This window comes from Echiichthys vipera, assembly GCF_963691815.1.
Source record: "Echiichthys vipera genome assembly, chromosome: 23".
In the NCBI taxonomy this organism is placed as follows: Eukaryota; Metazoa; Chordata; class Actinopteri; order Perciformes; family Trachinidae; genus Echiichthys; species Echiichthys vipera.
The window spans coordinates 8400058-8472146 of record NC_139848.1 but is presented as its reverse complement, the minus strand read 5'-3'; the positions used below and the strand labels follow the sequence as shown (position 1 = coordinate 8472146).

The window sequence follows — 72089 nt, the reverse complement described above, 5'->3', positions numbered from 1 at the left end:
GAGACTCTTTTACTTGCTTTTCCCAGTAAACAAACACAGTTACATAAAGTTTACAAAGCCTCCAGATGGACAAAATGAAGGTGCAGTCATTTGGCCAGGAGTCATTTTCAACATAACATGCACACACAAACACACACACATACACACCTGTATCTATGTGTGTGTGTGTGTTTTGGGCATTTAGGAGCTTATTCGCATTCCCTAATCCCATATTTGTACATGCTCACCTATGTCATGACCCAGCGTTAACCTTCATAGTAACCTTAATCTTACTCTAAAGGGATAGTTCAGACTTTTTGAAGTGGGGTTGTACGAGTCATATCCATAGTCAGTGTATTACCTACAGTAGATGACGGACGCCACACCTCTAGTTTGGAGAAGCAGGGAGAAGGAAAGGCACATTTTCAATGTCTTACCTGGCCCTTAGATAGCCCAGTTTAAATTCACACAGACTCCTTTGATGTGCTCTCATCAAAGCCACCAGACTCCTCTCACAAAAACGTTAATTTTACCTCACAGAACACGGGAGTTGCTGGTCAACCAAAACAAACAAAAAATAACCAATTGAGGCAGCAGGAGACCAGGAACTCTCGTGTTTTGTCAGGTAAGATTACAACTTTTGTCAGTGAAGTCTTTGGTGGCCTTGATGAGAGCACAGATCATTATTTTAGTTTCCCCTGTGAACATTCTAACAGGGCTGACTGATGGCAAGTTAGAGAATGAAATATTGAAATATGTTTAAAATATTAGACATATAGTTTCCTGCCTGCTTCTCCAAACTGGGGCATGCTGAATGCATCTACTGTAGGTAATAAATAAACTGACTGGATAAGTTTCATATACGACCCCACATGAAAAAAATCAGAACTATCTCTTTAATTCTAACCTTTATAGGAAGGGCGACCTAACATGTATTTATCTCCAAGACAACATGTAATTCTACTTTAAAAAAATAAGTGAGTTAAGTAAGGAAATAGAATTTATTTGCGTTTTTTTTCTGGAGCCTTCATACCTATAGTAGAAAACAATAGCGGGTGGATATCTGACGTGATATTCTGACACAATATATCATATCAGTAGATATTTCAGTCAATATCATGCTGTATATATAAATTAGACCCACAGGGGTCACGAGCATGCACAAATCAGCAGTCACTTCCCTGTAGACATTGCTATAGATAGCTACTTGGACAAGAGTCAGCACCACGTGGCATCTCAGAGGTATAGCAAACAGAGCCGGCCTTCAGTGAACTGGAATATGCACGACTAGCATTATATCATTTGTCATTTTAAAATTGTGCGGAACAGCCATTTGCATTTTGTAGTACAAACAAAGTCATATATACAGCAGCCAAATTCAGCTGTCAAAAGAATGATTTACTCTCCCACGGAGGGTGACAGTAGAGGACGCCAGACCGCGCACTCATAAATCTGAGGATAAACAGACAGGTAGCACTTTTCAGCAGACTGGGTGTTATAGAGTTGAGTGTTTGAAGATAGATATGTACTGCATATCACTTAGATCATCAAAATAGCCGCTTGCTATCACAGATGTTTTATTAAATTAGCTTAACAGCACTTCCAACAGGCTTACAGTGATTTATATCATCCCTGAACCTTCCACCTTAATAGAAAACACAACTAAAGTCACTTCCCACCTTTTGTCCACTCGCATGACTCAAACATTTCTACTCATTTTTTATCTTGACAGGAGGAATCATATAGAACTTTCATCCCTGTAGAAGTAAATTTGTAGCAAGCCAACACAATAGATTTTTCTGGAGTTCCTGTGTAATAGGTGCTGCTCACTTTTTCTTAAAGGAGAATTTTTTTATATGGTATACATTTCCCTGAAATCTTGCAAGATGACTTGTTTCCTTAAAACAGCCGTGTGGAGCTTAAGTGAGGAAGTGCGACAAGAGCTGGAGAGTTTGTTGCAAAGTGCATCTAAAGTTTTTTTTTAATAAACTCTCCAGATACACTGCCCTTATTCCAAAACAGACAATATTCCTGTTTACAACTGTTTACAAGGCTTTTCTTTCTTTCTTCGTCATGCATCTCTTCCCCATCCTTTCAAACTGTCGGCTGCTTGGTTTGTGCACATAATGCAATGCAAGAGGCGAAAAACCCAATTGAGACGCATATTCTGAATGCACTGTATATTTGTCTAAAGAATTATATTGGCATATCCTGCATCTCTCAAATGGAGAGATGAATTATATTGGCATATCCCGCATATCTCAAATGGAAAATGCTCCTTTCAGAATAACGCCTAATTCAGATTATCCAAACAGGATATGCTATTTACATGCCCTTAGTGTGCATGTAAACATAGGCATTGGTGTTCACTGATGTTCTTTTTTTCTCTGAAATCTGTATTCCATACATACTATTAGGCAATTTTACACCCTTCACTTGCAGGGTTATTAGTTTAATGGACTCGTACCGGTCCAATTTGGCAAAAATGTAGGTTCTCCAGTATAGCTAGAGGCTTTTTTACTGCAAGGTGGGATGCAGAGCACAGCTGTGTGAAAGAATTCCTTTAGCAGCCATGCAGAAAAACTTTGATTCTACGATTTAAAAAAATACACATGGAAGATCCCAGACTAGATGAACATAGAATCGAAAAAAAGCAGAGCTTCCCTATTGGTGCCTATTTGACACCTTACTTTGGGGAATGATTGAATTGGATCCATGTCTTCTCAAACTGCAGTGTTAAATAGAAAGCTTTATCTGACACGTTTAGTTACTTAATGCATGGAGCAACCCAAAGGACCCACAACGTTGGAAAAATCTAATTTGCATAGAATATAATTGAACAGTTGACTGCATTTACCCTGTGACTTTTGAATGTCTGTGGAAGCTATGCCCTTGACTTTGTCCACACATAAATGTAGGAGTTAAGATTACCAGCAATGGTCCTCCCACTCTGCCTCTGTTATAGGGCCAGTGCCCGACATCCCCACACAGTGTTGTTTTTATAGGGTGTTTAAAGTGTTTAAGTAATTTCATACAGTTTGTGCTCATCCCCCTCTCCACTGAGAGACGAAGAGAAGAGTGAAAAGGGGTCGAAGTGCTTTATTTATGTGATGGTGCATGAATAAATTGTCTTACTCTCCACAATCAGATTTGATTGTCATCACTGCTTGTTTATCCTCTCTTGAGTCAGCAAGGACGACTGCACTATTATGTTGTGTCCTCCTATACATTATTGTTGTGTTAATCTCTCGCTGCCGGCATTATGCCCAGGGGCACAGCTGACCTCCGCCTGCTCTGACAGGAAAGAATCATGTCACAGTTATTGATTCTAATGCATTCATGTTATAAATACAATATATAAAAAATGTACTTTCACATCCTTGCTCTGTGGCATTGGGTGTGGCATCAGACATCTTTGTGTCTGAGATACAAACCCACACACACACACACACATGCTCGATGTAAGTACAGCTGCCGATGTCTGTGCTTAGTAGCAGCTCTAAAGTTGGCACACATCTGTTCATGCATTGATCCACCGGCTCTGTGCGTGGGGACAGTGTGTGCGTGTGTGTGCGTTGGGACAGTGTGTGTGTGTGTGTGTGTGTGTGTGTGTGTGTGTGTGTGTGTGTGTGTGTGTGTGTGTGTGTGTGTGTGTGTGTGTGTGTGTGTGTGTGTGTGTGTGTGTGTGTGTGTGTGTGTGCAGGGACACACTGTACGTCTTGTCATGACTCTGATGATGCCACCCCCTCTCACAACATTGTCCCCTTGCGATCTCACACCGCTTGACACTCTGCATGCATGTGTGTGCGCCGGTGTCCGTGTGTTTCTGTGTCTGAGTGAATGGAGTTTATCCCCACTGGCCCAGATGCCCCGGCTAAATCCATCACCAGCGGTGCTGCGCAGCGGTGCTAAGCTGGAACATTTGGCACCAAGCTAGGAATGAAAAAAAAACAAAAAACAGGAACACACTCAAACATACACATATGCACACGCACACACAGAAAATTGAGTTTGGGGATTTTTTTTTTTAAAGAGATTCAGAGGAAGTGGATTTTTTTTTTTTTTGAGTGGAAGGGTTAGACTCAGGGACCGGGGCAGGAGCTTTTTCTCCGACGCTCTGAGCCTTTTGGTGGTGGTGGGGCCGGGGCGTCCATCCCACTCTCTCCACCCCTTCACTCCTTCGTCTGTCCGGTCCGGCTGACAGGATGGAGCCGTGCGACGACGATGACGAGCTGGGGATGTTAACTGCTTTCCAGTAAGTTCTGGTGCCCTCTGACACTTCTTGCTTGCTGCGGTCGCTGCACATGTCATCACCATGTTGGATTTATTTGTAAAGGACAAAGTTGAAGATACATTTTCAGCCTTTGCCACCTCTTTCGGCACTTTCCAATCAGAGTGTTAAAGCTCTTTAGCGAGGGCTTTGTTGATTAAGCTCCATGGGAGGTTGACATGGAGGTTGCTGCTGGTTGTTTGATATTATGGCCCTCTGGCTCAGGGTCATAGATTCTTTATGAATAGTTGAAAAGTTGAGGTGATTTTGCTTTTGATGTCTTCCCTAATGGCTGAACATGGATTAAGTGTTTTGTGGATGAAGTTTTTTCCAGATATTGGCCAAAGTAAATTTTGCATTGTGTCTAATAATGCCACTTTGATAAGTATTCAAATCATTTATAAGTATCAATAACGCATTGGAATGGATCCTTTCAGTATTATATTACCATAATATTGGATTATTTTATTGATTTATTCATTTGTAAGCTGAACTTTGATGATGGAGTTGGTCAAGGTGCCATTTTATCTACTTCTTATACTGTTGGGGAATCTATAGAATTGTGTCATATTTTATAAACGGATCATATCTTTTGTAATCTTGCTCTAAAAAAAATAAATGCGGTGATTCTTGCAGTTGCTCTCACAAGCATAATTGAACTTACAGAACAATTTTTTCCCTGGAGTGTTTGCCTCTTCCTGCTGGATGTGTTTTTTTTTAACCATATTATGAATGCATATTCTGTTACAAGGTTCTCAACCGTATGATTTTGCATCATCAATAAGAATGAAGTGAATGGGATGCACAATGGCAGTAACATATTGACAGGCCCCTTTGTGTGATTTGAATGAGCTAATTGTTTATTGACGTTTTAAATACAATCAGTTCTACCTGATTGACAGACTGCTGGAGTTATTGCTCGTGATCACCTTGAGGTCAGAAGCATCAACGCCTCTTTTATCTTCATCATCTCTTTACGATCATCATAGCTGATGGATTTAATGGCCGACTGTCTTGCTGCCGGCTTTAGAACAGCCATATTGTAATCTTGCTCACTGAATTGTCAGCGCGTGAGTCGTACGTTACATAAGGCGGAGGTGGCTCCAAGCAGCAGCGGAATCCAGGACCTTGTAATTACTGAACACACTTAGAGATTACATCATGGATTGAGGGGGTTTAGCTAGCTGGCTGCTGGGAAGAGTGTCTCTGTGTGTGTTTGTGTATGTGTGAGGTGTGGTCTCATAAAATGTTATTTCTTTGCATAGATATTTATATGCATGTTGCTTTCTACACTAGTCAGTATGTTAATGCCGGCTATTGAATGTGCGTTGTGGGCTGTAAGGTTCAGAAGTCTTCAATTAGCATACTGAATAACTGGGGGTCAGAAGGGGAGTTAATTGTTTTAAAATCGTCTCCTCAACAGCCGGATAGTGTATTTACTGATTGTCATTTTGAGTGATAGTGCACATATGAACCTACACACACATTTGAATCATGCGATTGATGGACTTATTTTTGACAGTAGTTGATTTGAAATAAGCCTTCCCATATCGCCTAGCAGTGATTCCCAACCAGTGCTACATGGACAGATCGTTTAGTAGCTCAACTAATATGAAAAAATAAATTCAGATTGAGTCTGACATACATGTTGACTCAGCTGTAACACCTGAACACTACCTAGGAATGATGGATAAACGGTTAGAAACTGCTGACATTACAAGTATGAATGCAGATTTGATTAAGCCAAAAACATTGTCAGTTCATTGTAATGCTAATATAGTTAATATATATAGCGTTAAATTACATCCAGTGTAAATATGAGTCCATCTGTCAGGGCGGTGGAGGTACATCCGAACGAAAAAAAAAAAAAAACACTTGCATAAAAACTCACATTTAGAGCTGTCATACTAAAACATGCATCACATTGTTATTTGAAAAGAACTTCAGACGACTCAACTGATAATACAACCCAAACTTGAAGGTGCTACAGTCATTTGAAAATGCAATAAAACCAGACTCCATGATATTTTTTTAACTACAGCAGTTGAGAAAGAAACAGGAAAAAGTAAGCTTGCCCTTCTGTGTCCATTTCTTTTTTCCTTTCTACCTAAACATAAACCCATGCAGCTGCTGGTCAGCAGTGTACTGGGATTGAGTAAGCGCCAGATCGCAGCATCATTGTTGAAGGATTACAGCAACGAGGGGATAGGTCATTGGCCAGGAAACATGTGGCCCAGAAACAGACAAATGAAATTTGATTCAGATTCAGACTTGGCGCTGCTGTGTCAGTCAAGACAAGCAGGCATGTACTGATTTTCTTTTCTTTCTTTTTTTTCAATCTCTCCACCTGCTGTTCCTGGTTTTCCAACCACTGATATTCTAAATATTTGAATTTTGACTCAGCAGCTGCAGAATCAGTGACACACATTGGGATACAGGCGAAATAAAGTGGACCTACTGTACTGCTTTTCTCATTCCTGTTGCACTACCGGCTTGCAACAAAAATCTGTATTCTGTATTTTGGAAAATAAGAGTGTCCAAAGCCTACCAATAAGTGCATTATATAAACCAAATTTGCACAAAAATATGTTATTACTGTTCATAACAGAACTACTAAATCTAAACAAGATTATAGGATTGAAGGTTTGAAGTCTTTAGTGACTGAGACTGAGGCATTTTATTACTTAAAGGAAGATGTTTGATCATTTTCTTTTGTAATATGCCTTTTTTACGGTTGAAAACAATTCAGTTAACACCAGTGCTGTTTCATGTGTTGTGAAATTTTGATAGAAACTATGTTGGACACATTTGGTTAATTACTATAAATGACACAAGTGGCCCAAGAATAGAACCCTGCTGTACACCACATTGTAATTATGCTTTGTGCATCCTATTGTCCAGTACTTGGACAACATTTTTTAACCATACAAATGCAGTGTTATTATATCCATATTTTCAGAATTAAATAATGCAATGTCAGTTTCAACAGTCAGTTTCATAATATATATATATATATATATATATTTTTAAATAAGAGATTTCCTTTGCTAATGTGAACAATAATGCAAGAAAAAGGCGGTATATTTCGTAAGCCTACCGAAACACAATACAGATGAAGGTAAAACCAATTCTCACCATTTCATCTTGATAATCAATTAAAAAAGTTTCCATTAAAATAAAAAAGTCACTGGATTGTATTTCTGGGAAATACCAAGTTGAGGCTCTAGCCTGTGATGTTTCCTAGGAATGAGTGGATGTGGGAGATGTTCATTTCTTGATTGTTATTCATAGTAGATTGAAAGTGCACATACAACCACTGAAAATCCCTTGGGAGATCTCTTTTTTCCCATTTAACCCAATTTTATTGTCATTGCACTTGTACATCATAAGAAAATCTAATCATCATTTCTCATACTTCAAATTCCGCGGTGTGGAAAACTTAATATTAAAATGTGAGTGAAATCAAATATGATGAAATTCAGAGGTTTCAGAAAGACACTAGCTTTTTTTTACGGGAGAAAAATAATACACCTCGGCTGCTTTGTTTGAGACCAAATCCAATTTTTTCACTCTCAAAAAAAGTGCAGAGAATTTGTGTGTCTATTGAAAGTGCTCTTCCTTTGATTATAATCTGCTGTCACTCCACCTCTGAGCCCCGCTGCATCGCAGGATGTTTGGCGCTCGGATTGGTCGGGTCTGGCTGGAAGGGCCTTGGGGCCAAATCGGTCATAGGACGATTAGTTTGCTGGCAGGTGCTCAAAGTCTAGCCCTCTTTCTCTTCTTCTCCTTCTGCCTGTCAGATGGAAATTCATGTAAATTCCTGTTGGCCGCAGAAAGCAAACAGAAGTGATCTGGAATGCATCATGGAAAACACAACATTAGCAAACACCTACTGTGTTCTTCCAATTCAGATTTCAAAGTGCCAGCATCTCTGGAAGGAAATGTGGAAAAAACACTCACACCCAAAAGCAAGATTTTTAAACATTCTAAAATATTTTTTTTTACTTTTATATATTGTTGCTTCTCGAAAACTACTCTATACGGTTAAAATTCTGCTCAAAGAAATGTGGTGACAAGCATCAGCGATGGAGGATGACATCATCCATCTGCCCAACCCTATAGTTTATACATTGTTTTTTATGTTGTCTTTAATGTACTATCAAAACTGCTGCAGTTGTGCCAGTGTGTGTATGTGTCCTGCAAACAAAATTACTTTTAACAAGACACACTGTTACCAAAACAGCTGACCACTTCATTGACCAACAAGGCTGAAACATCAATACCACATTACCAGCTGAAAACCCTGTGTGCAGCTATGATGGCAGGTATTGACTTGGCATCAGCGGGATGTTTGCTTGTTATTCTTGGTTGGTTGTTTTCGGAGTTGTGTGTTTATTTCGACTCATTGTTGTTCTTACAGGCACTAATGGACACAGATGTTGATAATCTCTTTGGGAATACCACTTATTACACAATATCCATAGTCTGTGTGTATCTGAACGTGCGGACGAGACGTGTGAACACGTGTCGCACTAAGTGGGGATTTGTGGTGCAAATCCATCGTCTGTTTCCAAACAGTCAGAGATCTTTCATAAATGTCCGATGAGCCAATGTGTAAAGCCACAATCCCTTAATGACTAACTGCAGATATGGCAACAGCCCCCGTCAGTTAAAGGACATTTACATTCAACAGGGTTATCGCAGTGTTAATCTCTGCATGTCTACTGTTGGAACTGTTTATTCTTTATATGGATACCCATTAGCTTCCACAAAGTGCTCGCTAGTCTTCCTGGGTTCCACTAAAACTGTGAGATTTAAAACCCATATGCCACTTTGTTGCTTATGTCCTGAGTTGTGTTCCCTTGCATGTTAAGTGACCACAACAGATGGTTGAGATTTGGATTAACAACTTTTCTGTCACCCATAATATGTGTTTCTTACATTAGCCTTTGAATGTCAACCTGACACAAAGTTGTTTTTGTTTTCAAAGAGAGATTTTATTACATTTGCAGAAATGTGCCAGCATATATTTTAGTTTTGCTTTATCAGCATTTAGACCACCATCCGAATTCAGCATCAGTGAGCCAGAAGCAATAGACCCTTTTCCCAGCAGACATGGTGACCTGTCAAAGCAGGAAAAGCTCAGGTGTAAATAATCACATAAACAATGGCTCCATTTCTAAGTGTACCAGTAAGCCATGTCAGTGAGTGAGCGTGCACTCTGCCAGAACTCTGGTACTGGCCTCCTAAATGGGATGCAGCCGTCATTATTGTTATTCCTTTCACCTGTTTTTTCTGCTTTGACAATTCAAAATATTTGCTGTGAAAAAAGGTATGTAAATTGTTTAAGGCCTTTAACAGCCTGTTCTCAAAATCTGTGTTTCTGAACAGGCAATACTTTGAAAACAGCCCACAAACACAAATTAAAGGGGAACATACTGTATTATGCAGATTTTCAGGTTCATATTTGTATCTTGGGTTTCTACTAGAACATGTTTACATGCTTTGATGTTCTAAAAACACATTTTTCTCAAACTATACCTGTGGATATACCTGTATTTACCTTCAGTCTCGAAAGCCACATTCTCCATTCTAGCGCCTGTCTCTTAAAAACAAACAAAACTTTAAAAAAAGAAAGAAATAAAACTCCCCAAACAGCACGGTCAGCATTTCCAGGTCTTTAGAAATCTGCACTTTTTTTGTCTCTGCACCACCATTGCAGCTGGGAAATGACTGTACCGTAGCAGCACCTTCTACCTAGAGTATAGTTGTGACATCAAAACAGTACAGAAGTGCTTACGGCTCATTTAAAGGCACAGTTTCTGAATAAGGGCTGTGAGCACTTCTCAGTGGATGAGAGTTTTGATATTTTCACAGTATTTAGACACGTCGCCTGCTTTATAATTAAAAAAAAGACATGGAAATCTTAATTTTTACAATATTGGACCTTTAGGTAATATTGTGTGGCTCTTCTTTCCTTTTGGACCATACTGTACTTCTGCAGTGTGTAAAATATACTCTACTTCAGCCAGAATTGAGTTAATTAATGTTTAATCAGAAGCTGAACTTGGTGGCATAAAGTCAGATTGAAAACTGTTTTACTTTATAGATATAAAAGATCCAACTGATGTATCCAACTTCCATCTCAAATCTCAGGTGAATTAGAGATTTTAGTTGCTATGGTGGTATCAATCTTTTTTAACTGCAAAAAACAATAAGCACATTTCCCAAAGTATTACAGTGAGACATCATACATTACATGCTATAGGAATGTACTTTAATCACAATTGTCCTTTCAACAAATTTGTACAGTTTGTTATCACCGCTGATTGCTTGGACTCAAATGATTGTAATGCATTTTACAAATTGCCAGTTTCAGATGTAATCCCTATGGAAAGTTTCCATTATTTATACCGTCACAATGTAACACTCCAGTCCCAACACACTTTAGCAAATAAAATTGCTGTGAAAGTGCGACACAGATATGGTATCTCAGCTTCTGTTCCAGTTAAAAAAAAACCTGTAATTTATTACTTCCACTCTTGCCCAGAACACTTCCACCATTACTCTGACTCTCACTTTGTTTCTCTCATCACTGGGAGCCCTGCCCAGTTATGTCCAGCAACACTGGGACCATTGCCCACACAAGAACCCGTCGGGCCTCGTTGTCATCACACATTATTGGTCCTTAGCCTAATCATACTGAGTGTCTACGTTCAGTATGCAGTAGTTCTTCATAAGTGTACTCTTCGGAAATTGTATTTCTCAGTTCTATTTGATTAACCTACATTTTTCTGCCACATATTATTAATTATTCTAATAATGCCATTTTCTGAATAAATGTACCATTATAATGAGCTCCTTTATAACACGGAAGCTTTGGTTTACACACAGGTTTGTATGGAATCGCATGCTTGTTTGTGTGTGAGTGTATTTATTCAGACTATTGGCTTTGGCGGTCAGCTCGAGATGTGGCTCACAAAAAAAAAATCTTGTCAGCATTCAAGCTTAGGGAGTGTGTGCATAATTAAATGTCACACTGGGCTTGGAGAATAGCTAATAGCATTTGATCAATTTGTTCAGTCTACATATGGGTCTGCATCCTGATTTGGGTGCACGCCAGGCATGATGAGAATATGTGCATGACATGCAGTCAGCGAATGAATATATGCTCCAGTGGAAATAAGTGTTTGCTTGGAATATGTTTTTTGTTTTATTATAGCTCATGGATGCTTGCTTGGAAGCCCACTAAAAAGCTCAGCGGTCTGGGGCAGCGAGCGGCCTACTAATCTGCAGTGAGGTGAGAAATAGCTCCCATCGTTTACCACTCTTCCTTATCTCCTAAGTGTCCCTGACAAGCTCCGTTATTGAAGAGGGATGTTTAGTAGGCTGACAGCGGGAGGCCTGAGGAACGAGGGAGAGACAGAGAGGGAGAAACAGAGAGGAGAGCCAAATGTATTACTTTTTTAAACCATATGGAGTGCTCAACAGGTTTAATGCGTCTGGAACAATCTGGTTCCTGCCAGGTTCAGCAGATAAAAGCTATCTGAGAGAACATTAAACAAAATTTTAATATAAAAACACAGTCCTATGGGAGGAAAGGTTTTACAGGATATTATCATGCGGAACATCACAAAGTTGAGTTTGTGTAAGTTTCTAAGAATAAATGCATTGATAGAAGAGACACTGTAAGTGAAACTAAATCTACCTTCAAATCTTGTCTTGACATTGTCTGTCCTTGTTAGCATGTATTGTATTATTTATACTTTAAATCTCCCAACCTGTGTGCCTGTAATGTTTTAAAACAAATGGAGATTTCTTGAAAATTCTACTTGATCCACATCTGGTACAGTGGATTAGATATTATCCCATTGTTTTCTTCTGTTATTTAAAAGTGAACAGCGAAAAGGTGACACGAAAACAAGATTCACAAGACTCAGCTATTCTTTTGATAAAGTAGAATCCGCATAAAGGAAAGTAATGCAGGACTACGGCATGTATTGGCCGATCTTACCTTTTTGGAGATATATATATGTATCAGCGCATTAGGGGTGTAAGAAAATATTGCAATATGTCGCAATATATTGAATTATCTTTCCAATACACAGCCCTACTGTGTATATGCCAATACTGATATTAGTAATAAGACATTACAATACAGAAATGTAAAAATGTGTTTGATAGGGATTATCAGATATTTTAAAACTAAATGAAAGCATTATATTGTATTCTCTTTTTCTTCTCTTCTCTTCTCTCTGATCTTAATCCCCTCCCCTGTGCTGCTCCACTTGCCCTTTTCCCCATCTTTTTCATTCATACCACCCTTCAATCTCCTCCTCTCCCAGGCCATCATCAACTCCCACATCACACCTTCGTCTTACAACCCCTTCGAATATCCATCTCTCCCTCCATCTATTATCCTCCCTGACCTTCCCCCCTCCCACCCCTCACCCAAACCTTCATCATCTATTCCTACACCTTCCTCGTTCCCCCTTGTTGTATCAATCTAGTCCATTTCTCCTCTTTCTCACACCCTCCCTTGCTTTTGGGTTGACTGCCCTATCAGATTAGGCCTTTGTTATAAGGAAAAGAGAGAAAAAGAGAGATTGCCAGTTGGATTAAAGGGGGACGGGAATGAAATTCTATGATCTTGTTGTTTAGACGAGTCACATAAAGTTCTGTGTGTGTGTGTGTGTGTGTGTGTGTGTGTGTGTGTGTGTGTGTGTGTGTGTGTGTGTGTGTGTGTGTGTGTGTGTGTGTGTGTGTGTGTGTGTGTGTGCGTGTGCGTGTGTGTGCGTGCGAAAGGTGGCGTCCGCTTCTATCCCCTGTAATGAGCTGGCCAGGAAGCCTGGTCCCGCACTGTTGCATTCTGGGAAACGATTGCATGTGTTTTCGGTGTGGTGACATAAAGAGAGTTTAATGAATTTTTAATGACTAATAATGATGAAATATAGGATGAGGTAATATTATGATTAAATACTTCAAACATAATGACTATTTATTTATGTAAACATTTAATTAATGATTGAATGCATTGCATTCAGTAAACCATACAAAATACTACTATTGCCAAACTTGCAATTCTTGCACGCCTTACAGTCGTCTTCTTATTCTCCTTTTTTAATTATTGCATAGGTATTTTAATATGCAACATGACCTTGTATCACATCAACCTAGTGCACCACTAGAGGAAGCTTTAAATGAAATATCATGTACAGATAAAGTTATCTACACTAGCACTGTTTAAGCAAGCATAACTTTAGAGTTCTCTTTCCTGTGGTTATGGAAGAAGCATTCAAATCATTTGCTTTAAGGTGCCATATTGTAAAAAGTTAGATTTAGATTTATAAATACTATAAAGGTATCAAACGCGCACTCCACAGAGGGATGCACAGAGCAAGTATTCAAAAACTGTGCCTTTAAACGAGCCTTCAGGACTTCTGTATTGTTGTGATGTCACAACTGTGCTATGTAAGTAGAAAGTGCTGCTACAGTGCCGTTACAGTCATTCCACAGCTGCCACAATGGAAACGCTGACGGTTCAGAGCAGACAGGGCTTCTTTGGGAGGCTTAAAGAGTCAGGCGCTTTAGTGTTTTAAGTTTTAAAGTGTTTTAGACAGACAGTATGAGAAAAGTAATGTGTTTTTTGAACATTGAAAGCATGTTAACATGTTGTAAATACAAGTATGAACCGCAGAATGTACATAATATGGTACATTTAAGTAAACTAATCCACTTCACTAGGACATGATTCATATTGTTATGCAACTCAAGACAGCGAGTTGAATTTCAGGGAAGGTTGAATTTTTTTCTTTTTAGTTGCCTAAACCTTACCATATGAGTGATTCATGATTTGGTCTGCAGAGTCTAGTGCTTTGTATGCTACTCCACCCACACTGACCTGCTGCCTCTGACACTATAAAGATGTCACTCTTCATGAATTGAAACAAAGCATTGTAAGTCATTTTAATCCAGGCAGAAAGAGCATCTCCGTCAAACCATCACCATGCAAAGGTTGTACACAACCATATTTTTGTCACAGATAGGGTTTGGCTCTGTTTATATTTGTGAGTGGTCTGCAGAATACCAAACACAAAGTGAGATGTAAGTGCATGTTGCAATGGTAGCAGGGATTTATGTATAAACACCAACACTCAGCGCCTAAACAGAATGTCAGTGTCATCAAGGTGTAAATACTACAAAAAGGAAACAAAGCTTATTGTGTCATAATCTATAATCTTCTGATCAGCCACATGTTTTGCCATATGATGAACTTTATTGTTCTTGAAACAGCCTCTAGTGAAAAATCTCATTACAGGATACTAGTCTGATGGTTCTTTTGTTGGACATTCTATATCCTAAAAGGAAATGAAGGAGGCAGGAGAGATGTCTAGATACAGATACTCCACACACACACACACAGAGGCAGGTTAATGATTAACTCTACGTGTTTGTGTTTCAACTGTCATGTACCACAAGGGGAAGGAGTGCTGAATGCCAATGTGGTGTGTAATAATGCAGGACACATGCTTTGTCTTTCTCGGTTTTCTCTCTCTCACAGTTACTCACACTTGAATGGTGACCTTGGGCTATATTGTTATTCATTAGTGGACAGAGGCAGGCATACCGCCTTCTCTCTTCTTATCTCTATGGGACACAAACCAGCAGTGGGATGCAGATGGCTTTCCTATCTTTCCTCAATGTAATAAGAATCGCTGCTTTAAATCAGACTAGGAGAGAGATCAGACAGCATCCTTGAAATATAAAAGAAAGGTTCCTGCTATTCTGTCCGCTAGGTGCCTAACATGCGTGGACTGTAGAGTTATTACTTTTTAAGATATTATATTTATTTAAGATAATTTTTTTTAAAGAATTTGGGAATGAATAATAAAAAGAACTTTGGATAGGCTGACTCATTTTGCACATAGAGAGAAATGACAGGCAGAATAATCACTTACGATGATAATCAGTGAGATGCATTATAGTGGACTTTTTTCATTCTGTGTTGTTATTCAGAATCTCCCACCACCTAATCTCTCCCACACCCAGTGATAGCACCAACAGACTATTTTGCTATTAACTTGTCGTCAAAGCATGGCTGTACTCTGAAAGACCCAAAGAGGAAAGAGGTTTTGTCATGATATATGAGGACTAGGCAATCGGCAACTTGCCAAAGCTTCTATTTGTTTTACGTTATCCTCCATTATGTCTGAGTGACAGGTAAGAAAATCCTTTTTTGAACACATGAGCGATAGTAAATAGCATTTATATTTAATGTAAAATAATACGAAAGAGTAGTAAGTAAAGTAACGTTAGCTGACAGGTCTGACATCAAGAGTTATTCAGTTATAGAGGCAATACTGAACAGTGCTGAATTAGTTCATTAGACGGCTGGGGTGACTGAAATGGATAACTAACTTTACTGTTCACCTGTATCAGTATACTTCATATACGCCTCACTCATTTCAATCATCCCGATCATGATTGGGTTTGTTAAAATTATAGGAGGGAATTTACTGTCCCTCTTGGCAAACTTGTAGTTATGTGAAGACATACATACATATGTAGCAACATAAACATCCTTGTATTAGCAGCAGCCGTATGCCTTTGGCTACGGTTAGCAGGAGGCTAACGTATTAGCAACCTCCGATAATGCGTTATCTGTAGCGGCTGTGACCAGGATGTTTACAAGGTAAATCAGCCCACACAACCTAACCCCCATCACAGCAACTGTAGTAAGGAAAAAAAAATTAAGCACTTTATCTGACCGAGAAGAAAAACAAGCTCTGAGTCCAAGTTCAAACCAATGTTATCCCGAACTTCTCTCCATCTTTGAAACGCAACACCAATATTGATACATGTTTTATTGCGTTTGTTGACATACACTCTTTTAGACTCCCTTTTTGACAAATCCCTCTTCCTCCTCTTAGATTGTTTTGCACTGAACGCCGGTGTTTCCAACCGTGGACTGGGTTTCCAACAAAGAGACGTGAACATGCATCTGCTTCATGTGCTTTAGTAGAACAGCTAATCACAGGGCTTACTTTCTCAGCTGCTCTGTGATTGGTCAAAGTCTGACGTCACGGGGTAGATTCTCACATCAATTCATTTACATTATCCCCAAGGTTATTATGGAAGTTTTTGCCTAATACTGACAAAAATAAGCTGCCTACTGAGCCTTTAACGTTGAAAATAAGCAATATGATCAAGTATGCCTTAGTCTGTTTTGTTATGTCAGATCAGATGTTTTGACTGTTGCCGTCAGGTTTTTTTGTTGAGTCCTTGCATATGAATGTGACAATCTGAGGTACCATCTGCTGTCTGTCGTCTGGTCTGCAACTTTCCCTTCTGCTCACGAAACCCGAGTGAGTGCTGTTGGACTGATTTATCAGTTGAAAATTTGATTCTCTGGAAACTGATTTTATATTAAATATTATTTTTGATGCTTGGGGAGGACATCAAGTCATTGCAAATAAAAAGGTTGAAGTCCAAGTGAAGTCCAAGGTCATTTGTGTTGACATTGAGTTGCGATTTAAGAGCATAAGAAAGAAGAAGTTATAGAAAAAAAGAAAGAAAATACCCTGCTTACTTTGCTTGTATGTTGTAGTATGAGAGCATAGATAGTATATAAAATGGATGCAGCCTCTTCATCTCTGTCAGTTATTTCAAGTTGATCCAACCACCCTCACCTATGGAAGTTGTCATCTTGTCAGACTTTAACTCCGCCCCATTTCCCTCTTACCAAAAAAGGGCATTGGGGGCAATGTTGACATTTTTTCGGGGAACGGGAGTCATTTCTTTATTTTATAACAAACGGGCTGGAGCAGCGTTTTTTAAAACCTTTTTTACATAAACATACAGACTAGAATGTTGTTTGTACCAGGCCTTTAATAGGTTTAATTATGCTGTGAAAACTACCTATTAAACATGGGGGTAAATGAGAAATCGCTCTACTATGAAACCCGTCCCTCGTGGCCTCTCTGGAAACTGCAATTTATGGCACTTCCATTGAATTAACCTAGAATTCGCCGTGGTTTGGGCTTGTATGGGAGCTTATGTTTCATGTAGGACTTTTCAAGCTGTTCGAGTCCCCTTGAGATGGTTCATAACATTTTTCAGAGAAACTTTGAAAGTTGAATGGATGGGCAAGTCACTGGAGGTGGAATCAGTGAAGTGTGCAAGTAAATTACCAGCTTAGAAGTAAAAGGTCCTGCATGTCCTTCACACACCCCACTCAAAAAGTTGTTCATGAGACCATCTTTTTTCGCTTTTGGTGCATATTTAATATGAATTTCCGCTTCAGTGTGTGAGTTTTAGTGAACTGAATTGGCGTCTCTCCTACTTTTGAAGAAGAAGGATGACATATAAAACAATACGTATCACATTGAGTTAGTTAGTGGAAAACATAATGGGCAATCACCTTGCTCTTTTTCCTGTCCTCTGTTTCCCTTTTTTAATAATAATAAAATGGGAATCTGCAGTTCCCGGCGAAAAAATGTTCATTCACTCTCCTTCACTTCATTCATTCCTCCCTCTCAGCCCTTATGCCTCTTGGCCTCTATCCATTCTCATAGATTCATGTTTCCCTTTATTATCCTGTCAATTTCAAATTAGGCAACTCCTTCCTCAATCACTTTATCCAATCTCTTAAGCCTAGAGGTACCACTCCTCTCTCTAACCCACACTGGAACCAATCATTCGTCAATGTTTCCTTCGCCAATTTAATCAGTTCCTCCTGTAGTGCACTGCTTCTAATGCTGATGCCAACATCCAGCCACCAACTACATTTTATCAACAAGTATTTGACATGTTCTGAAGATTTATTTCCCTAATCTAATGACTTTTACATTTGATATTTCAAATGACAAATAATCTGTATGTTAAGGTTGTATATACCAAATAAAGTAATTAAACACAGCCACGGGCATACTTGAATCATGCATTCAGTACAGGAACTGTTTGAGCTAGCAAGAAGCCAGTACACTGTCTACCACAGTCTTTCAAGTATGCTTGGTCTTCTGTGTCAAGTCAGATAAAATTATGGGGAATAAATACATCAGAAATCGGGTCGCATCAGATGAACTGCGTTGCTGCAGAGTTATCTCATTATTTGCAGACACTCTGGTTAGTTTCTGCTGTGCTCCAACTTAAAGATGTCCAGTCATACGAGAATCTCCAATACGGCGATCACCAGTCAGACACAAACACGATTTATTTCAGAAAGAAAACAGTTTGCAAGCTCAAGGATCAGGATTGATTCCTGAAAGCTGTTATCCATAAGCTCCTAGTGATGCACAACACTAGATATCTCAAAATAGCTTCTATCTGTAATAAGTCCTGACAGGAAATTGAATGTACTAACAGATAAAAGGGTCTTCATTTTTTCGTCTCATTCTCATCCAGAGATGGGATGTGACCAACCCAGTATGGAATTATAAGATGGCAACCAGGCTTTTTATATATTGCCACTCACAGAGTGCGGTGTTGTATGTGCATGTATCTGCTTTTGTGTGTGCCTAAGGGTAGGCTAGGGTCATCAAAGAGTCGTTGCATCATAGCAGCATGATGTAAATCTGCTGCTTTCTGTCGTTGCTGCTTTGTTATCAGAGTAGGGGGCAGCCATGACCTCCTTTTTAAAAAAAAACATTTACAGACATACGCTGATTGACTGTACAGTACATTTCCAGAGGGCGGAGGATAACTTTCCCATTCACAGTGTGTTTTTGCATGGTTTGGGTTATTTTCCATGGACTGTGTGCATTATTAATGGCATTGTCCCAAGATTTGTGAGCTCATCTACAGTAGAGGTTTGAATGAATTTCTACCTTCCAGGAAGTCACTGGTTTCCATTGATTTCCATGCTAATGAAAATCTAATTGCTCAGACTTTTAACTTGCTCAAGATAGCTAATGTACTGTATCATTGTCCACACCTTGTTGTTCCGCCCACCAGTTTGGTCCAGACTGAAATATCTCAATTACTATTGAATAAGATTGCCATGGAATTTGTTGCAGACCTTCATGGTCCACAGAGCATCTGCATTTGTGTGCATTTGGATGACGTGAAACGATGGGTGTTGCGTCATTTGGCAGATTTCCGCACATTTCAAATAGCATTTGGCCCAAGGCTCTGCTGTGCATATAGCTTTACAGAGCAGCCAGCATGATTCCATAGAGTCTAGTTAGAGAACCTCGTCATCCTTTGCTAACACGGTTGAAAGTTTGGATTGATTTAAAAAGTCTGCCTTTCTGATGTGTTCGTGGTGAGAAAGATATGTAATTGGCAAAACTAGTCTAGAAAAAAAAGGATTCATATGAGGTCGAAGCTAATCGACCATCCGACAAGAAGTTCTGAAGGAATACATCTTCTTCTTGAACTTGGAGAGACAATAAGGCAAACAGGTATATCATGATATTGTACGATCAAGTAACTTTTACAGCTTCTTGCATTATATGAGTTACAGAATTGAAATTAAAGATGAACCAAAGCTTGTAAGATTTAGGAAAAACACAAATCTATGAAACTACAGCATGCCAAATGATTTACCTTGATGAAACATATATGTGATTTGATGTCACTAGGGCTTAGCATTGGAAAGAACCTAGCGATACGATTCATATTATGATACAAGATATTGTAATATATTATATTCATATATTGGGATTTTTAAAAAATATAATCATAGGAAAACTTTAAAGGACACACCACGGTGTGCATACGTTGTTACGCTTCTATGTGCCACTGTATAATTATTTAAGATGGAACATTGTGTTTTGTCTGGGACAGTCTGAACAATATTCTTGAAAACTTTTCTATTAGAGAAAGGAAGTCTCAAACTTTTAATGCAGTCTCGCATTACTCCCTGGAGAAATGTTCTTGCTCATAAATAGTGATTAGACTGTCTTCAACCATCAGAATAACTTTTATGAATTCTTAAAAACGTGTGGCATTCAACTTGAGGATATCTGCTTCCATTCCTCTTATTTCATGTGTCGCTTGACATTATGTCTCCCCTCAGCTGTCCTGATCCGACAGCTCTGCAACTACAAATTTAAGAAAATGCCAGGATCCAATCTGCAGTAGTGATTCTTGTCACGTAAGACTCTCTGTTGACATTGGGGACAACATGCCCAACCCACTTGCTGTCTTGATCAGAATCCCCATTATCTTGCGCTCTTACAGGCCAACAGCAACCTATAATGCTGAAGTAATACATTAAGAAAAAATGTACTCCTTTCATCAATAAGATAAGTGAAAACATGTAGTTCCTTTTATTACACATCCAGTTGGGTTGATTTGGATTACATGGGATGCTAAACATGCTTTCCGCTCTTTTGCGTTCAATTAAAGTTTTATCAACACCACTAAGGTTCGTCTGCGATTCGTCCTTGGCACCTGGTGGCACAAGGCCAGCAGGGGAAGCATCTAGCTACGGCGGAGCCATCTGTGCACGGGTACACACAAACACACACACACACACATACACACACACACACACATACACATATGCGAGGCTCTGACTTGTTGTTAGGGTTTGATGACAGGCTCTGTGAAGGTGCATAGCAAAAACTATCAGTCCTTGAATGTTCTTGCTCAGAATTAAAAGGCTTCTATTAAGTGTATTAAAAACATTTGTTTTTGGTCCAAATAAGATTTTGAAAGGATTACGAAGATGTTACGTAAAGATAACTCTCAAAATGTTGTTTGTGCTTTGGAAACACATCAGATTCAGTGTTTCAGTGGTCCATTCATTAGAGAAAAGGACTGGAATATGATCCAAAGCCAAATGTACCTTCTAGATGGGAATCGCACAAGGAAGCCGTCTGTGGTCAACAAGACTAAGGCATGTTTGCATCATGGTGATGGTGCATGAGTGTGCACGCATGCATGAGCTCACTTAGGAACACCAAGCAGGGGGAGGGGAAACCCCAGAGAGACAGGGTCTTGCTCCCATCAGCGTCCCATTCTGCAGAGTCAGCTTTCCTCTGCCCATCAAAACTCTCTCTCCCTCCTTCCAGTTTCTCTTTACAACCAAAGCACTTTTACTCTCCTCTTCATCCCTCATCCATCTTTCATCCAGATTTCCTACTATTGCACCCTTCCTGTATCCTCTCCTCTGCCCTGCAAACGGACTTGCAGCCCTGATGAACGGAGGGCAAAGCCGGAGCCAGAGAGCATCCGTCATCCATACGCGTTGTCCTTCCCCCCGACTCCCTGCCTCTCTATCCCATCCCTCTTCCATTCACTCTCCCTCCCTCCTCCTCTCTTCTACCCTGCTTGACGCGGCTAAGATCACTGCACTACCCCATGCGCTGAGATGAAGAAGAACACACAGAGTGGGCTCATTGCAGCTCACATAAGCCAGGTGGAGAGCAGCAGAAAGGGCTGAGTCGTCCTATAGAGAGCAGAGAGACAGGGGAGGTGACCCTCTCTGTCTATGTCATCACTTAAGAACGCAACATTGTGGAAAGACAGGGAATTGGACTGTCTGCGCACTGGATGGGGCATTTAATCAGGGCGATTCTTGCTGCAATTTGAGCGTATTTTCCCAAAACTGAGAGGAATTCTAAATTTTGTGTTCAAAAGGCTTTTGTTGACTCTTGATATGGATCCGGGTTAAAACAGGATTGTCTGGGATGTGGATTAGAATGCTGATGTGGAGCACCTGAGCTTTGAGACATAGAGCGCTGTTGCAGGACCAAATGGACATGTTTGGTTTCTCCAAGATGCCAAAGCTGTCTGGGTGAGTGTGTGTGTATGTGTGTTTCCAATTTCTTGACAAATACCACTTTCCTGGAAACAAATTACAGATTAAAAATGTATTGTCAAGCTGATCACCGTTTGCAGAGTATACAAGTCAAGTTTCTGCATGGAATAGCTAGGGAATGCAATCTGCAGTCACTTTGTCCACTGGTGTGCGTGCTTCATTCAAGAAGTGGTATGACTTTCTGAATGTGATGAAAGTGATTGAATTGATAGACTTTGTTGGCAAAGAGATAAAAAAATGTTTAATCAAGAAAAAACGAAAAAGAAGCTGCATCGAATATGTATGTTGCCTTAATGTTAGAGGCATTCACTGATGGATGTTCTGTTTGGAGTTGCTACTTTGAGCAGGTAGGGGTCTGATCACATTGCTGTCTTGTTATCTGTGTCATTTCATGACTAACAAATGTTTGGATGTGTGAGACACAACTCATACTAAGAAATGCATGGTGTCAACAGCAACAATAGAGGTTCAGAGCATGTGGTAAATGAAAAGCTGGAGTAGAATCACAACAGAAACCAAGGGGCATCCAGATACAGCCAGTGATTAACAAAGGAAGAGATAAAGAAACAAGAGAGGGTGGACAATGGTTATTTGAAAGGATGGAAAAACAAAGAAAAGTCAATAGGGAGCACAGAGCCAAAGGAAGAGTTGTAACAAGACTACTAAGTACGTTCAAAAGAGCTAGAAAAAGGAGATTTACCCTGCGCAACCATATCTGGTCCCATGATGCACCACGCCCACTTATTGCAATTACGCAATAAGGGCAAAGATTCAACAATGTCACTATATGTTTTGTCAAAGATTATTTTCAAGTAAAGTATACTTGAAAAGTTGAATTAAACCAACCTCAGGCCTGAAATGTGAAGACGCTAAGAAGTCTTAAGACAGAGGAGACTCTATAAGTCGGAGCTGCAGCGATAATGAAGAGCTCAGCACACAGCAATCCCCCGCTCACTGTGATTTTATGCACCAAATAGAAACTACACGACAGACACATGTACGTAATTACATGTTTGCATGATCCCTGACTCATGTGTGGTCACATCTTTAAGCTCACGAAACATGGCTCATGACAAATCTCTTAAACCTATACACCCAGAGGATAGCATCTGGAGTGCAGCCTGTACTCTTCTAAGGAAAGACAGAGAGAAATAATTCAAGTCTCCATATTGGTTCAGACCTCACAGCAATGTGGCTATTTCTACACAATATTTCTATATTGTTGTAAAGACATTCGTACAATGACTAAAGTTTGACCAAAGTTCAAAGGAGCGCATCTGACCTCGAGATGAACCACAAACCCAACTAGGTAATGTACAGACTTAAAGGCTGTAAGGTGTGTGTACCACTCGAAAGCACTGAGTAATAGTGAACATAAATAAACAAAACTTTTGAACATATTTTCTTAACATTTGTAGTTGAGTTTAAAAAAAGGGTCCCAAGCAAAGCATGAGTCCTTGAGTCCCCCAAAACAATACTCACATTCAAGTGACAAAGCCCTTTAGCAGCCATAGTAACGGGAGCAAAGCAAGGCTTATTAAATGAAGGCTGGGACACGGTCTATGACCCCATGGCAGCACAACATAACTGGAGCTGCGATGTTGGAGTGTTACAGCAGACAGTGCTAGCAATTAATGCTAGCACACAGAGGATGGTGTTCGCTCAGGTACTCTTTGGGTGCGCTCCAATATGCATTTTTTTTGTTGTATAAAATATTTTCCGTCTCAAGGCTGACTGCGGACGCCAGTGAAATAAATCAAGTCATCCCCGTTGTCTATGATTGTGCCTCAGGAGGTTATAGAACAATAAAGTGAGCTTAATGAGGAGTTTGGGTTGGATGCATGCACGAAACTATTGACTTTAACATGGGTGACCACTCCCATATCCAGTCAGTATTGGTTGTTTTTAAGCATGACCATGATTGTTCCACACCCGAAAATATGTGTTTATTAGTCTAACCATGATAATGAAGGTCACCAAATGTTCGAAAAGTATCCACTTATTAGTAACCCATACCGCAATATTTTCCTATTCCTCAAGAAAGTGCTAATTTTACCCCTAACCTTAACCGTAGCAGAGTCACTTAAGGAAATGAGTCTGGGATTTGAAACAGTTTATAAAGGGGCATCAAATCAGAAAACACTTTCATATGTTGTTTTTCATATTTTTCACATTAATGTAGATGAATGAGTCACACAGCAAAGAGGCAAGTGTGTTGCACATTGTCACATTTCTATTTCTATTTAATTTCTTCTGATTTGAATAAATAGCTTCCATTTCTCATTAGAAGTGCTTTCACTCCCCTTGTTTTCCGGGAGGTTTACCCTCCTGGGAACTACTTCTCCTTATGCTTTACCATTTTGTCAGCCAGTCATGATATTCACTACACCCACTTCTGCACAATTGGCTCCATCTGTTGCCGACAGACTGTAAAATGGCAAAAATTAATAGTGGCGTAACACTAACAGGCACCAAGAGAGTGTTTGCATCACTGGTAAGTTAGCTGCACTTTGCCTGTACCCAGATGGCCATTGTGTATCCATGAGCTGTCACAATACAGTTTCACATCCTTTTGTTTGCAGATGATGTACGTGCCATGTTTGCTTCAAACTTTGATGAGAAGTTTTGGTTCATTCATCACCCTCAAATGCTTGTAATAAATCATTCATTGTAAGAATTAAAACAGCAGCAGGTGAGAGGGATCTGTGATCCTTCTTGTTGTGTTTGTTGTTTTTATCCTGACTACAGAATAATGAGAGTTTTGTTATCACACATCTGGATTTATTGAGGGAACATTAATCTAATCTCTCTTATCCAGACACCCTAAAAACAAAGACAGAACCTGCTTCAGCGTTTGCAGTGTGGGAAAATGTTGGCTTTAGTTTGTCGGAATTTGGCAGTGAAAGTAGCCAGCAGGGCTTGTTTGTGTTCTGCATATCAGATTACAGTAATGCATGCCAAATTGCCTTCTGCTTTAAGCCAATGCATGCTGCTACTTCAGAGGGCAAAGTTCCATTGTAGCGACAGCCATCTGACTGAGTCATGGCATCCTAAAGAATATCACAAATCATTTTCAAACTTGAGTAAATCTGGGCTCACATTAGTCCAAATCACCTGTAATAATTTCACTTTTGCTTTGGACATAGTAGTTGAAATTTATGACCGAAGTTTCAAGGCCTTTAGACACCGAGAGCACATGTTTGGTTCAAAATAAATATTAGGCAGCAAATTCTTTTCCGGATCGTGGTTGATTTTTCTTAGCTTTTGCACTGCGAATAAAGGCATCAACTATCAGGATTATAAAACAACACTGAGGCTCCGTAGTCCGAACCAAGACAACTTTACTCCTTTCCACCTCATCAACTGCAGGATCCACTCTTTTCGCTCATACCTTTCTAATAAAAGTCCTGTATTCTGCAACTGTTGACCTGCAGGTATGAATATTTGCAGTTGAGCATTTTGGCGTCATTTATTCATCATAACCCTGGTGTGTAAAGGCTTCCAACCATAAGTTTGGGCCACAACATGAACCTTTCTATATGAGCACAAGGGAGTGAGGAGTACTACAAATATGGAACTACTATTATGCCACTAAACACAGTTAGCTTTGCTTAGCTTAAAGACTGGAAGAAGGGGAGACAGCTACCATACAGCTAGACAGAGCTAAAAATCAGCCTAAGAGCCTCTCTAATGCTCATTTATAGACACTTTATATCTCTACTTTTGGGCTGACCTTGGTTGGCTGCGTCCCCCTGCTTCCAGTATTTACAGTAAGCTAATGGCTAATACTTATCAGTCACTTTTCATTTCACAAATTTGCTGTTATGTGGTGTAGGTGGACGTGTTGCTGCGAATCAGAGGCTGGAGAGGAGAAAAATAACATCAGGCGTTTCTCTCTTTCTCACTCTCTGCCCGTAACCCTTAAAGTTGCACGATTTTCTTGATTTGAGTCTGGATAATCCTCCTAAGGGATTTGGTCGGTGATCACTGCAGGAGGGGCTGGCAGGGTGAACACACTGACTGTTTCATTCAGTATATGAAATCACATCACATCACACATCCCTCCCTCTCTCCCTTACCTATCTGTCTACTTTATATCGCAGTGTATCCACTTCCCTGTGTATCTACCCCTGCCTATAATTTAAACCAGGCTGATATTGTTTTTGATTGTGCCAGGATGTTAGATATATATTTTCAGGCATTTTTTCTTGTTGTGTATACATGCATCTTTTTCCTTTCACTGCAAAGTCACAGGAGCAACTTTAATTTCAGCCTAGCACAATAACACATTTGTTATCTCCAAATGCTTATTTGATAAAAGATATAAGCTCTGAAATGGAATACTTTAATCAGTCCTTCCTTCTTGCGCACGTCTTCTGCAGGGATTCATTTCCTGGCGAACACTAATATTCTGTTATGTTATGATTACCTCATTTTACTTCCCATAATTCTAGTCGTCTCACACCAGATAATACTGAAAGACCGAAATGACGCACTTCACGCTTCCTCTCCTGCTCCCGCTCCCCTTTGACGAGAGACCAAATTTGATCAGTTATGTAAATGAAGCAAAACCCATTTTGTTGCTTGCTCCGTTCACATCCAAACTTTCTTCCCTCGTCTCCGCTTCTCTAAAACAAATAACTTTTAGTTACAAGCATCATCGCCCCATTATGCTTTAATTCTCAAACAGCGACAGCGCTAAAATTAAGACACAATAAGCCAGCTGATCCGAAATGCTAAGACGCTAGTGACGCTCATATTAAGTTTGTATCCCAAAGGAGTGCTTCACATGTTCTGTAAATGTTAAAAGAATACAACATGTAGCATGTTTTCATCTGCTAGGGCTTTTATGTCTCATGTATTGTGCATGGAACCTGCTAAGTGCATTATTTAATGACACATAAATGGATAACTGCCTTGTTGTAACCAACTGTTACTGCGGAAGTAAATGGAAGATGGAAGCGTTTCTTTTTGCTGAGATAACCCTCTCTTCTCCCCAACACCCATCATAGCAAGGCATGTAATGGAACCTCATAGCAACCCCGTAGCATTCCCGGAGAACAAAGGCATCAAAACCCCCATGTGTCCCAAAATGACTCACTCAAGTGACTGATCTTCTCTCTGAAGTTTTAACTTCACTCTAACACTACAAGGTGCTCTGTGTTGATTTAGCCGATGGCTAAAATACAACATCTCTGAACCGAATGTTCTGTATATGATGTGTTGTTCATTGTTAGAATTACTTCATGATACATAGTGTACAGAGAGGTGACACATTAAAGGTCCCATATTGTGCTCATTTTGAGGTTCATACTTGTGTTTTAGATTTCTACTAGAACATGTTTACATGCTTTATTGTTCAAAATACACATTTCTCATACTGTCTGTCTGAATAAACCTGTATTCACCCTCTGTCTGAAATGCCCTGTTTTAGCGCTTGTCTCTTTAAGACCCCCCTTCTGAAACTTTTGGTGTCTCTGCACCATCATTGCAACCGGGGACTGTAACATCACTCTAGCAGAACTTTCTACCTATGTATATAAAGTATAGTTGTGACATCACAACCCTACAGAAGTCCTGACGGCTCGTTTAAAGGCACCGTTTCTGAATACAGGCTGTGTGCATTTCTCTGTGTATTGAGCATTTTGATACTTTCACAGTATTTATACAGCACCTCAACCTGCTTCATAATAAAAAAAAGACATGGAAATCTTACTTTTTACAATACGGGACCTTTAAAGGAAAACCCCTGGGTTGTTCTTTTAAATCGTCACTGATCTGTTGGTCTGCGTTATGGAAATGTCCATAGTGACTCTGTTTCAACATGGCAGGATTAGTGGTGGACTCACAGTGCTCATGTGATAAAGTAAATTCATAGCCTTTTTCCTCTGTCAGCACAGTGGGTGCCTGCTGTGAGTAATCATTGAAAATCATCTAGGAAATAAAAGCTATTTGAACTCGTTGACTGAGTGATATTGCTTGATTGCCAACCCTATAGAGTCTTTGCCTCTTTCTATCTCCCCTGTTAATCCTTCTCATGAAATTCATATGACATATAGGACTCCACTGCCAATTTGATGCTATATAGTTCTTTCCACTCTCATTTGTTCACTTAACATATGCGACATCACAGGAATATTGGTGTCTATCCAGTACATTTACAGAGTGAATTGCATATCTCAATGCACTGTTTACTTTCCGTACCATTTACCCTTACAGCTGCTTTCAGATAAATGCTCATGGATGCATTCACGTGCATATTTTATGTTGAAGTGTTTGCATGAAAACAGCAATGATTTAGGCATTTGTGTTCTCATTATAAAAAAAACAAAAGTCTCCACAGATTCCACCGCTTATACTGTACAGTAGAATGAAATGAGGAGTGTATGGGGATGTTATACAAACACAGTCACACTGTACATGCCTCTTAGGAAGTGCATGCTCAATAATTGATCACTTTTGCTCGGTTTTACTATATACAGAGAGCAATTCTGTCCTTGTAGAACAGAAGGAAAGTTAAAAATATCTTGCATTATCTTTCATTTCATATTCTCTCTCTCTCTCTCTCTCTCTCTATGTCTCTCTCTCTCTCTCTCTCACACACACACACACACACACACACACACACACACACACACACACACACACACACACACACACTGGTATTATGGTTTGCAACAGAGAAGGAGATAGCACTGTGGAACAAATAAATCAAACTGACGGAAGAAAATTTGAACGAATCATTATTGTCAGTTATCTTGAACGTCAGTTTTTCAAGCAGAGAATTTTTATTTAGTTGCCTACATTTGTTTTGCAATTATATTGAGGAAAGTAGAAGTTATATTAGAAGTTTTAATGAAAGTAGTCTTTCTGTCCAGCAGTCTGATAGAGTAAAGGTTCAAATGAGAGAGCGATGGAGAGGAAATTCAAAACAAAGCATTACATTATCTTTGCCAGCAGTGCTCATGTGTAAACGTGACACTGTACATTATGGCCGTACATTTTCAGGAATTCATGGGATGACAAATAAGATTGGACCGAATATAGGCAGTGTGAAGATAACTGAATGACAAGGCGCATGATGGATGAGCTCACACTGTCTTCTGTTCGCTAAAGAGGCTAGTAGAGTGATTAGTTCTGCTCCAAATACTATCACATAATACTTAAGTGCCACTGCGCATTCATGGCCACTCTGTCAACACACATCCCTAATGTACTGTAAACCTACATACAGTGCAATATGCCTGCCTACACATCTGGCATGTGTGCATATGTGAGTCCTAAACCCATTCCCGTACTGTTTGAGCTACTTCCCTTGAGCTAATTAGTGTATGATTTCTCAAAGTGCTCCATAAAACACTCAACAGTGTGGCAACATGATTATTTGTGTCACATCCTACTCAACTGCACTTTTTTTGTTCTTTTTACTGAATGATTTTTATTCCGACATCAAGAAACAGGACGTGAGTGACAAGTGTTTCCTATTCATCGTATTGATCACCATCCTCCTGCGAAGTCTTACGTAGGGGGGGGGGGGGGCGTTCAGTGGCGCTTGTTCTGCTGTGGTATTTTTAGCTTTCGGAGTTATGCTTCAATGTTTCGGTGCAGATGTTCTAGTCGGGCTGTAATGTTTTCAAGCCAGTGTGTGTTTTGAAACGGACTGAATGCACCCAGTGACAAATGAAGCGGCTTGAGTGTATTTAGCGTGTATTCACACACTGTAGGCAGTATGCATGCGTGCACACTGTGCTCTTTCTTTAACCTTTAAAATTGACTCGAACCAAATAGACAGAGGTAGTCAATGCTTTGTCATCATTACATCACACGAGTACAGTTAACCAACCAGAAACTAAGTGGTGGTGAAATTCCCTATAGGCATGACTTCAGTGAAAGTACTACTCACTCAGTCCAAATATGAGCAAGATTAAAAGGTTTTTACACAGAAGGCTAAATTAATTTTAAGAGCTCTAAAAGGAATAATATTATGTGAGGAATAAAACTAATTGTAACATTCCATGTGCACAAATTGAGAACGTGATTTCTGATGAGTCTTGCGCAGTTACTGCACTTTGGCTTTTTGGGCAGAAAGCCTACCTACTATACTTGTATTTTGTCTTGATTATTATGTATTTATTAAAACCAGTAGATCACAACAGTAGCCTAAATCCATCCATCTATCTTCAACTGCTTGTCCCTAACGGGGTCGCGGGGGGCTGGAGCCGTTCCCAGCTGACTAGCCTAAATTTTCCACCAAAATTATGTTTTCCTGTAAAATCTACGACAGCCTATTAGGGCCATTGTAGGTTTTATACGGAGCCCAGTAAAGGGGATAATATAAGATAAAAAAAAACAGGGAAAACCCCACAAATTTGTATGACAAAACATGGGTTATTCTATGAGATTATAATCATAAATTTGCAGCATAAAGAAATCAGAAATTCTCTGAGATTAAAGTCACACATTTATCACACCACAGACACCGGCGCTGACTTTTCAATCGTTTTCTTTAGACTGGGAATGTAAGGTGACTACTAAGTAATTGCCTTCAGTTGTCTCTGGGAGGCCATCTGTTTGATCCTAATCTTTACGTTGCATCTCAGAGCTTGTTCTTGGATCCATTAATGGACAGTCAAACAGTGCAGGTTAGGATGGAAACTCTGTGTCTTGATTTGAATTTCTCCTCTGCCTGAAACTTAACAGACCTAAAGCTCAGTTCCTGTGGAGCTTTGGGCCACATCCAAAAATCTTTGAGTTAACAACAGCGTAAACATAATTCACACAGAAATCCTCAGATTTCTTTTAAAGAGATCATTTAAAACACTGCTCTGCTGGCCTACACCCCCCCCCCCCCCCCCCGGTTCCGCTTAGTCTCATGTGACATTTACAAAGAATCAATGCGGTGTTGTGCTGTGGACTGTGTCGTCCAACAGAGAAGTACTGCTGTGCTGCAAAGGTTGAAAAGCAACGCCGTAAAATGTTTTAGGTCTGCCACTGACACAGATACATTGGCGCGGTGACAGGTTGTTGACATAACTGACCTACAAGCAAGATAACCTATTCCTTTAGCAACATATATTTCATTGCTTTAATCCTTTCCTGATACAGCTGAAGGCATGTAGGTTTTCCTTTTCGTGACCCACCCTAGTGACTCTTTTCAGAGAAAGAATTATGAGTGTGTAATGGTAAGTTTATCCCAAAGACCAAAGGTAATATATCATCTCAAGCAATACTTCTAGCTGAACAAACCCAACCACATTTTGTAATGAAAGGTTCATGCTACTCATTGATTCTTGTTTCAGCTTCACCATTTTCATCACACCAGCAATCCTGTCTGTCAATCAAAGCTAACATGCCTCCCAAAGGGCAACACAGACTTTTACATTTGTGTCTTAATTGCCAGAATAGATGGTAACTGCATAAACTAGGTATATCCTCTGCCAGATCATTTATTTTTTAACTCCCCCACTGGCCTCGAGAGGTTCCATCTGATATAATCTTATCTTATGAATTAACATGCTTGTAGCTGCACCTGCTGTCATCCGACCAAATGCTGCTTCCCCCCCGCAGAAAACTTTCATTTTGAAGAGAAATGTGACATTTGAAAAACACTTTCAGGCTCGTCTCAAGCTGTTAAATGCCATTTGCAGTGCAGTTGAGGACATTTGTCGGGCGGAGATGTGCATGCATGTGTCTCGTCACGGTCGAGAGTCTGGCCAGCAGTGTGTGGAATACTCCAAATCTTCACATTGGTAAAGGACAGGGTGTGCCCTGTTCTAGTCTGGTACACTCACAATTAAAGTATGTGTGTTTGAGAAGGAGAGTGAGAGCACCAAGGAGAGAAAAGTCAAGTGGAAGAACAAATGAGTCAACCAATAGAGCTAAAGCTCTTAAAGGTGTTTTCCAGCTGGAGAGGTTACATTTGCTTTCATACACTGTGTGTTTGAGGCAGGGCTGGGCATCCGTCCCCGCTATCATTAAGGTATCCACCAAAATAACCCAGTACCAAATAGTAACTAAACCAGCAGTCCATCCTTTTTGTACCCAGACCTAGAAAAAAATAATAATTTTATGATTCTTCGATGCAATGGGAGCTTCATTGTGAAATGAGGATACAGTGGCTGGAGGTTTAACCAGGCCGGACAGCTGTGATTGATGGAGCTGACAGTGTATTTATTGACCTAACCCTGACGTGTCTTTGTGCTCGTATATTGCTATGTGTGTGTGTGTGTAAGTAAAAAGATGCATTATTTTGAACACTGCATTGACTTGAAAATCAGTGTTCCCATCCTGCACAGTGCACAGTGCTGTATATTTGGAGAGCTGTCCGTGGTCCTGAAATAAAAGCTGAACAAAAGCCTCAATGAAGCAGCTCCCTCCCCCCTCACCTACTTTAGATGTCTTTGTAAGGAGTAGCTTTTTTATGTGAGCTTTTAATTGATTCCATCATCACCCGCCGCTGGCATGTTTCCACATCAGTAAGACCGGCCAGTGTTTGTAAGGAGCGGAGTTTCATCTCTAGAGGATATGACGATCCAAATCCCAGTAATCAGCTCAAGCACAGTTCAGTCTTTATTTTGATCTCAGAGGGCCGTAAATTTGCAAGGGAAGGACTTTATAGCGCACAGTACAGCATAGTTCAACATGACAAATGCAACATTTACCCGCAACCATACATTAGCAGAATAGCAGTGACTCATTGCCTCTGCGTTTAGTGCTGATAGGCCATACATTGATGGCTGATGGGGAAATACAAATGATAGCATATGGTGGAGTAATGTAGCCTGAAACACATGAGAGGACTGTGTTATGATGTACTCATTGACATCCCAAGTTCAATTAGGGCTTCACAAAATAAGTTGAATGCTTAAGTGACATAATGACCACTTACAGGGCTAGTGTGGTGAGCTAATGAATAACAAACTGGGATTATGCTAGCTCTATTCAGTCACAATAACTCCCCAAGCTTCTTTCTGTCCCTGCCTCCCCCGGGCATTTATTAAAAAAATGAACAGAGGTACAAAACGCTCTCAAAGCCAACGACCTTGCTGACTGGCACTTCGGTGACAGTTAACAAGCTAACTACAAGGATAATAACTTAATGGGGTATTAATTTCACATAGTGAATTTAAAACACGTAAGTGTACCTTTGACTCATGTCACATAACTGCTCATTTGTGGGGAAGTTTGTACTCAAACAATGAAAGGTCAGATAGAAGTGAATGGTGCAACTATTTTGGACTTTAGTTCTTCATTTCCTCGAAGGTCTGCAGCACTGCAAAATAATAATATAATAATAATAATAATAACTTTATTTATACAGAACTCACTTAAAACAAAGTTACAAAGTGCTTTACATGGTTTGAAGAGAAATAAGTTATAATTGGAATACACAAAAGTGACGTGAAAAAAAACTAGAAGACGTAAAAAGATCAGACATGTTGTAGATAAAAATTACATGTCCGTTGTTTTCATAAAAGAAATCAATTCTGAGGAAACAACCCTGCTGTGATGGATGGCAAAATGCCTTGGTATTGATTAATAGAGCAACATTCACCAAAGATAAATCATGTGCATTTGCCTTCGTGAGCAAAGTCATTGATTGAAACGGAAAAGGACTTGATTTTGCCTCCGTAAAACAAAACCCTCGTGGCAAACAGAAGTTGGCTAAAGCGAACAATTCGACTGAATATTGATGTGAAGCACGATGGCAGTTCAGACTGATTAACAGGCCTTCCATCAGGAGCTTGAATGCTTTTGAAAGCCATGAAGGCCTAGTACTACGCATGGGTGTCATGAAATGTATCTGAATGGGTTCTAAAAATGGAAAACGTGAGAGCTTTTCGGTTCCAGATGAATGGTTGGAAAAGGAAACAGGAATCATCTGAATTGATGAATCCTGTATCCCTTCAGTTTAAGAGTGAATGAGATCGTTCTTGAGAATATTTGTTTTCCGAAGTGTTTCCGAAGCCTCAGCTGCAAATTGACAACTTTGTACAAAAATTCTACTCTGCTTCGGGTTTTTTTACATGTATTATTCCATTATGCTTGTTTAGCAAACATCTGCACTCTGCAAGATGTTCCGAGTGCATGTAGAACGGAGCTTAATGTTCAAGTGGTTACATAAAGAGAAAGTGTGTGTGCGCAGGTTTTCATGTACATGCTTGTTTGTGTGTGTGTGTGTGTGTGTGTGTGTGTGTGTGTGTGTGTGTGTGTGTGTGTGTGTGTGTGTGTGTGAAACGCACTGAGAGCCAAAACATGTTGTTTTCAGACAGTAAAGCTATATAAAGTAAGAGCACTTCCAGGGGCAACTTTTAACAACTTTCACCAATGTTTCATTTATGAACTGCGCAAAGCCATGAAGAAAGACTGGGTGAGTTAGAGAGAGTGGGAAAAAAACAAGGAATGGAAAGAGGACAAGGATTAGACGAGAAGAAGGTCAGGCGATGGCTTGAGTTGTCTTGCTAGGAGCTATGAGTGTGTTAGGCTGGAACATTAATGAGCATAATGAGGAAGACTATGGGGAAAGAGGCTCCATTAGCAGGCAAATTAGGACATTTCTAGTGACAGATCAATGCCACATTGGACAATCCTCTTGACAACAGCACAAATCCAGTTAATAAAGCTTTAGATGTTACTGTTTAATCATGCTGATTACCAAATCATGTGATATAGCATCTAATGATTACTGTCATTATTAGTCTGGTGATTATTTTCTTCATTAATCAATTAATCATGTCAAAAAATAGTGAAAAATGTCAATTATGATTTCTCATGCTTAGAATGGCTTCGACCGAAACCTAAAAGATATTCAGTTTATGATTACATGAAGCTGGAACCAACATCGGGCTAAATATGGCTAAAATCGTCTGTCCTGATACAGGTCATTTCATATGGCGATAATGACATACATCACAATATAGCAACGTTGTCTTTTTGCATCTCATTTTAAGTCGCGAGAGCTGAAATGCCTTCCACTGGGGTTGATTTCCCTAAAGCACTTAAGTCATTATATCAGTGTATAAAGGAAAGACTTGGAATGAACACTCCTCTATTTATTGCAGACTCAGCTAATGTGTTGAAGTGAATAAACTGAGAAGGAAGTGACCCAAACCCTGATGTGCATTTTCAATGAATATTTCACTGCTCCGCCCACCACTTAAACCTACATGTCCTTGTATGCTGAGAGGGAGCTTCACCTTCACCAGCACGCAGGACACTTAGCAGCTGATCTTTTAGTAAAGGTGAAAAAAAGTTTCATCTTAAATTACTCTAGTTGTTCTGTTGAGTGTTAAGTGGTGAGAATTTGGAGTGGGGAGGTGGGTTTTTGCGCTATTGGCTGTGGAGAGCATTGTCATAATGTAGGCTAAAGCATCTTTGGAGAGCTCTTGGCTTTTTGTGCAAATTCAGTCAGTCTTGATGAAGATCTTGAGGGGTTTTACAAGACATTAAGTGTGTGTGTGTGTGTGTGTGTGTGTGTGTGTGTGTGTGTGTGTGTGTGTGTGTGTGTGTGTGTGTGTGTGTGTGTGTGTGTGTGTGTGTGTGTGTGTGTGTGTGTGTGTGTGTGTGTGTGTGTGTGTGTGTGTGTGTGTGTGTGCGTGCGTGCGTGCGTGCGTGCGTGCGTGCGTGCGTGCGTGCGTGCGTGCGTGCGTGCGTGCGTGCGTGCGTGCGTGCGTGCGTGCGTGCGTGCGTGCGGCGTGTTGGGGTGATCTATTCAAAAAGGAAGGTCAGACTAAACTATTTTCACTCTTGGCAGAAATGAGTTGCCAGGCCATAGGCAGAAACAGTCCTTTAAATGCCTTGATCCTGAGGCTGCTTGTGATTTTTGTTGCAAATAGAACATGTTTACTTGCTTCAATGCAAAACAATATTTTTCCCACACTGTCTGAATATACCTGTATTCACCCTCTGTCTGAAACACTCCGTCTTAGACCCCGTCCTCCTCAGTCTTCTCTGATTGGTTAGTGTCTCTGGGTCTACCACATCTGCGCTCTCACAGCCTCTGCACTGTCATTGCAGCCGGGGACTGACTGTAACAACTGTATAGTATAGTTGTGGCATCACAACCGTACAGAAGTCCTAACAACTCATTTAAAGTAATAAAATAAAATATTAGGAACATAATGCAGACAAAGTGTCCAATTATCAGGATTCATGATAACTGAAACCTTATTTGGTGTTATCTCGCTTATACCATGGTCACAAGAAAAAAAGAAGGCCATTCATTTCACTTTATGTGATTTGCAAAGAAAATCAAAAGATTTTTTTTTAAACCTACGATAACCATAAGACATTAGAAAACCTTTTGTATTAAAACATTGAAACAAAGGAATACGTTATTTTTTTGTAGGCCGTTCATTTGTTGCTGCATGTTACAGTCACTGCACATAATAATCATAATAATAATAATAATAATAATAATAATAATAATAATAATAATTTGTGACTACAAGTCACCAGTTATCATTTTATTATTATTTTGAGTTGCAGAATCCTCTGTAAAAGTCATAACAATCCTATATACTGATTAAATATAATAAATGTCAGAGAAAAGGGGATTATAATCTGTTCTGATGGACGATTACATATAAGGCTCATGTGTATGTGATGCTATGGAGATTACCTTAGCTGAACTCGGTGATAGATAACTTCACTGGACAGTAGCCATCCTGATCAAAGCTGCAGGATACTAGAAATGAAACATTTGCTGAGATGCGCCCAGAGCTCAGTGTTTGAGGGCTGTGTGTTCTTGCTGACGAGAGCATGTGGTGGCTGAGCGGGGAGGTCTGTGCCAGCTGGCTCCACTGCTTTCTATGATAGGGAGGTCTTACATATGATGCAGCAAAAAAATAAAACCTGAGTAGCTCCAATAACCTGTATCTATAATAAGACAAAATACACTGCTTTGATTTCATAAAGGTCCCATACTATAAAAATTGAGATTTTCGTTTATTTATAAAGCCATATTAAATCATGCCACTGCTTTTTAAAAAGCATAACTGATAGGGAATGTCCTTAAATCCCTAACCAGCTTTTCACTGAGAAATGCTTCTTGTCATTACATTTTTGTCACAAAAATATAAATTGATTGAGTTTGTGTTATTGTAGCCTTTGAGCATTAGTGTGAATGTTGGAGAGAGGAACATGAATTCATTAGTTTGGAAAAAAAATAAGTACTTCTTGATCTCAATACAGTGGCCTTTCCTTCAAAGACAGCCAGCAGAACGAATCACTTCTTTTGAATGCATGTATTTGAATTGCTCATATGTTGAAGGGTAATGCATCACACAGGGGGGACCTTATGTCGAGACAGCAAGTAAATACAGTAGGTTGGACAAAAACTCGTAGTTCATCGAGGAGACAACTTTCGTAATGGGAATCGGCAGGAGGTTACAATTCTAGCTTTGCTTTGTGTTGTGATCTGCCAATGTTTGGATGCAAGTTTCTGCACGATTATTGAACCAGCAAACTTTTGCTATTGCAAATACCTGAGAGAGAAGCCTGAACCATCCCAACAAAAGGAGTATGCTGTTTTCAATGCTTGTCCAGTTGCTTCAGTGGGTTTCCCATTTAAGATCCCATATTGAAAACGGTGAGAAGGCTTCTTTTTAATGTTACGAAGCAGGTCTAGATGCAGAAGTATCTATACACTCAATCCACAGAGAAATGCACACAGACCGTATTCATAAACTGTGCCTTCTAAACGAGCTGTCAGGACTTCTGTATAATTGTGATGTCACAACTATACTATATAGAGGTAGAAAGTGCAGTTGCAATCAATCCCTGACTGCATTGACAGTTAAGAGACGCAGGAGCGCAGATGCGTAGGACCCAGAATCGCAGACCAATCAGAACAGACGTGGCTCTTTTTCAGGAGGGGTCTTAAACAGACAGGCGCTAAAACGAAGTGCTTCAAACAGTTAAATAAAGGTATGTTCGGAGACAGTGTGAGAAAGATAATGTTTTTTGAACATTAAAGCATGTAAACATTCTCTAGTGAAACCACAAATACAAGTATGAACATGAATGAGCTGAACAAGGGATCTTCAAACAAGCATCCTTAAAATGAGTGTGACCATCACTGTCATGGATGGTAAACAATCTCCCGATTTTGTGCTTTCATTCAGAGTGCTTGACTCAGAATCCACATGCAAATCCCTACATTTTGTATTCAGCAAGCGAGGGAAGTGATGCTGATAGAGAGCAGCTTGGAGGCAAACGACCTTGACAGTGTAGAAAATATCTATCCTGTGATGCCTTATTTCATTTACAAGTGGGTCTTTATACTTTTTACCACAAGGGAAAGCAATATCAGTCAGTTATCATTTGTCTTCCTGGCAGAACCCGTTGCCATTTCTGTCTCATTCCGACATAAAAAAGACTTATTTTTTGCTGGAGGAAGACCAAAAGGGACAAGTGAAATATTGATGCCATCTAGGTGGACTTTAAGAGTCAGTTTCCTCTTAGTGCTTCCTGTTGGGTGGCTCCAGCTCCGAGGTGGAGCGATGTTTCCATACACGTTGTTGCTCTCCGAAAAGCCTCTTACTCCACACACACACTCGCATATACATGCACGGTTGCACACTCTCCCTCTCATTTTCTCTCACACACAAACAGTCGTACTCTCTCTCACACACACACACACACACAGCATGGATTTGTTTTCTCTGTGATGAGAGGGATTATGGGATAAAGGAGGCGAGGCCACGGCAGTTTAGTTCAGTTTGGACCAAAGCTGCTCTCAGCAGCAGCAGCACAATGACAAACACAGATGAATGTCTGGCTACACACTGGAGATCTGCACAGCCGTTAACGCCACGGCCTCTGTATATATTGAGCACAAGAAGCTCTGATTGGGATTCTGAAGTGGCGGCAGATCTGTTTTTCTTTCGGATGGCTGGAGATCAGCAGAAGCACAAGCATCTGGCTGAAATCTGTACGTGGCAGCAGAATCAAGAGAACTCAAAAGCCCCAGAGCATTGAAACGGATCTATTGTCATTGCTGTTGCCGTATATGGAGTATTTCTTGAGACTACTGACGTATCATGAGAAAACTTTTTTTTCTTTTACATGACAACTGATGGGCAAGATGACTGAGAGGTTCTGACACTTTGGCTGGCAGCTTTGCTGTACTCCAGTGAAAGCTTCTTTTACACTTTTAATGCAATTTTTCTTTTTGCCACCCTGCGAGCTATGACATGACTGACTGATGTATTCAACCCATCAACAGCACAAAATGGGAATCGATCAGCTGGATTCTTATGGCGATGACGTCCTCCTCTAGTACGCGTTCTCTTCTATTTTAAGAATTTGTATCGACATGAGAGCACATGATGGATCAATCGGGGTCTTTTGCTGTTAAGGGGAAGAGCTGCGACGGTGTGACGTATATGTGAAGCACACAGTGGAGAATATGCTGCATAACAGCACTGAAATGCTATTAATCTGTTCATTTTTACTGTAGCTATGCATCAGCTTGCTGTCACAGATTTGAGGTCAGGACAATAAAGTCGTCATGGTTTATGGCTGCGGGAGTGTGTGTTCTCCAAAAATAAATCAAAGCAAGCGCATAGATGCCTGAATCCAGTGGCATTTTTCTGGGTTTTATGACCTTTTATTGCATTTTTGATTATTTCTGTGGACAATTATATGATCCGTGCATGATTAGTCACTAGCAGGTGAGACTCTGCACCATTGATTCAAGAGGGAGGTCCAGCTCAGTTCACATTAAAAGTGTGAACTTATTTTGCACAATTCACAATGAAGTGACACAGTGAACTCTCCTTTCTCCTCCCTCTGCCTCTCACCGTTCTCTCTCACTCACCAAAATGGACATTGTTTGAGTAATCTTCGATAACCAAATCGTATGTCATATCAGATCAGTTCTTTCGAGTACAAATTTTGCAAAGCGACGTCAGAAGCGCCTGCCCGTACATGCAGCTATTGATCCTCTATCTACGGACCCAATGAGCCGTTATTTGACCGCGGTCGATCGCACTAAGCAGTGATGTCTCGCAATGCGAGCCACACACAGAGAGACAAGAGGTCACACTAATTGGGCTGAGAGGGACATAACCGGAGCTGTACAGATTGTCTCTCTGAATATTTCTACACACAGAGTGGGGAGCAAGGTTTATAAATTCACCTTTAGATGATTTTCTTAAACGAGTTAACACTTGGAATAAGTAGATCCATGCGCTGTGATGTTTATGTATGAGTTCTGTTCTCTGCATAAAAAGCTTCCACTCAATATAAAGATTTGTTGCAGCTATTTAAAGGGGTTTCATTCAAATGCTGCTGCAGTTAGGGTAAGATGCTTTTTTTCTCTTAAAAATGACTATCACACCAAAAGTATGCTTAGAAAGTGAATCTGAGACTTAATCACTTCCTTTAATTATCATACACAACCCCCATAAACATGAAATGTGATAATCAAATGCTGATTTTCCCTGTCCTCCGTGTTTCAGCCATAAGAACAAAATGTCGGGCTGGCCGCCCCCTGGCCCAGGCTCCTGGGGTGGACTGCAGGGGCCTCCGTACAGCTGGGACAGCATGAACAGCACCAGGGAGGGACGGGACTGCCTCACCAAGTATGTACAGTATGCTCGTTAACACCAATATGTGCTCTGATATTTGGAGGACACGTTATCATTATTAGAGAGTCCCCACAGTTGCATATGGTTGCATTATTAGGGTTCAAAAGTTGTTTTACTCATGCGACTAACATTGTGTCTTTTGAGCTTTCCCATAGGTCCCATATTGTGAAAAGTGAGATTTCCATGTTTTTGAGTTGCTATGTAAATGCTGTGAAATTATCAAAATGCTCAATCCACAGAGAAATGCATACGGCCTGTATTCAGAGCCTGTGACTTTAAATGAGCCGTCAGGACCGCTGTACCTCTATATTATACTGTATATAAGTAGAAAGTGCCATTACAGTAATTTCCCGGCTGCAATGATGGTGCAGAGAAGCCCAAAGTGCATATACGAAAGAAACACAAACTCAGAGCAGGCTGGGCTTTTTTGCAAGGGACAGGCACTTAAATGGTGTGTTTCTGACAGAGGGTAAATACAAGTATACTGTATTCAGGCAGACAGTATGGGAAAAAGAATGTGTTTTTCAAGCATTAAAGTATAGAAACATGTTCTTGTAGAAACCCAAAATACAAGTATGAACCTGAAAATGAGCAGAATGTGGGACCTTTAAACCTGCCTATTCTCCAGATAATCAAGTTTAATTAAAAACGTCCTTTTATGAGCCATCTGCCCCTTCCTCCCTACATGCACAACAAGTAGCCATTGCTCAGGTAATTTTGCATTGCATGTGTGCTCTTGCGGTCAGTGCCAGATGTCTGTGTAAACTTGTTATGCAGGAAGAAACTTTCAGCCAGGTAGACGTGCAAAGTTGGACTGGAATAGAGGGCTTGGCATAGAGAACTTTCTGCACAAAAAAATCTAGCTACATGTAGACACTGTGGAACAGCCTCTGTGTTAGGCAGGAATTTTGATTTTGAAAAGCTTCGATCCAATTATCTTGCATTGGTATGGTGTTTTACCATCACCATAAAGATTGCTTTATGGTGATGGTAAAACTACTGGGAATTAATGGACAATGGATGCATATGAGTTTCTTTCCTTGGTCAGATTACTTCTCCACACATACTCTCATTTTTCTACCACTTTCTACCCTTTCTTTGGTCTCTCTGCTTTTCCAAAACGCTGGTTTTCTGGGCTTCAGTGGACAGTACTGATAAAATAGCACATTCAACACTGGGCACACTAAGATTATTTTCAGTACTCCTCCCACTATCTTCTGTTCTTCCTTCCATTTCCATTTTCTCCCCTGGTCTCCTGTCCTCTTAGGAAACTGTATATCCTCAGCCAACCTTTCCATAAATTGTTATCTTTGGTTGGGTTTTTTTTGCTTTTATCCATCTCTCTTCCTGTTTGCCACTCCCCCATTCAATTCTCCCCCTTCTCTCCTCATGATGGGGGAGTCAAATATGACAAGGGAGACAGCGCTGGTTATGTGGCTTTGTTCCCAGAGAAAAGCTGTTGGCATTGGAGGAGGTGACACAGATTGAGTATCACAATTGGATTTCTGCGAGACAGAGAAAGAAAGACAGAAGAGAGGGAGAGCCATTGAAGCCAGTAGTTGATTTAACTATATTGGACAGATAACTCCCCTAACCTTACCTTACATGATCTAGTTTCAGTGTATTTGAAATCCCGGAAATATGGGCAGCTAGGCTGCATTTATTTGCATAAGCAGTGTATAAAATGGCACAATGAACTGTATGTCTTGTCGTAAAATCTTTTATTATTAGTTTAAACAGTTGCATTTTTAATGGGCTATTTTTAAAATAGTGACAAAAGCCCAAATAGCAAATCAGTATACTCATATCAACCAATTAATCGACCAATATTTTTCCTTATTTGAAGAATCTAAAGGTTTTTTAAACACAGTTTAAGGTCCCATAATACAAAAAGTGAGATTGTTTTTTTTATTATTATAAAGCAGATTGATGTTAGTGAGGTTAGGAAGTATGATGCTCACAGCTTTATTCAGAAACTGTCTTAAAATAAGCCGCCACGACCTTCTTGTTCTTGTGATGTCACAACCTTATCATATATAGTTTGAAAGTGCTGCTAAAGTCGTTACCCGGCTGCAATGACGGTACAGACACTGAGTGGGCAGTTGCAAAAGATCCAGAAAACACTGACCAATCAGAAAAGTCTGGGCTTTTTCAGGTATGTTCAGAAAGACATGTGTTTTTTGAACATTAAACCATGGCAAACATGTTCAAGTAGAAACCAAAATACAAGGGTGATATATATGATATGATATGGGGACTTTAAGTGGATAATTGATTTTTAAGTGTGTGTCGAGTAAGCATGTGCCTGCCTTTTGCTGATGCCTACATATAGTCGCAGGTGTGTGCTCAAAGCTTATCTCTGTGTGCTTGATAAACATTGGCAACTGTTCTGGTGCAGTTTTCCCAGTTGACACACATTATTGGTCCATTTTTTCTTTTTTTTTTATTGGTGTAACATTGCCTCGGACTAAGGAAATGTTAATACATAAAATACCAGACAGAAGTGTCCTTTTACATTACATAAAATCCAATACATTTAGCAGGTGCTTCTATCTAAAGTGACTTTCAATGAATGCTTTCCACCTCCATAATTACTATTAAAGCATACTATACCATACAAATAAACAAGTAAGTGTGTGTTTAGGATGTTGCTTGCTGCTTACTATGGTGTATAAAATGAAAAGGCATCCCCTAAGTGAGGAAGAGGCAGATTCTAGTTTCTTCACAACTTACAGCACGTCACCCCAACCCTGAAGGATCACAAGCTCATTCCTTCAGTACCATCCTGCAAATGGATTTGGCTGGAGGCCAGTTTCTGAAAAGGAAACAATAGAAAATACAGTTTAAATGAATATAGTCTCACAGTATATGTCAAAATATGTCCCTTCATATATGCACAGTTAAAGTATGTGGTGCCAGGTGGTTAAGAGGTTAGCTTGGTTAGCTAGGTCTGTTAAGCTTGTTATGTAACTGTAACTTACTACTCATTGTCTTGGACTTTATTACATCTCATGGTGGTTCTCTTTTGTCAAGTCCTTGCCAACTTGCTTGTGATAATGTAATATGTAATGTCATTCCAAGTTGTTTTTTTCTCACGCTGGTTATTCACGTCACACCTCGACAATTACAACTGACCTGCATTCGTTCCCCATTCTTCCCCGACTGACAGACACACCAGGATTTGACCTTTTTTATTCAGCTTTCCCCTGACCCCCACTGACATCCTAGCTCTCGTCCTTCCGTGGAGATTAAACCCCACTGGCCCTGACAGGGAAAAAAGATGAGCTCACATCGCAGATTGGAACACGCTTCATTACAGACAGATTTAGTTTGAGATTCCAGCGCCGTATGTACAATGCAGATCAATGTGATAATGAGAGAGAGAATGAGAAAGCGCAAGAGGGGAAAGACGGTGGCGGAGATTGTGACTGATCCGGATTGGTTGGAGATAAAGTCGCATCGCCATGGTTGGGACATTCCTCATCATCAGGGAAGGTTCAGGCAAAGCTGCAGGTATATATATATATATATATATATATATACGGTATATATTGTAATAACTAGATAAATATCCATGAGTAAAGCCACATTGATTATGCAAAATGTCAAAACAATATTACCTGATAAAATAAAATAAAAAGTAGTTGTAAACAAAGAAAACAGATGTGACTATGAAAGTCAGGATGGATGAGAGAGGAAATTCATATGCTCTGCTATATGGACATTAGAGGCAGGCAAAGATGGAATGGATCTTTGCCAGATAACAATGGACAACCTGTACTGGACTTAATGTGCAGAAAGGAAGCAATGGCTGCCAAGGGAGCTTTTTAAGCTGCGAAAGAGAGTGATGGAGGGAGGTAGATACAAGTGGACCCCACTGAAAGCATATATCATCTCTTAATTAACAGGCACTCTGCATTCTCAGTGTCCCGGTCGAGAACGACGTCTGAGGTTCAGCAAGCGGGAAAGTTTAATTTAATATGGTACATTCACATTTAAATGGTGCTCTCATCCCGAGCGACTTGCAGTAAGGCAAAGAAAGGACAATGTGATATTTCAGCGATATGAACCTACATTAAAGGGGCATTAAAGGGGACATATATTGTGCTCATTCAGTCTCAGACTTGGATTTGGGGTTTCTAGTAGAACATGTTTCCATGCTTTAATGTTAGTGAAAAAAAACCTGTATTCACTATCTGCAGCACTTTTTACCCATATGCTATAGTCGTGACATCACAACCGTACAGAAGTCCTGATGGCGCGTTTAAAGGCACAGTTTCTGAATACGGGCTGTGTGCTTTTCTCTGTGGATTAGGTTTTGAAACTTTCTCAGTGTTTATACCTTGACCTGCTTTATAATTTAAAGAAAAAAATACATTCCACCTTTTAAAATATGACACCTTTAAATGTTAGTGGCCTCATATAACCACCGACAGTTCTCGTGAAAATCTTTAATTTGTAAAATTGCCACCTTGATTTAGCTTCAGTCTCTAAGACAAAGCCAGGACTTCTTTCAAGACTCAAAATACATCCACTGGGTGAAATCAACATGAAGCTGCAGGTAAAACGCACTTTATGCCCACATGCATGAGAATAGCAGCGGTTCCCAAGACAACAGACCTCGACTTGCTAAAATAATCAGCACACTTTTTTATGGCATCTTTATATAAATCAGTGGCATTTCATGAATGCAGGACCTGTGCTCCCTCTATGAAGTGGCTCTGAAGCATAAACTGTTGCCAAGTCTGTGACTTATGAGCTGTTGTTCAGATGGCTCCAATCATCCATTCAAAGTTTTCTTCAGAGATAAAAAATAAAGCGTAGATATGAATTGATTTATTGAATTTTATTGTGCACTGTATCATATTCCCTAAGATGCCCTTTAACCCAAGAATGATGACCTTCTCATCACCCAAGAAATTAAACTTGCTGACTCATTGTGGATCAAAGTCAAAATGAACTGTATGATGTTCTTGTTCCTGTTTATTACTTTTACCACATTCCCTCCTCTCCTTTATTTTCCAGCCAAGTATCCCAGAGCAGTTCCCTGGAGGAGGTTCACCTGGATGCCGTCCCCCCAGCCCCTCGCCTTGTGGAGATGAGACGGGACCCAGTCCTGGGCTTCGGCTTTGTGGCAGGCAGTGAGAAACCGGTGGTGGTCCGCTCTGTAACACCAGGTAGGCGTCATGCCCTGCTTGCTGTAACAGCGTCTTTCTTCATACTAACAACCGCTTCCTGTGTGAGCCCATGGTTATATTACATCCAAGTCACATAAAAACACCTTTAACTGCATATATTTCCCCCAAAGAATGTCACACAGATCAATTTTTTAATGCTACATGAGAGATTATTTTCTTGATGCAAAAGACCATTTATTCCTGTGGTTGTCAGATGATTGACAGCAAGAAGATCACTATTCAGTGCCTGCACTAAAAAAACAACACTGGTGGGATGAAGTAACGCTTTGAGAAAATAAAATCACTGTAACTGAACAGTTATTACAAAAGTAGGAAAATAAGCCGGGATCCCTTAACTGTAATACAGTAATACAGAGTGTACGTGTTGTTGAAAGATTGCACTGAGCGATGTCATTAGTGCCTCTTTACTGTTTGTAGAATCAATGCAAACATTTGCTGTAATGATTGTTTAGAAGGAAACCATGCAGTGTTGGCTTCTCCTGACTATGATTGCTCAAGTATGTATTATTGACCTCATACAAGAAAGAAAAAAAACAATTTTTTTTTCTTTGTGGTATGTGTCAACCATGGCTTTGTTTGCATGTGTTTGTTTGTGTGTAAGGCGGTCCATCAGAAGGGAAGCTGTTGCCAGGCGATGAGATCATCATGATCAACGATGAACCCGTCAGCTCGGCTCCACGGGAACGAGTCATCGACCTCGTCAGGTGATTAGAAAAACCTCGGGGCATCCATCAGAACCAAAGCTGTCATAGTTTGGGTTAATCAAGTGGTTGATTTTGTAAAGAAATACAAAAATCCCTCACCCTAAGCATGTGAGGGCCATGTTACTCATATTACAAAAACACATGGTTCTAATTTGCAACCAAATATGCATTTTCTGCATGTGTAGATGACTACATGCACTGTGAGTGAGAATAACTGAGGGGAACCGACCCTTTGTAAAAAGTGAGATATACAGTTTTTTTTATTATAAAGCTGAGGTGCTTTATAAATACTGTGAAAGTATCAAAACGCTCAATCCACAGAGAAATGCACACAGCCCTTATTTAGAAACTGTTTCCTTTAAACGAGCCGTCAGGACTTCTGCACAGTTGTGATGTAACAATTATACTATATTTAAGTAGAAAGTGCTGCTACAGTGCCGTTGCCGTTATTCCTCGGCTGCAATGAAGTTGCAGAGACGCAAAGAGTGCAGATGCGTAAAACCCTGACCAATCAGAGCACAAACTACAAGTATGAACCTGAAAATGAGCTGTTTTAAATGCTTTAAAAGGTTATGTTTAATACTGATCATAACACAAAGACAAAACAAAGTCATTCGTTTGCTTTTAAAATCTCATCTTTAATTTCACAAAACTGTGAAGAGCTTGCCAAGTATCAGTCATGCTTAACGTATTTGCTTATCACACAAGCATATCCACATAACACTGAGACAAATACGTATTTAGAATGAATAAGAAGAAAGAAAAAAAGGATTGATGCACTCCGTTAACTGTGACTGACTGTGTCTTGTTTTGCTTCACCAGAAATACTGTCACATGTCTTTTATTAAATGGGAAACTAATGAGTATGTGTGTCCCTGTGTGTGTGTGTATGTGTGTGTGTAACTGCGTCTACTTGTAAGTGGTGATTGCCAGGGGCATCTCATTCCATTTCAGCCAAGCTAATCAAGTTCCCTTTTCGCTTATCTGCCATTGTTGTTCGCTGTGATTGTTGTTTTCTGATGAATTTTTGTCGACTCTTGTGATTTGCTGTCTTCTCGCTTCAGGAGCTGCAAAGAATCCATCGTGTTGACTGTTGTCCAACCGTATCCTGTGAGTAGATCAGCTCTTGCGAAATGCACCGCGAGGATTGTATGTATCAGATATATTTATCAAAAACTAGAATTTCCCACATTTGCTCTCTTTATATAGGCCCTTATCACTTTCAATTAATACACCATTCATTCCCTATACTAGTTTCCTTTTTTAAGAAACTTTTGTCAGAATAATTGATACCTTTATATAATTCTCATAAACCACTGGGTCATGATGACTCAGCATCATTTTATTTAATTCTAGGGATGTTGCTACTGCTAGCATTCCTCTGAACTCTGATAACTTTTCTCTTAAATCCTAAATTCAGCACCGTAAATGACATTCACCGCCCTTGATTTTATATTTGGGGAGTTAAAGATTTGTGTCTTGTACCTGCAATTTTTCTCACAATTTAAGCAGGCCTTGACTCTCCACCAGGCCTGTTAAACTCTCTGTTGAAGTCCTGAATTTAATGGATGAGGCTGGTGATATTCTATAATTTTGGTATCAACAAATCTTATGGAAAAATGGTCCAAGCAATGAATTAATGCCATTAACATATATGTCTTATTCCTTTGTGCCATGCACCTCCATTGCATTCCAAAGGGTATCAAAACACATCAGTTTGACACGTTCTTTCCCTTAGATTTATGTCATATCACATGATCTTCATCAGCAGCTGGCGAAGGTCCAGTTGTAGATTAATGTTTTGTCAAGTGCTGTTTCCAAGGTAGATAATACACTTTGGAGCTTCGCTTTAAAGCCAACCACTTACACTGTAAACACTCACTAGAGAATAAAATGTACTTTGCAGTCCACCAAACAAAATAGTCCCCAACGTATGCACCATTACGGATCCGCTTTAAAAAATTAGACCATATATTTTCAACCTCTTTTTAAAGATGTATATGTTAAGTAGGATCAAATGTGCTTGGGGTTGAGTGTGACAAAGGAAAAGGAAGGAAAGTATTGCATTGCTTTATGCAAAACAAACAAATCCAGATAAACACTAGCCTTTTCCTTTAAAGGGGATTAAGTGATGATCTTTTATTCCTCCAGATAAATGCATTCATCCTGCTCTATGCTCTTCTTGAGTTTGTGTACATATTTTTGTGCTTTTCTTGTTAATATGAATTGATTTTTCCGGTGTTAAATGCATTGCTAATGTGCCTGAAACCTGTTTTCCCTCCTCATTTATGCACGTATTTATGCTTCTCTTTATCTCTCTCCCCTCCATCTGTCTGTTTCTTTCTTCCCCTCCTCTCTCTCTCTCTCTCTCTCTCTCTCTCTCTCTCTCGTTTGGACGGTTGCCTCTTAGTCCCCTAAATCAGCGTTCATCAGTGCAGCCAAAAAAGCCATGCTCAAGTCCAATCCGGTCAAAGTGCGCTTTGCAGAGGAGGTCATTATAAACGGCCAGGTTCCAGTCAGTTCTACCACACACACACACACACACACACACACACACACACACACACACACACACACCAACATGTACACACACTTATGTATGACCTATAAACGTAATGCCAGATGGTTACCACATAAGACAGACCGTTAAGTGAATGCCAGATAGATCACAAAAATATGTCATGACTTGACACTTTTCTGAAATCCTTTCACGTATTAAACATCACCTGTCTTCTGCTGAACGGTCTTCAAATGCACACACTAATCATATTCCTCCTTTGCAGAACCCGGTGAAGGACAACTCTCTTCTGTTCATGCCAAATGTCCTGAAGGTCTACTTGGAGAACGGGCAGACAAAGTCTTTTCGCTTCGACAGCAGTACGTCTATCAAGGTGTGTGTGTTTGTGTGTGTTCCAACCCTTAAGGCACACTCTGTAAAATTAGCAGTCTCCGCAGCGTCTATAATTACAAAGGGAGAAATTCATTTCGAGTGCAAATCAGTATGTCTCTATGCGCACACACAGACCATAAAATTCAGTCACTGTTCGATTTCCATTTGTTTGAGCTACTCATTTATTCAGGCAAGGTGGCAAAGAGCATATTTAAATGTTTTTGACTTGTAGATTTGGTTTTGATCCACTTTGGCTTCCAGCATGTAGTTAAGGAAGCATGCGAGCTGACTCTTTTCCCCGGCTTTACTGTGAATACTTGTTGTTATCTTAACAAGGCCTTCACTGTAATATTAATAAAATATACTTAACCCTCTTAACCCTTAGATGCATCGGTCATTGGGACCCACACAGTATTAGAATTAAATGTTAATATTTAATGTACTATGATAATGCATACTTAACTATTAGGCAGCTACTCTAATTGTGGTATATTTACTGCAGGATGTGATCCTGACCCTGCAAGAGAAGCTGTCAATCAAATGCATCGAGCACTTCTCCCTGGTGTTGGAGCACAGGACGGAAGGCTCTCCGAACAAATTGCTTCTCCTGCACGAACAGGAAATGCTTACTCAGGTAAGAGTTTTGTTTCCTCTTCCTTCACTTTATTTGTCTCCTTGAGTCTGAGACACATGCACGCACACACACACACACACACACACACACACACACACACACACACACACACACACACACACACACACACACACACACACACACACACACACACACACACACACACACACACACACACACACACACTCACACACACTCACCCACACACACACACACACACATTCCCGCTCAGTATTCAAGCAGCATTTGGACCCCAGTGTCATTTATCAGCCCTGGCACAGCATGGGCGACAGCTCACATTAAACCTACCCTCCCACGTACACAAATACACAAACACCACACACACACACACACACACACACACACACACACACACACACACACACACATACACATAGTTCCCGCTACATTTTAATGAGGTTGCAGGATCACAAGAGAACAATTTTAATATTCATACCACACTGTTCGGATCTGAAGCTCTGTACGTGCCACACACACTGGCGGTTTAAGAGTCACTGACACACTTGATAAAACATACACTATATTGTACAGCTGTGTGTCAATCTTGGTGACAGGTGAAAAGGTGAAGACTGGTAGTCCTTGAAGTAAAGAATAAACTCCCCTCACCCTTTCTACACTTGCACATTAAATAATTTATCAATTATGATAAATATTTAAAAGACGATGCTGGTCTTGTGGTTTTGTCTTGAATAAGAAATGGTTCAAATGCACACACAACTACCCCGAGCAAGTCCATTTTTGTCAGGGTTGATGCTGAATTACAAAACCATGTATTTAGGTTGTAACGTTGTAACATTTATATAGAACTAATAATAATGCTGCTGTTACGGTTTAATGTGACTAAGTAAATTTTCTGAAGAACCAAACAGAATATGTAATTGTAAAAGTTATTCAGAATGCACTTTGACAAAAAGAGTTTACAAAGTGTGTCACAGACATAAAAGCAGAGAATTACATGTAGAAATTTAATGAAGTTCAATGCACCTAAGAAATAAAAACTTTTTAAAAAGGACATTTAGTATCATCAGCATTAAAATTGTACTAAATATTGTTGTTGTGGATAACTTGAACCAGTGGAAACAACTATATACAGTACAGAACAGTAAAGGGCCAAGAATAGAGCCTTGGAGAACGCCATACAGAGAAATATCCCTTTGAGGAACTACTACTTTACTTGAGTATTTCCAGAGGCTAATATTTTATTTTTTCTACATTTAATTTGTTTGACAGCCATTGTTACTATTTACTATGCAGAATTTACATAAAAACACCCAGTATCAGGACTAAAAATAGATTAAGGGACTCATGTTTATTAAATCAATGTCATTAAGTTACATGTACCACTTTTACACCAATAATGCTCACACTACAGCTGGCAGTTTTTCTTAATCTACATTATGCACGCTTCTGCTCATCTATGACCCTCCATCTGTCTCATCCCCTCCTCTCTCTTCCTCCCTTCCTGTCTCCTTCCTCTGTGATCCCAGGTGACCCAGAGGCCTGGCTGTGACAAGATGAAGTGTTTCTTCAGAATCAGCTTCGTGCCCCGGGACCCCGTGGAGCTGCTCCGGAGAGACGCTGTGGCATTTGAATACCTCTACGTACAGGTGAGTAAAGTCCTTCAACTGATTCTGTAAGATTGTTTACTAACTTTGAGAGGGATAGGGTCTAGCTTATGGTTCGGTAAATTATTTTTGTTAATTGGCAGTGAGTAACAAAATGGAAACTGTCATGTCAAAATTCTCATTTGCAAACAAATCCACTCTTGTATAAACTACTCTGAAAAATAATGAATTGCTTCCCCATAGGATTCCTTTGATAATTAGTCATGGGAAATACCCTGAGAAAAGGAAAGCTAATCATCTTTTCTTGTCAGAGTTCACCATTTTGTGCTTCCGAGTCCTCCATGAGGGACTGGAAACAATCCCTTTGAAGGCAGCTCAAACCACAAAGGTTGAGAACAGCTTATTTCCGCTCAGCAGGGATGCACTGCTGCTGGAATATTGCTCGATGGAGATATGAAATGCACTGAACAAGCCCAAAAACGTAACTTTGGGATTCTTACGTAACATGGCTTCCTTTACCGTAGAGTTGTAACGACGTAGTCTTGGAACGATTCGGCCCGGAGCTGAAGTACGATGCCGCGCTAAGATTGGCTGCCCTGCAGATGTACATCCTCACCATGACAACCAGACAAAGCCAGAAGGTCTCCCTGAAATATATCCAGTAAGTTTGAGTGTAAATGACATAGTGGGCATGTGTGTGTTTTCAACCAACTTGATCTGTAATGTTAAACTGTTGTAAAGCTTGGAGCGGCTCCATCAATAATAGATAATAGACTGGCTTAGACAGTTTGGTTTGGGGTTTTCTTCAGGAAGTTTTTTTTTTGATGGTTTCCAGAATTTTATCAGGGATTTATTGGCCTATTTTCCCTCTTTGGTTAGAGGCATGTTCTGCAAAACATAGCTTTATGGTTAAACAATCAACATCCTTTAAACCAGGGATGTCAAAGTCAAATACATCAGAGGGCCAAAAAAACAAATTTGCTACAAGCCGAGGGCTGGACAGGTTCAATGTTTATTATAAAATATTAAAATGATTGCATATAACCTATTAAACCAAGACCTAACCCAGTGTGCCATATTTTATTTAACAATTAAATTAATAATCCAATATTTTTGTATGGCTCTGTCAGTAATTGGGCTGAAAGTTGACATCTGCCCTGAATGCTGACGAATAATGAAGCCGAGGCGGCCCACTTGCGGCGCTGCAGTTAGTTCGTCAGCTACCGTTGCATTGTGGGTAATGTGGTTTTGGTGCGTGAAAAACACCAGCAGGCGGCTGTGGCGTGCAGGCCGGTTCTAATACTAATCAAATATCCTTGCCAAATGTCCTAGCCTTGACTTTGACACCCATGCTTTAAACAAATGCCTCCAAGCATTGTACCTTTTGCAAAACCACACATACAAACAGATCATAAAGGTCCCATATACATATAGGTCCCGTAGACACTCAGACTGCCATTACAGTCATTTTCGGCTGCAATGACGGCAAGAGCGCAGATACAGAAGACCCCGAAACACTGACCATTCAGAGCAGACTGGGTTTTTTCGGGATGGGGGCTTAAAGAGACAGGGGCTAAAACGGAGCGGGTAAATACAGGTATATTTAGACAAAGTATGAGAAAAATCGTGTTATATAAGAGATTTAGGAGAACTAACTGATTTTCTTGTATTTTGATTGTTTTTCTTAAAGGTCCAGTGTGTAAGATTAAGCGGGATTAGCAGATTTCTATTAGCAAAAATGGAATATAATATTAATATGTATGTTTTCTTTATTGTATAATCGCTTATCACTAAAATAAGAATTGTTTTCCATTACCTTAGAATGAGCATATTTTTATGACATATGGTGCAGGTCCTCCTGATGAGTCCACTGCCATGTTTCTACTTTAGCCCAGAATGGACAAACCAAACACTTTGTCTAGATAGTGCTATTTATTCGATAGTGAAACTCTAAATACCAACGAAATTCACTTGCGGTCCAGAACTCTCATACAAGTCATGCACATTTTTCCAGTCCAGTACTTGTTAGGAACATTCTCTCACAGAAGCACTTTCTAAAAAAGAAAGCTCCCATGCTGAAAGTCTATTGTTCTGTTCTGTAACTGACAGCTTGTCAGACAGTCAACGTTATCCAATGTCTAGCTTTTGACTTAGAGTATTTAACCCCAGTCTGGTGGAAGTGCTTTTTTTTTTTTTTTTTAAACCAAGAGTGGCTTTATGCTCAAATCACCCTCCTCTCAACAGAAAGGAGTGGGGTCTGCCGCTTTTCCTGCCCCCCGTCGTGTTGTCCAGCATGAAGGAGAAAAACATCAAGAAGGCTCTGACACACATCCTAAAAACCAACCAGAACCTCGTGCCTCCGGGGAAAAAAGTAAGCAGCTCTCTTTGTCTTTGTTTGCCCTTGTTAATAAACTTCTGACACACACACACACGCTCACAAACACACTCTTCGTGTTTTCTGATGCAATATCCTAAAATAGCATCGCTGGCACACTCAACCTTGTAAGGGTTCTCACCCTTGTCAACCTAAGACCCTTAGTCAAGCCACTTTGAATATTAATATGAATTATGAGAAAAACTCATCGTCAAACTGTGTGCATGATAAGACATTCACACACACATGCCACGGTCAGGGGCCGCCGATCCAACTTCAGCTGAACTTCTTAGCTTTTTGTGAAACTGTTTTAATGATACAGGCATTCATTTACTTTGACACCTACAAATTAGCAGCCTGCCACAACAAAATTAAACACATGCAACATTTTTCCACTTAAATAAGTGATTTACCATCAGCTGTCATGTAAATAAGGTTAGCTGCAAGTGAATATCAGTTAACACAGTTGTTTTAGTCTCAGAGAAGGCACAAACGCCCCCAAACTGAATCATAGGTGCTGTCATCTGTGAGCCACAGCATTGCACTTAGTGACATGTTTCTTCATTGTGATTAATGTGGGCCCCGTAGTTTATTTTAAGTACGCCATCATGCCGCCATAAATACTCTGTGCACCAACTATGTATTAATCCTTCGCCTGATGTTATTACTCCTTACTTGTAAGGAGTACAGAGCTCAGCTTGTTTTTAGGAAACGACTTAGTCTTTTTTTAAAGATGACACTATATAATTTTGACCCATTTTTAAAAGATTGACATCTTCAGTAGTGACGCATGAGCTCGGGGGAAAGTACCGAGGACAAAAAATGAACACATCCATCGTTACCCATTTTTCCGATCATTACATGACATCCAAATGTGAAATACTATGCATATTCTGGATGAAATCTGCAGTTTTTATTCTAAATTACTTAATCAGACATAAAGGGTCACTACAAATAAATAATCTTTCAGTTTTACATCTTATAACTGTATATAATAATAATGAGGTGTCTTTTCGTGTGTGCTGCTGAAATAGCGCCACTTTTTACCCAAGCCAGTATATGTTTGGATGTTGAGTATGTTTATTGGTGTCAGGATCCCCTGTGATTGGTTGAAGAATGCACATGTCTGAAACGAGTGACAGAAAAATGATGTACCTCTGAAAATGAATGAAGGGTTCACTGACGCTGAACTTCCGATGTGACATCATTCATCGCCAGGCAAATTAGCGTTGCTCTATGCCCAAATGAATCTACCAAGCACAGCTCTGTGTAGTGGATGAAGGAATGATGTTCACGTTGAACACACCTGAACTTGTGCGTGATGGCTATAAAAATTTCAGTCATACTCGAGGGGGGTGTTGATCTCTTCCCTCCAAGCCTCCAGCAGCATGATGTGCTGCCTCGTCATTTGCATTCACAGTGGCAGCCGATATCCTATCTGTTCATTTGGGAGAAATACAGCCAAGCAACACCGACAGACTCCAAATTGCAACCTCAAAATTAGCTTTCTCATTACATCTCAGCCGTCACCAATAGAGGCTGCTCACTCAATTTTATGGGAAGGCAGTGGTTAAGACTGAGAAAGAATTTCATAAAAACAAAATTATCTTTAATGGTAAGGTCAGACATCCTATTAGCATTTAGTTTCCGAGACTGATGGTATTCTTAAAGGTCCCATATTGTAAAAAGTTAGACATACATGTCATTTTTTGATTATGAAGCAGTTCAAGGTGCTATATAAATACTGTGAAAGTTTCAAAATGCTCGATCCACAAAGGAATGCACACAGCCTGTATTCAAACTGCTTCTTTAAACGAGCCGTCAGGACTTCTGGACCGCTGTGATGTCACAACTATACTATATATCCAGAGAGAGAGGTAGAGAGTGCTCTTACAGTGGCATTACAGTTATGCCCCAGCTGCAATGACGGCGCAGACATGCAGAGAGCGCTGTGTGGAAGACCGGGTAACACTGACCAATCAGAGCAGACTGGGCTTTTTGGTAAGGGGGTCTATAAGAGATGCTAAAACGGAGCGTTTCTGAAAGAGGTTGAATACAGGTATATTCAGGCAGACAGGATGAGAAAAATAAATACATTAAAGCATGTAAACACGTTCAAGTAGAATACAAGTATGAACTTGAAATTGAACATAATAATATTATGGGACCTTTGAATTTTGGTGCAACACCAGGAGAAGGTACAATAGATAAAGTGTACCATATACAGTATATGTAAGTGATTATAAAGGAAGCTTGAGAAATGACACATAATTGTGGACATTTTTATTCAAATGCTTTTGCATTAGTAATGTATGCCTTCCATGAGCGTGTGGTGCTGAAATATATTGACATTCAGCTTGCCAGTTACATATCAATAAAAAGGTACATAAAAAGCATAATCAGTTATTTTATGAGTGAAGACAAAAAGTGCAGTGTAAGCATAAGTTCAATCCCATTGACACTAAATGGCTGGAGATGCACCACATCCACACAAGCAAAGCCATAGAGAGTACGTCAGTGGAGCAGCTTTTTGAGATTTTGATCAGGTTTAAATGCCTTGATGGGATGTAATGGAAAATCAGTGGTCCAGATCAAAATAGCTTTAGAGTGCCTTACATCCTGACATTAGAAGACAAATGCATCTGTTCAAGTTGAAGTGATTTGGTTGTGGATGCTTACTAATGTATTTCACTTCTCTCTGCTTGCAGCTGACTGCATTGCAGGCCAAGGTGCATTACCTGAGGTACCTCAGCGAACTCCGACTCTATGGAGGAAGGGAGTTCAAATCCATTCTTTTGGTAAGGAAATTACTTCTGGAAAGGATTTCTTTATTTTGTTACTGCATTTCAGCCAACGTTAAAACCTTTTAGGATGCTTTTTAATACGTTAACTGTCATTTAAATAAACTGTACACTTTCTGCAGCAAGGGGAGAAACAGACAGACGTGATGCTGTTAGTGGGCCCACGTTACGGCATCAGTCATGTCATAAACATCCGGACCAACCTGGTGGCCCTGTTGGCCGACTTCAGCCACGTCAACCGCATTGAGATTCTCACTGAGGACGAGACCAACGTCCGACTGGAACTGCATGTTCTGGATGTCAGGGTGAGCACAGTTCTGTCTGAAAACAAGAGGTACCAGCAAATGATACTTCGCCCTGCACAAATGATAGAATCTGTTGTTTTTTTCTTTCTTTTCTTTCCTCCCCTGCCACCCTTCCTTTCTGTCTTGTTTCCACAGCCCATCACACTGATCATGGAGTCCAGTGATGCAATGAACCTGGCCTGTCTAACAGCAGGCTACTATCGCCTCCTAGTGGACTCAAGGAGATCTATCTTCAGAATGCCCCACTGCAATAGCACGGGAGGGGATGACATCAGTGAGTTAACAATGTGTGTGTGTGTGTGTGTGGTTAATATAGTATGGATTTTTTTTTTTTATTAGATGTTGTTAATTGCTGTTATGCTATTCATTAATACAAAAATGCAATTTCCGTTCAAAGTTTACAGTCAGGATCTAAATAATTTCCCTGTGAAATGATTTGAATTTAGGTGAGAAAATGTTGGTTTTTCCACTTCACTTTTACTTTAGTCTCATGAATGTTGTAGAAACAAGTGAGAAGATATTTGTCCTGGCAGAACATTGCGTATAAATCCATTAAAAGAAGTTGAGAAGAAAAAAGGAGTTGAGAAGAAAAAAGGCCAGAGGCTTAAAAATTGATGCTTTACAGTTCAGAATATAACCTCAAAAGAACTGAAGTGGATCACTCAAACGTCTAGCTTAAAGCAGACAGCCACTTTAAAATTTAATCAACATAAAAATATCAAATGCATGAAATAATAATATATGTTTTTCTGCTGTCTGCAGGTCAGGATCGTGTCCTGGAGTGGCCGTATAGCACTTCTTTGGGGGACAACGAGGAGCCGTCACCCAGCCAGGGAGAGGTCTACAACAGGGACTCTGAGTATTCAGACAACGGGCAGAGGGAAAACAGCATCTCTCCTTACTTCCATGAACCACAGAACCCTGACAGAGACCTTGGGACACGGAGAAGTCCATTGCCCCCTCCTCTCCCCCCCACTACCAGACACAAACCTCAAGACTCGCCTCGGAGCGCCAAAGTGTCATTTATTTTTGGGGGTGACCCGCCCTTGAACAAGACGAAGAACTTAGGCTACGAAAGACTGTTAGAGAGCCCTGAGGTACCTGAGCACAGACCGTCCTACATGCACAACAACACAGACTTTCGTCCACAGGACAGGGTGCCATTCCAGTTCAGTGGTCTGACGCATGTCTATAGTAACATTATAACTGAGGAAGGCGGTGAGGAGCCACTGTTAAGGGATCTGTTTTATCGTGACACGACGGACGACGCAGAGGATGACGACGACGCTTCCTGCGAAGAAGACTCCACAGGTGGGACGCCAGTAGGTGACGACATAGTAGGTGGAGGTGAAAACTGCAGCAACCAAGGAGGGGGGTTAGCCACGGCAGCCGGCAAAGCTTCCTTCCTCACGCTCTCCGGCTCAACCGACGACATCATCGACCTGACGTCGCTGCCTCCTCCTGAGGGGGATGACGGTGTCGACGAGGAGGAAGACGACACCCTGCTTCAGACGCTCAACCTTGCTATTGCAGCGCCGCCGCCAGGCTTTCGGGACAGTTCAGACGAGGACACAGCACCCGAGGGGCGGCCACTAAGCACACGCGACAACGATGACATCCCGGTGTCGTTAATCGATGCCATTCCAACTCATGGGGAGGGGGAAGGAAGCAGGGGAGGCGGGAGAAGGCTGGAGAATGAGGTCATGAATACTCTACAGGCACTGGAGGCTCTGTCTGTCTCTGAACAGAGGCCGCCACCGCCGCCACCAACCAATAACAATCCAGGTCTGTTGAATAGTAACACAAGAGCAGTAATGTTCCATCACGTTTTTTACTCACCAAGAATTATTAATGCAAAAGTGGTCATAGCCCTTATATTTAATACAGTAGACTTTAACAGCATATAGCTTAATTGGCGTCATGACCTTAGCGTCATTTAACTTTGTATCTCATATCTTCCAGGTGTTTACGTGTCTCGAGGTTTCAGCCCAGAGTCGTCCTCAGATTCCGGCAACGAGACCAACTCCTCAGAGATGACTGAAATCTCCGAACTGGCTGCTACTCACCGGCTCAATGAGAGCCACATGCGTCTTCTGGTGGCCACGCGTGAAGGGTACCAACCTTTGCTCGAGGAGAAAACAGAATTCCCCGTCTCACCCAGCACAGTGGGAACAATACAGAAGAAGCCCCGTAGTCCAACGCGGCACCTTCACCCTCCAGCAGTTCCTCCGAGAAGAAGCCCCCTATTGGACACCGCTTTGTCCGGGCCCGACAGCTTAGCAGTGAGGTCCCAGACTAACCTCTCATCCACTCTACAGCGCCCAAACTCCACGACCCCAGGAGGCAAGCATCAGAAAAAGTCTGCAGACTCCAGTGGGAAGTATAACACCTTCAGCACAAGGGAAGGGCATCGCGGTGAAAGCGGAGGGAGCCGCGGCCATCTTGAAATGGACCAGCGCACTTCGTTCTGTGAGCGGGGGGAAAGTCAAAGAAGACAGAATTCTTTTTTAGGAGAAAATTCCGCAGCTGAGAGCGTTGGAATGAACAGCATCCCCCAAGAGCATCACAGAATTCCCCGCCTTCCCTCCAACACCTCTGATCGCTTGTTAGATGTTGTCAACTCGGGGGACTGTGGTGCAGATAATGGAGCTGCAGCCGTTGAGCAAGATGAACATCTGGTTGTGGCGTCATTGCTGTCTCCAACCAAGAAATCCAGATCAGGCGGGCCTGACCAGGGATTGGATGGACAAAACGACCACCAGCCGATTTCTAGACAGCAGAGCGTTGCGCGTTTGTGCGAGTACCATCTAGCAAAAAGGATTTCAAATTTGCAAGGAGAAGCCCACAGTTCACTACAGGGTTCTCTGTGCTCATCGCTGGACGCCGGGGGCAGCACTAATAGTAGTGCCTGCGCCACCCCGACCGACTCGCCGCTTGGCCCCGGTGCGGTTGAATCAAAACACCATCATTTGCAAAGGCACCCACTTTCTAGTTCCTCCTCCTCGTTAATCCGGGTGCTGAATTATGATGATATCAAACCTGGAATCCCTCGCCAGAGTACTCAGGGAAAAGACCACCACCCTCACGCGGACCCTGCGCTTCTTCGGAAAATGCTGCCCAACATTCACCCTCCCTCTGCCGGGGCCGAACTACCAGGTCGCCCTTCCTCTGCCACGCCATCTAAGCATAAAGAGACCACAGGTACTGGGAGCAAGAGGCCCCACAATGATCTGCATGCTAAACAACAGGCCTGTTTTAAGGGGCTGAACCAGAAGGAAGGCAGTGAGGCCTACAGACAACTGATTAACTATCTAACAGTCAGCCAGATGCATCAGGGAGGGAAGCTGCACAGTGCAGGCATGGGAGGGGCAGTAAAAAAGGACACCAGGCGCTTTATCACTAGTAACCCTCAGCTTGTGGAAATCGTTAAGAATAGGGGGAACACCATTGCTCGCTGCCCATGTATGCCTTCCTCCATATCATCCCCATTCCTCAACCCAAATTTAGTAACCCCTAACGCGACCACTACCATGCAACTGGCAAATAAAAACCCACAATCATACCATTCTGCCACACTCCCTGCCAAACTCAAGAGAAGTCCTGACATGCATGTTCAGATACCGAATACCGACAGTCTAGATTTCAGGCCAGCTAATGCCGAGAGGAGAAGCTCCTTTTCTGGCCTGGAAAGTGAACTAGAGAGGAGTGGTATGGACCAAGAGCACTTCCTGTCACTGTATAAGAGAGAGGGCTGTATCAGTCGTGATGGGGGATTCATAACAGGTGGAAACCACGAGGGTGGGGGTACTGCTAACCGTCCCCCGCCTCGGTCAAGAAGCCAACCTAGTAGCTGCACTGAGGACTGGTTCAGATCAGATCCGAGGGCAAAGCATGCAGTTCGTCAGTCTCCTCAATCTCGTCCTAATGATTCTCTTTGTTTCTCTGCCGCCCCCAGTGTGAGTGGTCAACGGGCAGACCTCAACACCATCTCACTAGGAAGGGGAGACCACCCTTCAGCTTTTATCAGGCAGACATCTACCAGCACTAGGGCTTGTATCACATCTCCAACTCCCAACCCACCTCCTCCACCACCTCCCCCGCCACCTCCTGCAGCTCCTTTTTGTAGTTCCAGCAACTCAGGATGCACACAGGATGCCATCCATTCCGCCCACTCCCGACAGAATCAGAACCACATTCAGGCCATTACGCCGACCCTACCACAGACGGATCCGTTCTGCAACAGCCTGCAACGGGGCCGCGAGCTCAAGCGCAGCGCCAGCAACGTGACTGCCAGTTCTGGTAGTGTGGAGGTTCTGTTTGATAAGCCCACTCGAAGCCGGAGCCAGCAGCCCTTGTCACCATCTGTGCCCCAGCAAGGTGAGACCAAAGTCCAGCGAAGGCCGACAAGGAAGCGACTCTCCAAGAGCTACTCCCAAGGCTCTGTGTCTTCCCACACTACATGCTGGTCTACAGGCAGCAGGATAGACAGTCGAAGGGCATCTGTGGCATTTCCATTGCAGAAAGATGCTAAACACATGAAGGGCTCCCAAAAACTGGACACCAGTCCCTGGAGATGCAATGGGCCTTTTAGCTACTGTTTCTTTAAACGTAAGAGCGAGGGAGAAGAGGATGAGATTGAGTGGGAGAGGCCCAGACGAAGCCGCCGCGGGAACGATTTTGATAGCGGCGGTGCTGCCGCGTCGGCCATATTACCCTGCGGCTCAGCCGTGGATGTAGCCGGGGAGCAGCTGTACGGGGAGGTCCTTAATAACATGAGTTTTAGCGACCGTCTAGCGCGAATCAACGCACTCAAGGACCGCATGTACAGCTTCCCTTCTGGCTTCATCGACGTCCGCCGCGACGCCAGCGAGCTCATCGCGCTTGTGAGATCCAGCGTGGGTCGCTGCGATCGCGGACCCCAGATGCCTCTCCAGGATGTATCCCAGTACAAGCAGCTCCTCTCCGTTGAGTCAAAAGAGTTAGGCCGGGCGTGCCGGAGGATGGCACAGGCCCACAGTAGTCCCGATGAGATGCTGCTAGCTGTAACTTGTAGCTTCCAGGTGCTATGCTGCCTCTGCGAAGCTTGTATGTGTTTGGTCAGGGGGCTGGGAGCCTCAGCCTCACACCAACAGAGAGAGGTCGTGGCAAAGGTCGACGAGGTTGTTATGAACTATATCTGTTTGCTCAAAGCGGCCGAGGCTGCCACCGTAGGAGCACCAGGGGAGAACAGTGTGAAAGCCCTGGTCCGCCACTCCAGTACTATGTCGGCCATTGCTAACGCACTCACCCGCTCCCTTAAAACGCTGCTTAGCAAGTAGAGGCTACTCTTTATGCTTTATAGTGTGGCCTACGCAGTCAGTAGAAGTCTGTCTTTAAGCATCTTGTTATTTTTGGGTCTGCTGGAAAAGTCATATATTTTTCAAAGAAGGTCTAGACAGTCTCCATATATATTGAAATTAATAAAGTTTGAATCAACAGTTAGCTAGTTACACAAAGCTCTGAAAAAAATGATGCTGAGAGGCAGTCCAATCTGACTGCACTTGCTTATTCTGATGACAATATTGTAATGTATATTTACAAAGCCATACTGTCACAGACCTTTATAATATGATATGTACCTAATAGATACCCTTTTACCTGTGCATTATGTAACTTATTTAAGAATAAATGTATATTATGTACATAAATACAATATAATTATATTATTTGACGTAGCAGTATCAAGAAACCATCAAGTTTCCGTCTTAATTTGCTCTAATATTGTGCAGGGCTGGAGTGAATTCACTTGCTCTTCAATCACTTCATTAAGTGCAGTTTTACTACAGATATGTGTAATTTAAAAACTGTGTCACTGTCAGTCCAGTGAGGAAATTGTTGCTATAATTTTATTCCTGAATGAATGTTAAAGTGAATTGATTTCAGCCCTGTTACATTACAATGCAGTTTCTTTTCTTTTGCAAGATGAGGGGAACATTTGTTAGAAATGTTGAAAATACAGGGACACTAATATTGCACTGCATTTACCCGTGCTTCATAATTTACCATATAGATTATTTTCAGATAATAATAATAAACAGTGAGTAATACATTATCCCCACCCAAATTAAATATATAACACTATTATAATATTTAAAACAATTTAAAAAACATTTAAATTTATTTCTGAATATGTCAGATTGACCACCGTGTTGAAATATCTAATATTTTTAAGTTTTTGTGTTTTATTATCATCTGTTTTGGAATAAGTTCTGTGCTTGAATGATTTATTATTCCACACTATGTATCAAGATGCAGTTATGAGTCTTGAGAGGAAATTCAATTCCTGTTTTGTTTTTTCAACAATCCACGAACCTATTAAAAACATTTTACAGATATGTTTGTGTCTCTTGGTTTGAATGGTACCCTGCAACACAATTTGTAATATTCATGCAAACTTAATTTGTTTTGACTCTATTCATATTCAATAAAATCATTTAAAAGATGAAGACTTTAAATAAGTTTACACAGACAAAACATCATATATTCTTTAAACATTATACACAGAATAGTGAGGGATATCTTGGATACAGAGAGAAACTTGAAAAACTTTAACGCATCCATTTGATGGTTCTCGAGAGCTTCCCAATGGTCAAGTTTCTGTATCGTCTTCACCCCTGACCAAATATTGGATGTTTGCAATGCCCACAATGCACAACAAGGAATCATTAGCATCACCACAAATGTCTAAAATGTCTAGATTGTGTATTTATGCTCAGTCAGAAGATCCCCAGGTGTCTTTTAGTCCTGCATATAGCAAAAACCTTCCTCACATTAACAAGACAGGCAGACCTCTACATGGCCTATTGTGTCTACATTTGAACCATAATACTGCATATTATTATGGGTAATTTGACATAACTGTAGAAGTCTCATACATGTTGTTTATGTTGTCAAGCATCCCTCTTACTACACTATTACCCCAACAAGGAAGGAATATCAACGTTAAAGGTTGAATATGGAGAATGAGCAGAACACCGCCATCTAGTGTCTTCAGATCGTCGTCGCAACAACAGAAAATAATTCCTGCACTCAGGAATTGCCATGTTCGTCAGACAGTTACGGTTAGCTGTTACAGCTAAGTAAAGCCATTTGGGCGTGCATTTTAATGCCGTTGAGCTCCTTTATCTAAGTCCATAGAGTAAATACTTGGTCGATATTTTTGCTGCTCACTCAGCTGCTGGGACAAATAACAAAGCAGCTGCAGGATTGGCGAACTCCATTTCACCCGGTGCCAGCCTACAGTAGCTGCACCAAACAACAGGCAACCCTGGCAACCTGCAATGCCGGCCGCTATTGGCTGGTAAAATGTAAACAGAACATGTTAGGAAGTCATTGTCAAACCCTTAAAGCCCCTGAACACCCACACAGGTGTGTTCTGTTCCCCTGGCTGATTAGACCTCTGCTTTGGTTAAAGGTGGGAGGGGCTTTGATGAGAATTTGATAGGCATTGGAAATATGAGGTCATAAAGGTCCGTCTACCAATAAGAATGGTACAGGTGTACTTTGTCCCGCCTTAACAGGTGAAATAAAGCTTACAGGAGACTCTGGTAGATGTCAATCAATCACAGTAGACACACCCACACAGTCCTCAGAAAAGTTCTCATCAACTAGTTAATTGAACACCTGTGTGGGTGTTCAAATTAAAATATTAATTCAGACTAATTTTTTGTTAAAAAGAAATACTTTCATTCTGTACCCCTCAAAACGCCCCGTGGGTGTGTTATTATTTTTTTTTTTAAATCTAGCTTTCAATGAAGATTATACATATTCATCCTTTAATCTCAGTATTAAATCAAGAAAAAATAAACTGCCAAGCACAAGGCTTGGCTAGTATGTAAATAATCATATAAGCCGAAATGAGGTTAAAAAAGGGTTTTGGCAACATCAAGATTATGTTAAGGACACACAAGTGATGAGCAGTCTGTGCTCCATATCCTGAAAATACACGACCATCACGTGATATTACACCCAGGCTGCAGAGTAGGCAGAGAGGGGGGAGGAGCTCATTTGCATGTTGGGCGCCTGTTGTGCACACGCCGCGTCGTTGACCAATCAGGTCGCCACGCTCAGGAAACCACGCCCGCGCGGCAACTCGTGTCGCGCGCCTCATTGTATATTGGCGGTGTAGACACAAGTTATCAGTCTTTCTTTAACTCACACAGCGGGCTTTTTTTCTGTTGTATTAAGTTAAATTCACGCAAGTTTGTCTTTACAGTGGTTAAGAGCGAGGTCAAAAACGGCGCTGACGTCTTGAAAGGAGCTGTCGAGTTCAGTAGCTGAAGCCAACTAACACCAGGAGAAGTTAGTGGGTACCCCGTGGGGGTTTAAAGTTCAGCTAACAGTAGCGTCACTGGCTACTAGCAGGTAGTTAGCTTCCTATCTTAACACATTAGTTCGGTCACAATGGCATCTGTGTGTCAGCCACGACGCGCCCTGGTTGAAATACCTGCTCCACAGCCCAAAATTGCAGGTAAGTCTGAAATATGACAGGTTTTTTAAATTTGAGGGAAAAATTGTATGTTCATTGTGCGGGACGCGCCACTTTGCTATGCTAAGTTATCACAAGCGCGCGCACACAGGATTAATGGTCTGTTATTCGATAACATTATGGTTAACAATCACTTTAAGGTGGAAAAGTGTGTCACCTTTCCAAAGTTTGGGGGTTTCACAGACTGTTTGTGAGATGCACCGTTTGATATGTTCCGAATTACATTGTAGGATCTATTAAGACCCAGTCACTCATTTTAATCTAAATGTTTTTACAGCTCGAATGAGGAGGTCCTACCTGGAAATCCTAAGTGCTCGTTTGGCTCCATCTCCACTTACAAGAGGGAGAAACGCCACCACCAACACAAAGCGTGTGCACTCATGTAAGTACAAAGTGAAAACACTATCAGTCTACCTGCAGCACTAGTATGTAGTTGGCCTTGTGAGCTGACAGCAAGCTACATTTAAAAATACACTTGGTGTGTTGTCCACTAACTAACATGACTGAAGTAAATGCCACTAATTACTAACTGATGACTGTTCCTTTTATGTTAGACACTGGATATGCAACCTTTCCTTTGTTAGTTGGTTTGCCCTGGTTTATCATTGTCTTAGTTATGCCTTTTTGCTTTGCAGTGGACCTCTCCATCAGTGGGGTGTGGAGTGAAAGGCTAGAGGAGCAGTGTGAGAAGATGGACGAGCACCGTACCCATCTCTCCAAACAGCAGCTTGTGCAGCTAATCCGATCCCTCATCTTAGTTGAGCAGGTATCCATCCTGGCGATTTTACATTACTGTATTCTTAAGATTGATACGAAAGTTTTTGTCCGAAGCATAATTTTAGTAGCAAAAAAGAGCCATACAGTGTACTCTAAAACCAGATGTGTTGCGTTGCATCCTAGAGCCAAGAGCCCAGGACCCTAGCATCTGACATGAAGTATCTCCAGGAAGACCTGCAGCTGAAAAAAGCAAACATTTACAGGTCCATACCCTACTCACGACTTGGCTCCAACAGGGACGCTCACTGCTACAGAAAGGCATATCCTCACCTGGTGGCGTTCAAAGTGAGTATCAGTTTTGTTGGGAAATGTTTATATAGATGAAGAGCCTTTTTGTAAACCTGCAGATTTCATTTTGTGTGTACGGTCCGATTCTCATTTGCATAAATGTAATGTATTTTAGACTTTATAGGAGTTGGGGGCTCTGTAAGCACACCCCTGCTATGGTTTTCTCGTTTAGCTTTTTGTCTACAAAAAGCGAACTGTTGTCACTGATGTATTAGAAAATGCTTCATATGTTACCAGAATCTGTGAGCTGAGGCTTTCTTAATTTGATTTTATCCTAAGCCGTTATCTCCTTATCCTCCCCCTCAGGTCTCGTGTCAGGAGTGGGGCCAAGTTCTTCTGAGGAACAAAGAGTGGGCCGCGGTGTTGGAGCACACTTTGATGGCATGGCGCTTCACCAGCGAGTTGCCGCAGTGGGATACAGCTAACCATAACGCTCTGCGGGAACAGTGTTACAGCATTTTGGCAGCTCACAGCCTTACTGTTCTCCAGCACTACCACCCTGAACCAAACAGAAGACGAGAGCTACTCAGAAGGTAACACAGCAGTTTCTGAGGGCCTGTGAACAGTCCATAAACGGACCTTAATGCACACATTATAGTAGTGTGTAGATAGTGTGTCATAAAACACATGAATTAAATATCCCTTTTATAGCAGATGAGGGAAATTATTCTCAAACCAAAAAACTTTTTTCTCAGTCCTTTGACAAAATGACACCCAAATAACTCAGTGTGTTTGGGTATTGAATGCACCACATCCCTCTGAACAACAACCTGGTCCTTGGATACAAACGCTCAGCGCAGGTTACAGCAAACCCTACTGTACCTTAATTTACTTTTAGTTTTATCCCATTTTAAATCACGTTCTCTTCGCTGACATGCTTGCAATCGATTTCCGACTTAAATACCAAGCTGAAGCAGTGGAACATGGGCATCCTACTGGGGTCCTGACTTTCCACCTGTTGAATGTAAGTTTCCTCCTTTTGTAGCCCTGGTTTGGTACTCCAGCCCCTGAGGAACTTAGCTGGGTCTTTTTCCCTTGCTAGAGATTCCCCTTTCTTTACCACCCAGTTGTTTTACTTTAGTTGTATAATGCTTATCAGTCATTTTAATTATTCTAGCAGCTAAAGTAAGATTCAGATTACAACATCAAAGTAATGGTTGCTCACATTCTGAGGTAGATTAAGTAAACTTTTGCCCTCTCTGGTGCCAACTACCATCCTCTTGATGAGCTATGAAGTTATAATATTAATAGGTTTATATTCATAATGGCCTTTCTTGTGCCCAGTGTTTTAGTTGTGGGTTTTGATAATCAGTTCTTCAGCCCCATGAATTACCTGTCTAAAAGATGACTCTTCTGTTTCTCCATCTCTAGGTTGAACATGGCTCAGTTGCACAGCCAGTCAATTGTGCCTTGTATTCAGGAGTTGCAGAGGATTATGGGATGTGCCGATGACTCCTCATTGGACACGAAATAACATAACATAAGAAAACCTATTTTACCAGCCTGCTCTAGTGAAGCGTGAGCTTCATAGATGACCTAAATAATATGTGGTGCAGGGCCAAAGCCATTTGACATTGTAGTTTGTTTGGAAAATTCACTACAGTATTCTTTCAAATGGCAGGGTAGCAAGTTAAAATCTGCCAAATAAGGCAGGTTTGAAAAGGTAAGACCACCTTCTAAATGGTTGAAGATGCGATAACAACTCTTATTTAATCACATTGCATTTTTATATCAGCTGAGAAGTATTGTTAGAAGTGGAACAGTTGTTGCATTGCACACCTCATAACATATTCCTTGTTGGTTAATGTAACATTAAGTTCGTATGTTTTCTTTTTAGAGGAATATTCACATTCTGAAAAATGTGGCTTCAGTTCATGTTTGCAGAAATATAATTTAAATGTTAATATTTGGAGCCTTGTATAGAAAAAACTTTTGCATTGACCAATGAAATGTGAAAAGTATGAAATGTCCTTTTGTGTTGCTTTATAAGGGTGTGTGTATATATGTGCATGTATGTCCTTGTCATTGTTGACAATACTTGAAACTGTGGCCTTGCTGTCTTTGACTATAGTTATGTTTTATGTATGTCTTGTTCATATAGAATCTTCTGTCACTGGTTGCACTGTTGCCATTTGTCCTGAAAACTTGAAATATTTTGAGAAAATAGACCCTTAATTTCAATAAAATTGTTTATACTATTGAAAATGCTTTATCATTTGTAATGGCCTCACTGTATCCAGCTTTTTCCATGTTGTCCAACAAACGACATCTTAGAATCCCTTCTGTCTGTTCTGTGAATCCAGTAGATCGTGACATAAGTATATGATAAGGTTTCATTTATGATCAGCGGAGAAAGGGTAACAATTTAATGTGTATAAACTTCCTACTCCTCTGTGAACAAGTGAGATTTAATTTGTGTTTGAGTTTTTCTATGTATTTATCATTTTATTAGTTTTTTTAAATCTTTTTGACATGCAGTTACTGCACATTTACATGTCTTTTTTTTCAACCCTAAGAATCCACAGTATATGCTCACTGTACTACAGTGTACAAAATAGGCTGTGGACTGGGAAGGTGCATTTGTAGGCTGGAGTGAAAGCACCTTGATTTGAGACTCCTGCTTGTTAAATATTGGCCGTTGTAGTAGCCCATAATAGGATTAATCGATCAATGGATTGATCATTTGTTCACTCTGGCAGTGTGTGAGCTCTGCTGCTGCTCAAGTTGCCATTGTACACCACTAGGTGGAGCCCATGTTACAGCATTTAACATCCAGTGTCACTGTCACTGGAGTCAGGCTTGTTACTTCAATGGAGAAGCAATTCTACCGTAGAAACAGCTGTTGCCATGACACTCTGTAGAGTGAGCATTAAATATATTTTTAAATGCTATTTAGGGTTTAAGATAATAGTTTGGGGGGTGATAAGCTGTTGGCTGATATGCAGACTCCGTGCTTTGCATTGTCCCTAAAGAATTAGCTGTAGTTTTACTTTATCACACTTATAGGGACATTTTCAGTGACATTTTGATCACCTATGATACCACCATCGCTATGTTTATAGGAATATACTGTACCTTAAATTGGTTGTGTTGGTGGTGGCCTACATTTTTGCTCGAGTGTTGCTTGAGAGCGTGAACTGTCTTACATAGCAAGATCATAGAAATTTGAAGGTGATAATGCCAAAATGACCATTACAATTCAATGCAAATTGAAACTTTTAAGCTTAATTGTTTAGGAGTGGATCTAGAACTTAAACTAGATTTCAAATAGGCTGTTAAGGTATGACCTGGATCTCACCTGAGATTTGTCCGTCAGGAAAACGTTTCGAAGTGGGATTCAGAGGATTACCTGGCTACTTAAAGAGGTCCAAGGCACCCTGAGTTTCAAGTTAAAATACTATTATTATGACATGGCTGCAAAGATAAAAAAAACAAAAAAAAACAATTGATGCATTACAGCTCCCCTGTGCCTTGGATGTTTTTTTGAGATTACCTTCACTTCACTACAGCACCAAGATCAGAGAGCTAGCAGCTCCAAAGGCAGACCTCCCTGTTTGTTTGCTCTCTGCGTAGCTGTTGCCCTTTCAGAACGCAGTCAATTCTGTGTTTTACCTCTACACTTTAAACACCCATAACAGCGCTCCGTTCAACGTTTTCAAAATAAGCAATAGATCGTGAGCCAAGGATAGAATGTGAAAATATTTCACCTTTTTATTTGCTCATAGGTAGTAGTGATGCACCTCTGTATAAATGTTATGATGAACAACAGACTCACACTGCTAAGAATAAACTGTTTTAGAGTTTATGCTAGGCTTCCAGTGTCTAGGCTTTTTAACCAAGTTCGTGCTTTAACCTAGCCAACCCTTCACTATGGCTTTGTAAGTTCAGGAAACAGCTTAAAGCATAGTCAAGGTGCAGGAGTGTGGAGCAGTCCACTGACCAGTGCCTCCCTGATCTCAATTAACTTAAAAACATGAAAGCAGCGTGGTATCGCCCGACTTTACATTCAGACAAGAACTACCTGAATGCACTATTAGATAGCTGACTGGCACACGGTGATAGAGGATACTGAGGGCTCCAGAGGAAACATTTGATTCTGAGGAGCCTTTGAAATGAAACAGCTTTGTCAGTCATTATTTTTTATTACTATTTATTTTTTTCACACTTTTCAGCCATGAAATGTGGACTTTGACTGAGGCAGCACCTGAACTGGAACACAAGTGAGCTTGAAGTGTTTTCAAAGAGCTGAGAAAAATGTAGGCAATCACAAACTGCAAAAATAGATGAGAGAAGGTGAAGGAAATTGGGTGCACCAAAAAAAAAAAAAAAGTTACAACACTTCATCTCAAAATAGCTCCCGCAATGCCCTGGACATCACAGATGGATTGTGTTCCTGCGGAGTGACTAATTCCCTCTCCGTAGAATGTGAGGTTTACATTGGTAGTTTTTTTTTATTCATCTCCAGCCATCTAATAAGGGGCTGATTTCCACCTGGGATGCCAGGTGAGAGTGTAATCAACGGTAATTAACTAGCTGTGAGGATGGAAAACCAGCACTACTGAGAGCCACAACAGACACAAGTGACAGAGTGAGTGAAAACAGTGAGTGTTTGTGCATGTCTTACACAGCTAAATTCCTCTCAAAGACATCTGTAGTGACATTCAAACATCTGCCGCTGCAGCTTGAGCAAACAGAACTGAAATAAAGTGAAAGAGAGCACTTTGATGCCACGTAGCCGGAATTACAATGATAAATCCAAAGACCTGCGCCAGTACCAAGGACACTGATAAGAACAGCGAGGACTAAACTTGCTGCCAAAGTGCTGGAGATGACCTTTACAGCTTTATTTTCTAAGTTTAATAGTGTCTTACGATAGCAGGCCCCTCCAAATTAGAAGAGCTGTGGGCCGGTTATGCCTGTTATTTTATTCCCAAATGATCACTTAGACATACTGCATATACTATAAGTGTTCATAGCTTTTCCATCTGTGGCCTAATAGCCCCCGATGCAGTTATCACTTTGGAAGAAAATGCCAGAATTACATGGAAATGGGCTTTTAGGTTGTTCAGTTTGATTGGTGCATATTTATTGCTGTCTGAAAATGTTTAAAGTAGCAGGGTTATGGAATTCACAAGGGATGGATCTTGAAGCTCAACAAACATAAAATGTACTTTCAACAGTGTGAAAATCTGAATAATGGTCCCTCAAGCATTCGTTTGCATTTATTATCCATCCCAGGCCTAACTTTCATATTAGACATTTTGACACGGAAAATCACAGCTGTAATTAAAATAATAATGATTAAAACATCTGGCTGCATTCCATTCAAGTGTGGGAGTTTATGCCGGCTCAGTGGCTTGGCTAACTGGGATACCTAAATGCAACAGAAGCATTAT

At 40.7% G+C, this 72089-nt stretch overlaps 1 protein-coding gene across 1 annotated transcript; it reads left to right on the top strand.

The window, feature by feature from the left end:
• Positions 1-21951: 21951 nt before the first annotated feature.
• Positions 21952-62419, top strand: LOC310964944 (FERM and PDZ domain-containing protein 4-like; the record flags this gene model as incomplete). The annotated part of the gene is made up of 16 exons (XM_083938278.1): positions 21952-21992; positions 40481-40603; positions 45635-45786; positions 46409-46511; positions 47576-47621; positions 48922-49026; positions 49295-49402; positions 49904-50035; positions 51544-51663; positions 52146-52282; positions 53866-53992; positions 56704-56793; positions 56919-57101; positions 57237-57375; positions 57864-58886; positions 59064-62419. 16 exons carry the CDS (start codon positions 21952-21954, stop codon positions 62417-62419), a joined length of 5985 nt encoding a protein of 1994 aa, XP_083794404.1.
• Positions 62420-72089: the final 9670 nt, after the last annotated feature.